At 37.6% G+C, this 72089-nt stretch overlaps 4 protein-coding genes across 5 annotated transcripts in view; 3 read left to right on the forward strand and 1 right to left on the reverse strand.

The window, feature by feature from the left end:
- The first annotated feature begins 19270 nt into the window (after nucleotides 1–19270).
- LOC107788564 (protein LURP-one-related 11-like) lies at nucleotides 19271–21462 on the forward strand. Its single transcript, XM_016610240.2, has 3 exons — nucleotides 19271–19569; nucleotides 20276–20509; nucleotides 21065–21462. Exons 1-3 carry the CDS (start codon nucleotides 19324–19326, stop codon nucleotides 21197–21199), a joined length of 615 nt encoding a protein of 204 aa, XP_016465726.1. The 5' UTR covers nucleotides 19271–19323; the 3' UTR covers nucleotides 21200–21462.
- Nucleotides 21463–24477: 3015 nt separating this feature from the next.
- Nucleotides 24478–30611, reverse strand: LOC107788565 (uncharacterized). Of its 2 annotated transcripts, none has more exons than XM_016610242.2 (9): nucleotides 29929–30611; nucleotides 28762–28953; nucleotides 28554–28676; nucleotides 28418–28455; nucleotides 28183–28291; nucleotides 25849–28044; nucleotides 25606–25761; nucleotides 25034–25113; nucleotides 24478–24797 (listed from the first exon to the last, which is right to left on the reverse strand). In XM_016610242.2, the coding sequence occupies exons 1-9, from the start codon at nucleotides 30004–30006 to the stop codon at nucleotides 24560–24562; spliced, it is 3210 nt and encodes a 1069-aa protein (XP_016465728.1). In that variant the 5' UTR covers nucleotides 30007–30611; the 3' UTR covers nucleotides 24478–24559. The 2 variants fall into 2 exon arrangements, with proteins under 2 accessions (XP_016465728.1, XP_016465727.1); XM_016610241.2 differs by having other exon boundaries at nucleotides 24478–24800.
- Nucleotides 30612–66988: 36377 nt separating this feature from the next.
- LOC107806128 (nuclear transcription factor Y subunit C-2-like) lies at nucleotides 66989–67354 on the forward strand. The gene has a single exon (XM_016630237.1). It carries the CDS (start codon nucleotides 66989–66991, stop codon nucleotides 67352–67354), a length of 366 nt encoding a protein of 121 aa, XP_016485723.1.
- A 1530-nt stretch (nucleotides 67355–68884) lies between these two features.
- Nucleotides 68885–72089, forward strand: part of LOC107806130 (LIM domain-containing protein WLIM2b-like) — a 3484-nt gene continuing 279 nt past the window's right edge. The window contains exons 1-5 of the mRNA XM_016630238.2: nucleotides 68885–69133; nucleotides 70329–70428; nucleotides 70514–70533; nucleotides 70951–71040; nucleotides 71922–72089. The exon at nucleotides 71922–72089 is cut by the window's right edge and continues 279 nt beyond it. Of these exons, the coding sequence (XP_016485724.1) occupies nucleotides 68999–69133; nucleotides 70329–70428; nucleotides 70514–70533; nucleotides 70951–71040; nucleotides 71922–72089 (513 nt within the window). The 5' untranslated portion in view covers nucleotides 68885–68998. The remainder of the gene's footprint in view (nucleotides 69134–70328; nucleotides 70429–70513; nucleotides 70534–70950; nucleotides 71041–71921) is intronic.

Below are 72089 nucleotides of genomic sequence, written 5' to 3' on the forward strand. Positions count from 1 at the left end.
ATTTTGTCAGACCATCAAAAAGACCTAAGGAACAATAGTCATCGCTTGGCCATGATCGATCTCGTTTTTTGGCATTTTAGGGCCATAAAAGAGGAATTACACACTATTCTTAGATTTTTGTGTGCTATAGCTCACGCCATCTGCATGCATCCGGGAGACCGGACCTAAATCGTCTAAAATTTTGTCGGCCTATAAAAAATGAGCTAAGGAACAATACTCATCGCTTTGTCATGACCGTTCCTCATTTTTTGGAATTTTAGGGCCATAAAATTGAAATTCCGCCTATACAAAATGACCTAAGGAACAATAGTCATCATTTCTCCATGATCGTTCCTCATTTTTTGGCGTTTTAGGGCCATAAAACAAGAATTCCGCACCATTCCTAGATTTTCGTGTGCTATAGCCCACGCCATCTGCATGTATCCGGGCGATCGGACTCGAATAGCCTAAAATTTTGTCGGCCCATCAAAAATTACCTAAGGAACAATAGTCATCGCTTGGCCATGACCGATCTCATTTTTTGGCATTTTAGGGTCATAAAAGAGGAATTGCACACCATTCCTAGATTTTTGTGTGACATCTGCATGCATCCGGGCGACCAGACCTGAATCGTCTAAAATTTTGTCGGCCTATAAAAAATGACCTAAGGAATAATACTCATCGCTTCGCCATGACCGTTCCTCATTTCTTGGAATTTTAGGGCCATAAAATTGGAATTCTGCCTAATTCGCAGATGTTTGAGTGTTATAGCCCATGCCTTCTATATGGGCTCAGGCGACTGGGTCCGTATCGCCTAAAGTTTTTCGGGCCATCATAAATGACATAAAAATATTAGTCACCGCCACGCCATGACCGTTTCATTTTTTTGCATTTTAGGGCTATAAAACTAGAATTTCATTCGATTCCCAAAATTTAGTGCGCTATAGCCCGCGCCTTCTGCATAGGTCTAGGCAGCCTGACTGGGATCACCTAAAAAAAATTTGGCCCATCAAAAATGACCTAAGGAACAATAGTCATTACTTGTCCATGACCGTTCTCTTTTTGTTTTTTGCATTTTAGGGCCATAAAAGAGGAATTACGCACCATTCTCAGATTTTTGTGTGCTATAGCCCACGCAAATCTACATGCATCAGGCGACCGAACCCAAATCACCTAAAATTTTATTGGCCCTTCAAACATGTCCTAAAGAATAATAATCATCACTTCGGTATGACCATTCATCATTTTTTGACGTTTTAGGGGCATAAAATAGGAATTTAGCATGAATTTTTATTTTTCTTCCATATATGTCCATCCTATCTTCATGGATCCGGGCAACCAGCTACGAATCACCTAAAATATTTTGGACCCATCAGATTCAACCTAATAACCATAGTAATAGCTTCTCCATGACTGCACCTCATTTTTCAGCGTTTTCCGGCCATAAAACAGGAATTCAATATGATTTCTGATTTTTCGTGTGTTAATGTTCACGCCATCTTCATGAATTTGGAAAATCGGCCCCGAATCGCCTAAAATTTTGTGAGCCTATCAGAAATGACCTAATTCAAATAGTCATTGTTTCTATATGATCGTACCTCATTTTTGTTGTTTAGGGCCATAAAATAGAAATTTTGCATGATTTCCAATATTTCGTATGTTAATGTCCACGCAATTTTCATGAATTCGGGCAACTGGCCCCGAATCGCCTAAAATTTTGTGTGCGCATCAGAAATGATGTAATGAACAATAATCATTGCTTTTCCATACCTTTTCTCTTTTTGGTGTTTTAGGGTCATAAATCACGAATTCAGCGTGATTTTTGATTTTCGTGTGTTAATGTCCATTTCATCTTCATGTATTCGGGAAACCATATTGGGAAACAATGGTCATTGCTTCTCCAGGATCATTCCTCATTTTTTGGCGTTTTAGAGCCATAAAATAGGAATTCAGTACGATCTCTATTTTTTCTGTGTTAATGTCCACGTCATCTTTATGAATTCGGTCGACGGACCTCGAATCGCCTAAAATTTTGTGGTCCTAACAGAAACGACCTAATGAACAATCGTGATTGCTTCTTCATGACCGTTCCTTGATTTTTGGCTTTTTAAGGCCATAAAATAGCAATTTAGTACGATTTCTGATTTTTCGTGTGCTAATGTCCATGCCTTCTTAATTCATTCGGGCGACCGATTCCGAATGCCTAAAAATTTTTGGGCCAATTAGAAATGAACTAATGAACAATATTTATTTCTTCTACATGATCATTCCTCATTTCGTTGTCTTTTTACGGCCATAAAATAAGAATTCAGCGCGTAATCGACCCCAAATAGCCTAAATTTTGTGGTCCCATCACAAATGACCTAACGAACAATAGTCATTGATTCTCCATGACCGTTCCTTATTTTTTGGCGTTTTAGGACCACAAATCAGGAACTCAACATGAATTTTGATTTTTCGTGTGCTAATATCTACGCCATCTTCATAAATTCAGGCGACCAACCTCAAGTCGCCTAAACTTTTGTGGGCCTATTAGAAACGACCTAATGAACAATAGTCATTGCTTCTCCATGACAGTTCCTCGTTTTTGTCTATTTATGACCATAAAATAGGAATTCGAGCGACTGATCCCAAATCGTCTAAAATTTTGTGGGCCCATAAAAAATGACTTAATGAACAATAGTCATTACTTTTCCATGACCATTCTTTATATTTTCGTGTTTTATGGCCATAAAACATGAATTTAGTACGATTTCTGTTTTCTCTTATGCTAATGGCCACACGATCTTTACGAATTCGGGCGACCGGTCCCGAATAGCCTAAAATTTTGTGGGCCCATCAGAAACGACCTAATGAATAATAATCATTACTTCTGTATTACTGTTCCAGGTTTTTTGGCATTTTAGGGCCATAAAATAGGATTTCAGCACGATTTTGATTTTCCGTGTGCTAATGTCCACGCCATCTTCATGAATTTGGGCGACCGGTCCCAAATCTCCTAAAATTTTATAGGTCTATCAGAAACGACCAGATGAAAAATAGTCATTGCTTATTCATGACCGTTCCTCTTTTTTGGCGTTTTAGGGCCATAAAATAGGAATTCAACACGATTTCTAATTTTTTGTGTGTTAATAATGTCCACGACATCTTCATGAATTCGGGCGATCATCCCCGAATAGCCAAAATATTCGTTATCCAATCAGAAACTACCTAATAAATAATAGGCATTGCTTCTCCATTATCGTTTCTCGATTTTTGGCATTTTAGGGGCATAAAACCGGAATTCAACACTATTTTCAGCCTAATGAAGCAATAAGTGTTGGTCGCAAGCTACGACATTTCAGTCTGTTAATTTTTTTTTACAAAATCAATATATACTAATACACACGAAAAAGTGATATAATCATAAATTCATATTGCATGATCCCAAACACCAACGAATAAACCCAAAACACCAAAAACTATTATTAGCCGGGATGTATGAAAATAATTACCCATGTTGGATAAGAATCGATTATATAGGGCTCATCATGCATGCATTTCTTTGTGTACCTAACGTTGTTTTGCCGCCTTATCATTGTGTATGAGAGTATTATTAATCTCTTTAGTATTTACATGAATAGTCGGTCATATTTATTATTTACTTTTTCTAGTGTTATATATAGATTATATATTAATTATACATATTTATACACATATAATACATAAATTATGTATATATTATATCTTCGCCGGCTATTTTTAATTTAAATAGTTGGATGAGCGACTATTTGGGTTAATTCTTCTATTTTGTTATAGGCGACGACAACCAAATTAAATTGGCAATGCACTTAATTATATTATATTTATTACTATTAGCTCTGCTAGATTGGTCATGACATGATGTATTTCTTTGCATTTATAGGGATGATTAACTTCAATAATCGGAGGCGGATTGAGAATTTTTACTTCGTTCCAACCTTTAAATTTTTTAGTCCTAAGCTCACTATACTTTTAAAATTATAGGTTCAAAATCTAGTATTCGTTTCTTTTTTTGTGTACTATATATAGTTATGTTCTGTATAAAAACACTAAGTTTAATTGAATCCTTAGAATTAAGGCTACTGTTTACCCAAAAAACGGATGTAGTTGAATTTGTACGTAGTTCTGGATACGTGGTGTAAATTGGCACAAATTGAAAAGATAAGTAGAAATATACCGTATATTGACTTTGAAAAGGAATGAACACCAACCCAAATTGAGTAGACAATGACTGATAAATGAACTAGATGAATCAATATCAAAAGCCCAAAAAAGGACAATATTTGCTATATGTTATGTAAATCTCAATAATCTCTCAATGTGAGAATGTGTGAAGGTTTCTTTCCATGCCCTTTTACAAATGACAGTCACTCTAATATAATGGAGGAATCCTACTTTAAATATAATTAAAAATACATAGTGAGATCCCATGATAGATTAATTAATTAGCCTTTCCTTGATTTCCACCGAGATTTTCTCCCCAGATGTGGCTATAACAACTCTTTTGTCCCTTGGCTCGAGCCCAAACACGGCCGCTCTCGACCATGATCGGCCTCTATTCGCTCGACCTCTATCAGGGCTCGTTCTCGGTCTCGGCCGACTTTGGTCTCGATCGGTCTCTATTTGCTCGACCTCTATCTGGGCACGATATCGATCTCGGTTGATCCCGACCTTGGTCGGTTTCTAGGTCTCGAACTCAGCAGCCCGACTTCACATCATAGCTCGATTCTACACGAGGCCGAGCCTTGGTCTATCATGTCCCAATCTCGATTAGTCATACGAAGGGCAAACTCGGTTTTGACTGTTTATAGATAGTCCCCTCGTTTCTTGGAAAGAATGTGGCGAGAAAGGATATGATTTTTCAACCTCTGACTAGATTCACATTGACGTCTGCGTCGATCATGATTGTGACGTATGTGACAAATGTCACGTGGGTTCAGTTACCAAGGCAATAAATGCGCGTTAGTCAATAGTCGGCCACTGGCAAGTTTGAACTATCATTGTGAGATCTATAAATAGCCCCTCTTCTTCATCATTTTAAACTTTTACCTTCAACGCTTCTCATTCCAAACCTTCTCAGTTTTTTGCCTTCTTCAAAGTTCGCTATTTCCAAATTTTAAAATTTTCTTTGCTTGTTCTTCACCAAATACCAAAATATTTCAGTTTTCCTCCTTTGTTCTTGAAAATTTAGATGGCCAAGATATCTAAAACCGTTCCTCAAAAAGAGGCTGCTTTCTCATCTCGGTCGGGCGGTGAGAAACCGGTGGTGGAGCCATGCCTTGAAGAACTCGTTCCCGGGGGATGTGTTATTGATTCTGACTTTAAGGTCGATAAATCCTCTTCGGTTGTCGGTCGATGCGAGCCAATATCGAGATATTTATGCTCGATACCAATAATTCTCCTTGATGTGGTAAAGAAAGATTGTAATTGGGTAAACAAAGAGGTCGTGATACCGACACCGGAGGAATCGATCACTACCCACGTGGAAGGGTATCTGAGTGTTAACACTTACCCTTTCACGTTGGGTCCCCTCGATCTAGTCATCATCGACTTTTGCAAGAAATACCAGGTGACCCTCAGCCAAATTCATCCTTCTTTCCGGAGGATCATGATCTTGATCCGTTTCTTTGTAAGCAAAATCGATTGGCTTCCCTTCACCCTCGACCACCTCATAAGATTATACAGCCCTCGACTTTACCGAGGCGGGCTGATAAAGCTTCAACGTCGTGCCACCAAGGTGTTCACCTCAAGTATAGATGAAGACAAGGATCGGGGTTGGATGGGTCGATTTGTTCAAGTAAAGACCTTAGACCTGATCCCGGCTGAGAGCATGCCATTTTCTGAGAAATGGAATATGAAACATAAGTATGATCCCGTTTTGAATTTTTGTTTGTTGTTTTACTTCTTCGTCCTTTCTTTATTAGTGTCTTTCTTGATGCAACCACTGCTTGGATGTCGGGTGCGGTTCCCCACCTCGAGAACTGGGTTAAAAACCTGGTTTTGATGTCCATATTTGCCGAGCGCTCATAGCGCGATTTGTCGAAGGGTCGGTGGGAAGCTCGTACTCATGGTAAGCTTTCATCTTGGCTTACCGATTCACCTATCATTCGAGATGACATGTTTTATTCGAAGCATGAGTTTACTTATCTTCCCCTTTTGTAGGTCTCGGAAAGGATGCGGTCATGAGGCCCCCATTAGGTGATGAAGAAGCTTTGCCACCTATCTCAAAACCAGAGAAGGTGATTAAGAGGAAAAGGGCCTCGGACTCCGAGGATCAAAAACCCAAGAAGAGAGCGACCCGTAAACCCAAAGGGGATCACAATCTCACTGACTATGGAGTCGGTCCTGCGTCTAAGGGAAGAAGAAGAAGAAGAAGAAGGTGACTCTGGGCTGGTGGCCCGTGCACGAGCTAGTTCCGATATCTGTAAAGCTTTGGGATCCGTGGGGACTGATTCCGCTCCACTCACGTCGGATAAGGTCGAGGAGAAAACTTCGACCCAAGTTCCTAAGCAAATATGGACCGAGGATGTTTTACCTCGGGGCAAAGAGTCCGTCGAAGAGGCGGTTGATGCTAGTGCAGGAACCGAGTTTAAGGTTCCCGAAGACGGGGGCGGCACCTCAAAAGACATAATCTGGCAATAGAGATCGGTGATTCCCCTTCTTTTCCTTCATTTTCTCAATCGATGATACGTGACGCCCAAGCTGTGGAGGTTTATCACGGGGAGGGAGCCCATGGAGAGGAAGATCCTTTCCATGGTTATTGATTGGGGTAGAATATGCTTTCGGTCCGAGCGATTTGGAGGCTTCGAAGAAGAGCTCAGGCAAGGTGGGAATTCCTCGTCTATTCAACGAAGCTCAACAGGCCCTGAATCGGGTAAGTTCGTTTTCTCTTCGTCAACTTTCATACATGTATTTTTCTTTTTTTGTATAACTCCTTTTTATTTTTTGTAGGCTTCTGCACTCTATCACGAGGCATTTTTTTGATCCCGAGGGGAGCTAAGCCGGGCCGAAGCTAAAATTTGAGGGCTTACTGAGGGGAAAGAGATGCCTTCAAGCTTCTCAGTGAGCAGAGGGAAGGAGAAGCAAAAGGACTTCGGGCCAAGCTAGAAGCAGCTCGGAAAGAACAAGCTGATTTGTCCAAGCAGGTAAAGAGAATCTTTGAAGTTAATCATACTGATTTGGACGTGATGGCTAACAGTTCGGTCCCACAGGTTCAGCAAAAGCTCAATATGATTGGGCAGCTTCGTGCCAAGGTGGACGCAGTGAAAGCGGGGGCCGAGGAGTGGAAAAAGAACATGGATCGCCTTGCCTCTGAAAAAGAGACTTCCTGGGCTCAACTGGCCTCGGTCGAGGCCCAACTCCGAATCTTGAAAGAGAGAGCTTTGGTGCAAGCTAAGAATATTGAGGAGTTTCGATTTCGGTTGGGCTCAACAACTTCTGATCGAGAGAGACTGGCCTCGGAACTTGCAGCGGCCAAATCGGAGGTCGAAATAGCCACGGCTAACGCCGATGCAATAGTGGATGTCTACCGGTCTGATGCTAAAGCTGCTCAGGTTTGAGCAAAAACGGTTGTCGAGGCTGCTCAAGATCGAGCAAACTGGGTTGCTGAGCATGCTAAATGCCAATCTCGGAGGGAGACTCAAGAGGAGATCCACGCTCGTGGCTTCGATCTTACAGCCGAGATCGAGAACGCAAAGGATCTTGAAGCTGAAGCTAGAGTGTTGGCCTTTCCCGATGATGACGATATCGGGAGTATGAGTGGATCTTAGAGTGAAGGAGGCCTCGAAGGCGAATATGCTGCTTCTGGAGAGGACTAAGTCCTTTAGTATTTTTCTTCTTTCTTTTAAGACCGTTTTGGTCTTCTGTAGAAAAACTTGATCGGGTCATGGTGCCTTTGTAAATGATTTCTAGTATATATAAAACTTTCTTTATTCTATGGCTTTTGAATCTTTTTCCTTTCTTGTTAATTTATACAAAGGCAAAAAAGTGCCTTAGCATGGGATAATTACTTGAAGGTCCGAGTGAATGTTCGAACTCGACCGTTTCTTATTGGTAGTCCCTGAGTGAATGTTCGAACTCAAATTGAGTGTGATTTCTCGAACTTGAACTAAGGTATCCTTTAAGTCTTATGGTCGAGTGAGTGTTTGCTCGAACTCGAAGTAAAAAATAGCCTTTAGGCTTTATGGTCGAGTGAGTGTGATTTCTCGAACTTGAGTTAAGGTAGGCCTTAGGTTTTTGGGTCGAGTGAGTGTTTGCTCGAACTCGAATTAATGTAGCCTTTAGGCTTTACAGTCGAGTGAGAATGATTTCTCGAACTTGAGTTAAGGTAGCCCTTAGGCTTTTCAGTCGCGTGAGAGTAATCTATCGAACTCGAACTAAGGTATCCCTTAGGCTTTATGGTCGAGTGAGTATTTGCTCGAACTCGAATTAAGGTATCCCTTAGGATTTTCAGTCGGGTGAGAGTGATTTCTCCAACTCGAACTAAGGTAGCCCTTAGGCTTTATGGTCGAGTGAGTGTTTTCTCGAACTCGAATTAAGGTAGCCCTTAGGCTTTTCAGTCGAGTGATAGTGATTTCTCGAACTCCAAATAAGGTAGCCCTTAGGCTTTATGACCGAGTGAGTGTTTGCTCGAACTCGAATTAATGTAGCCCTTAGGCCTTTCAGTCGAGTGAGAGTGATTTCTTGAACTCGGACTAAGGTATCCCTTTAGCTTTATGGTCGAGTAAGTCTTTGCTTGAACTCGAGTTAAAGCAGCCCTTAGGCTTTTCAGTTAAGTGAGAGTGATTTCTCGAACTCGAACTAAGGTAGCCCTTAGGATTTATGGTCGAGTGAGTGTTTGCTCGAACTCGAATTAAGGTAGCCCTTAGGCCTTTCAGTCAAGTGAGAGTGATTTCTCGAACTCAAACTAAGGTGGCAATTAGGCTTTATGGTCGAGTGAGTGTTTGCTCGAACTCGAGTTAAGGTAGACCTTAGGCTTTTTAGTTGAGTGAGAGTGATTTCTCGAACTCGAACTAAGGTAGCCCTTAGACTTTATGGTCGAGTAAGTGTTTGCTCGAACTCCGTCCATGGTCGAGAATATGAAGCAGAAGAAGCTTTCTGAGATATGAGATATCGGTAAAGAAGAAATTTCTCTTTATAAGTCATTATACATGTGTTCATATTTTGTGCCAGGGCTCGAGCAAACTACGCGGACATGGTTCGTTTGACCATTTGGCCCTTACAAATTTTTCCTATCGAGACCCTGTTGCCATGAAGTAATTTCCTTGCATCGAACTTGATATATTCGAGGGTAATGCCCCCTAGTATTCGAGGTTGATTGTAAAGAGGCCTTAGATACTATTGAATTATTCTAAGTTAGCACGATCAATAGTCGCCTCATTAAAAACCTTGCCGAAAAACCCATTTGGGACGAAACCAGTCTAAGGGAAAAAGAGTGCAACGCGTGCTTTAAGACCTAAAGGCTTCGAGTTGAAGAATCCATCCATGTTTCTAGTCGGACACCTGCAAGGGTTAATTTCAAAATACAAATGAACATGGAAGGGTCGTACCTTAGCAGTAGTATCATTTTGGGTGAGATATGTTCCAATTGCTCGGTAGATGTTTGCCGTTTATCACACCGAGCTTGTAAGATCCTTTTCTGACTATTTCGAGAACCTGATAAGGTCCATCCTAGTTCGGACCCAGTTTCCCTTCATTCAGATTTCGGGGGTTAAAGGTGACTTTCCTTAGTACCAAGTCTCCGATTTTAAAATGTCGAAGATTGGTTCTTCGATTGTAGTATCTTTTGATCCGCTCTTTTTGGGTGGCCAATCGGACGAGAGCGACTTCTCGTCTTTCGTCCAATAATTCTAGGCTCATATTCATGGTCTCATTATTCAATTCATTTGTCGCATATCAAAACCTGATGCTAGGTTCTCCGACCTCAACCAGGATAAGAGCTTCGACGCCATAAACCAACAAGAATGGTGTGGCTCCGGTACTGGATTTCGATGTTGTGCAGTATGCCCATAGGACTTCGAGTAGTATTTCTCTCCATTTCCTTTAGCGTCGGTTAATCTCTTCTTAATATTTTGGATGATGGTTTTGTTGTTCGATTCGGCTTGCCCATTTCGATGGGATGATAAGGTGTTGATAGGATCTTTTTGATTTTGTGATACTCGAGAAATTGAGTTACTTTGCTGCCGATGAATTGTTTTCCATTATCACATACAATCTCGGATGGCATCCCGAATCGACATATGATATGATCCCAAACGAAGTCTATCATTTCCTTTTATCTGACTTTCTCGAAAGCTTGTGCTTCAACCCATTTAGAGAAATAATCAGTCATAAACAAAATAAACTGAGCCTTACTTGGGGCTGATGGGAGGGGGCGACGATATCCATTCCACATTTCATGAAGGGCCATGGAGATAGGACTGAGTGGAACATCTCCCCAGGTTGATGAATCATGGGCGCATGTCTTTGGCATTTGTCGCATTTTTGAATGAACTCCCTTGCTTCCTTGCCCAAATTGATCCAATAATACCCTGCTCTGATTACTTTGTGGACCAGTGAATCGGCACCGGAATGGTTTCCAGAAGTGCCCTCGTGAATTTCCCGTAGGATGTAATCGGTATCACCTGGTCCCAAACATATTACCAATGGTCCATCGAACATCCTTCTAAATAGTGTCCCGTCTTTGGACATGGTGAATCGTGCTGCCTTTATGCGCAGAGCTCTCGATTCCTTTGGATCTGAGGGAAGCTTCCCGTTCTTGAAGTACTCTATATATTTGTTTCTCCAATCCCAGGTTAGACTTGTGGAGTTTATCTCGGCGTGACCTTCTCCGATCACCGATCTTATGAGTTGTACGATAGTCCCCGAGTTGAGTTCGTCATCTTCGACCGATGAACCTAAGTTTGCAAGAGCGTCGGTCTCGTTGTTCTGCTCTCGGGGTACATGTTGCAAAGTCCATTCCTTAAATCGATGTAGAGTCAACTGTAATTTATCCAAGTACCTCTGCATTCGATCTTCTCAGACTTCAAAAGTCACGTTAACTTGGTTTACCACGATGAGGGAATCACACTTAGCCTCTACGACCTCGGCTCCTAAGCTTCTAGCTAGTTCGAGACCTACAATCACGGCCTCATACTCGGCTTCATTGTTAGTCAATTTTGTAGTTATGATAGACTGTCTAACTACATTACTTGTGGGTGATTTTAGTACGATGCCCAGTCTGAACCCTTTCGCATTCGAGGCACCGTCAGTAAAGAGGGTCCATACTCCCGAAGAGGTACATGATTTTATCAGCAGTTGTTTTTCAGTCTCGGGTACGAAGGCCGGCGTAAATTCAACCACGAAGTCTGCTAAGACTTGAGATTTGATAGCGGTTCGGGGTCGATACTCAATATTGTACCCGCCTATTTCTATGGCCCATTTGGCCAATCGACCCGAAAGCTCGGGTTTGTGCAAACTATTTCGAATAGGATAAGTTGTTACAACATGTATCGGATGGCACTGGAAATATGGTTTTAGTTTCCTAGAGGCACTTATTAAATCAAGCGCTAATTTTTCTAAGTGTGGATATCTAGTTTCGGCCTCACCTAAAGTTCAACTGACATAATAAATAGGGAATTGCGTACCTCGTTCTTCTCGAACCAGAACTCCACTCACTGCTATCTTCGAGATGGCTAAGTACAGGTAAAGTCGTTCGTCTACCTTCGGGGTATAAAGCAACGGCGGGCTCGATAAATACCGATTTAGTTCTTCCAAAGCCTGTTGACATTCTGTAGTCCATGCAAAGTTGCTTTTCTTCTTAAGCAGAGAGAAAAATCGGTGGCTCCTATCTGAGGACCTCGAAATGAATCGTCCTAGGGCGGCTATCCGTCCCATTAGCCTCTGTACGTCCTTTACATTATCTACTACCGTAATGTCCTCGATAGCTTTGATTTTATCGGGGTTGATCTCGATTCCTCGATTGTACACCATAAAACCAAGAAACTTGCCCGAGCCAACCCCGAATGCATATTTTTTGAGGTTGAGCTAGAGTAGGCTCGAGGAGGATCAAAAGACTGATTCTCGGTCCCCTAAAGTTAGAAAGCTGGTTAGACTGCAATCTATGCCTATGGAAAGAAAAGTCACGAAAAGCGATCCATATGATCATAAAGAAAGGCTTGCCTATACGTCTTTCTAGCGTACGCGCGGTTCCTTTCGATTGGAGCCTGTCGCTACCTGGATCAATCAGCCTATTCTAGTTCGCCTTGTGTCATCCGATTTTAGGGAATTCATTGGATCTTTCATATTGTACTCCCTCAGTATGTCGAAAGTTTCCTGAAAATGCTTTAAATGGTCCTCTGGTCGCAGGGACTTAACTAACATGTCATCAATATAAACTTTCATTGATTTTCCTATTTGCGTCTCGAACATTCGGTTTACTAGGCGTTTATAAATTGCACCAACATTTTTTAGACCAAATGGAATCACATTATAACAGTAGGTACCGTACTTAGTGATAAACGAGGTCTTTAACTGATCCTCCGGGTTCATCTGTATCTGGTTGTACCTGGAGTAGGTGTCGAGAAAACTGAGAGTCTCGTGGCCGGCCATGGAATCGATCATACGATCGATATTAGGCAAAGGAAAAGAATCCTTAGGACATGCTCTATTCAGATCTTTATAATCTATACACATTCTAAGTTTTTTTCCCCTTCTTAGGGACTACTACCACGTTTGCTATCCATTCGGGGTATTTTACTTCTCGAATGGATCCAATTTTAAGAAGTTTGGTTACCTCGTCTTTGATGAAGGCATGTTTGACCTCGGACTAGGGCCTTCTTTTTGTTTTACTTGATGGAATTTCGGATCCAAGCTTAGTCTATGAGTGGTGATTTCCGGTGGCATCCCTATCATGTCAAGATGGGACCAAGCGAAACAATTCATGTTAGCTATAAGAAATTGAATAAGCTTTTTCCTGAGCTTGGGATCTAACCCCGTGCCCAGGTATACCTTTCGCTCGGGCAGATGTTCGATTAGCATGATTTGCTCTAGCTCTTCGACTGTTGATTTGGTAGTGTTGGAATCATCGGGGACCATGAAGGATCGAGGGATCCCATAATCATCATCTTCGCCAGTCTCTTGTTTCTCTAGTTGGGTCGAGGCTGACATTTGTGATTGCTATTTGGTGTCTCGTTTCTCCTTCGAATCTGATCCCTTTGTCGATGATAATAATGATATTGGAATCACTTCATCGACAGCAAACATTTCTTTTGTGGCCGGTTGCTCCCCGTAGACCGTTTTGATTCCCTACGGTGCTGGGAATTTCAGAACCTGGTGAAGGGTCGAGGGCACTGCTCTCATGTTGTGGATCCATAGCCTCCCGAATAGGGCGTTATATCTCATATAGCCCTCGATCACGTGGAACTTCGTTTCTTGAATGGTCCCAGCTACATTTACTAGCAAAATTATCTCGCCCTTAGTAGTTTCACATGCTATATTGAATCCGTTTAGTACAAGGGTAGCAAGCACGATCTGGTCTTATAGACCGAGTTGCTCTACGACCTTTGATCGAATGACATTGGCCGAACTACCTGGATCAATTAACACACGCTTAACTTGAGTTTTATTCATAAGTACAAATATTATCAGTGCATTATTATGGGGTTGCATGATTCCTTCCTCGTCCTCATCACTAAAGGACAAGGTTCCTTTAGGTGTGTAATTCTGAGTACGAGATCGCTTCTCTCTTAGAATCGACATCTTAATGTGTTTAAGCACTGGCCCCTGGGGGACATCGATGCCTCCGATGATCATATGTATGATGTGTTGTGGCTCTTCTTGTTCGTTTTGTCTATTGAAATCTCTGTTTTTGAAATGGTTTTTGGCCCAATCACTTAAAGATTCTCGAAGGTGCCCTTTATTGAATAACCGAACTACCTCCTCTTTCAACTGCCTGCAGTCTTCAGCTCTATGACCATGGGTGCCATGATACTTATACATTTGATTGGGATTTCTCTGGGCTGGATTGAACTGCAGAGGTCGAGGCCACTTAGTATCTTTGATGCGTCCTATAGCCGACACGATGGCGGATGCATCGATGTTGAAGTTATATTCCGATAACCGTGGTGCTTCCTTAGGTCCGATATGCCTGTCGAACCTATTCTTATTTATCAACAGCCGAGTTCCTTGGCCTCGGTCTCTTATATTTTTGCCTCGTACGGGGTTACGTGCAGGTTCGCTGCCTTAGCGATCTCCGTTATACGGCCGATATCGGTCTTTGTTCGATCTTGCTTCTCGGTTAATGTGCCTTTTAATAGAGGACCTAAAACCTAACTGGACATCTTCAACTCTAATATTTGATTGATATCGATTGTGTACATTGGCCCAGGTAACAGCCGGGTACTCGATCAAGTTCTACTTCAACTGTCGTGAAGCCATCGAGCTTCGTTCGTTCAGTCCTTGAGTGAAAGCTTGAACAACCCAATCGTCTGTGATAGGTGATAGATCCATTCGCCCCATTTGTAAACGAGATACGAACTCTTTTAGCATCTCGTTATCTTTTTGCCTTACCTTGAAAAGATCTGACTTCCTGGCCCCGACCTTTGTGGCTCCGGCATGTGCTTTTACGAAAGAATCTGCAAGCATAGCAAAAAAAATCAATAGAGTTAGGCGGTAAATTATGATACCATATCATTGCCCCCTTTGACAGGGTTTCCCCGAACTTCTTCAATAATACGGATTCGATCTCATCATCTTCTAGGTCGTTCCCTTTAATGGCACATGTGTAAGAGGTGACATGTTTGTTGGGGTCGGTCGTCCCATTATATTTAGGAATTTCGGGCATGCGGAACTTCTTGGGGATCAGTTTGGGAGCCACGCTCGGGGGGGAAAGGCTTTTGTACGAATTTTTTGGAATCCAAGCCCTTTAATAACGGTGGTGCTCCCGGGATCTGATCAACCCTGGAGTTGTAAGTTTTTACTTTTTTGTCGTTTGCTTCAATCCTCTTTTCTCCCAACTCAATTTGTTTTGTCAGTTCCTCGAGCATCCTAATAATTTCAGGATTAGTCCCCGATTCTTGTTCATCTGATCTTACTATAGCTTGCCCTATTTTATGGGTGACTTCTTGGGGTGGATCGGGATCATCCCTGCTTGGTGCCTGAGTTTGGCTCTGCAACTGAGCTATTGCTACCTGTTGAGCTTGCAACATTTCAAAAATCATACGCAGGCTGATCCCGACTTCTCTAACGTGTTAGGTATTTCGAACTGCAGATCGAGTTCTACCACGAATGTTATTTTCAGGGTCGGAACGTTGGTTCGCCTCGATAGCCGCGTGTGAATTAACGTCAATTGGATCTGCGACCCGAGTTCCAACGGGATCGACGAGTGGCCTTTCATCCCCGATCGTCAGATTGTTGTTCTCATCTTGAAGGCCAGCTTCGTTGTTAATAGGTAGGGCTATTAATCGAGAGTTCATCATTTTTAACCTGAAATTAAAGACACTTCCAAGAAGTGTAAAATAGTGTGTTTTGCAGAGATTAGTGCCAAATAACCACTATTATTCTTAGCCCCACGGTGGGCGCCAAACTGTTTACCCGAAAAACGGATGGAGTTGAATTTGTACGTAGTTCTAAGGATACGTGGTGTAAATTGGTACAAATTAGAAAGATAAGTAGAAATATACCGTATATTGACTGTGAAAAAGAATGAACACCAACCCAAATTAAGTAGAGAATGATTGATAAATGAACTAGATGAATCAATATCAAAAGCCCAAAAAGGACAATATTTGCTATATGTTATGTAAATCTCAATAATCTGTCAATGTGAGAATGTATGAAGGTTTCTTTCCATGCCCTTTTACAAATGACAGTCACTCTAATATAATGGAAAAATTTTACTTTGGATATAATTAAAAATATATAGTGGGGATCCCATGATAGAATAATTAATTAGTCTTTCCTTGATTTTCGCCGAGATTCTCTCCCCAAATGTGGCTATAACGGCTCTTTTGTCCCTTGGCTCGAGCCCAAACTCGGCCGCTCTCGACCGTGATCGGCCTCTATTCGCTCGACCTCTATCAGGGCTTTGACTTGGTCTCCGTATTTGATCTGTCTCTGGGTCTCCGGGTTTCGACCTCTATCTGGGCTCGATATCGATCTCGGCTGATCCCGACCTTGGTCGGTTTCTAGGGCTCGAACTCAGCAGCCTGACTTCACATCATAGCTCGATATTATAATGACGATCCTCGGTCTATCATGTTCCAATCTCGATTAGTCACACGAAAGGCAAACTTGGTTTTGACCGTATACAGCTACATCTGCATTTCATAGCTTTATTATCAGAGACAAAGCATTCTCTATCGAAAGATTTATATTTCTCAAACTCGAACTCTAGACATGTAGATAAGAATGGAGGAATTTTATCTTCTACAACTCACCTTCAATAATATTTATATAGAGATATGGATCCACAATTTAAATTTTATGGGTTTAGTCTTTAAGGTTTTTATCATTGAACATAGTGTATTTTTAAAAGTACACATAGTTGCGTGTTTGTTTTCTTACTCCTTTTGCTTCTTTTTTTTCTTTATTTCTCGTGAAAATAAATAAAGGTCGAGTCTACGGAATTGGAGTACATCCATTCTCCAGTCGTCCAACAGTATTATTCACTAGTGAATCGGTTTCCCAAGAAGACATGGAAGGTATCATCAAAGAATGGATCAAATGTCGCAAGAATGGGACGCAACTCACGTTTTGATTCAAAAATTATTAAAAAATAAAAGCAAGAAAGACAGTCAAGCAGCAATGGAGTCTGCGTCTCAGAAGGAGACTGAGTCTCACTAGGACTAGCTATTTAAATGTTTTAGAGTTGAAGTTAGAGACAAGTTTAATTTACGAATTTGAGTTATTATTTTGATAATTGGTCGATCAAAATTGGTGTTTGATCAGTTGGTTGGATTGTTATAAATATTAATGTTCGTTTTGTAGTAAATATTTAATTTGGATTATTATATTAGGTATTTGATTCTCTATTAGGTGTTTGGTTGGTTGTTTTATTTAGCGGTGGTGTAATTAAAAATACAGAAGAATTCTACTAAATTTTTTTCAAATTTGGGACTGATTTGCGACTGATTCGGTCGCAAATTGAGAATTTCTGAAAAAATTTAATTAATTTATACTCAATATCTACGACTGTTTCGATCGGAATATTTAATTAAAAAATAATTTTATTATTTAATTTTCCGACTGCATCAGTCAAAAAATTTAAGTGATTGCGATCGAATTGGTCGGTAAATTTTCGACCGATTCGATCGCAAATATTTTGCGGCCACGTGTTTTCCGACCGACCTTTTTCGATCGAAAATTCGTCGGAATAACACGATTTCCGACCGTTTTTCGACCGATGTGACGGTCGGAAATTAGCCATTTTCTAATAGTGATGTTCGTTATGTGTCGAAAATTATGGGTTCAGTTGGATACTATTTATGGAAACACATCACGTTTAACTTAATGGAATTTATGAACCATTTGTAAATGACAAGCTGCTGGACGGCGGTGTTCAACCTTCTTACGTTCCTACTATAATAATATCCACCATATGAGAATTGAAAACCACACATTTGCTTTGTCTCCTATATATCCATTAGTTTGACATGTAGACCCTTTTTCCGTAATTTTCTTGTTTGGGAGTTAACGGGAGATATTAGGGTATAGGGATTCAAGAAATGAGCTTTCTTTTGTTTTCCGTTAGGTATTCGACATTCATATTGGAGCTTCGAATAATTTGGATCCATGTCGCGTAAGGTTCATTAAAGAAGAAAATGCTCCCTATAGAATTTTTTTCATACTCAAGACTCGAACCCGAAATAGAAGCGGACCCAGGATTCGGCAGTCGCGGAGACACCATGACATTCAATATAAATTTATCACTACTCATAAAGATTGGTATGGGTTTCTATATACTAATATCTGAGTATTTCTTGAAGATATTTACAAGTACACATGGAGTTTTTGTCGAAATTTCCGAGTGTCGGTGAGTCCTCTCCCTATTGTATGCTTCTGCCTCTGACCCGAAACCTTTGGTTGAGAATATATGAGCAGCTCAACATTTAGGTAATTCTTTAGCATTTAGCTCAAGAAGTACTGTGAACATTATTCTCCTGGCCACTTAATTAAAACTCGTAAAAAAAAATACATGATTGTAATACATATTACTAATTAGATGATTTTCTTGACATATACATCAAATTGTTCTTGAGTTTGGGCCACTATCCAGCCCTAGTATACTCGGTCCGTCTTCTTCGCACTAACTTGGGCTATAAGGCCCAACTAATACATTGTCCGAAAATAATCCAAAAACCAAAATAAAATCCAAAATATTACAAAAATATGATATTCTTCGGATGGTCTTTAACTTTAACCTTCGCTTGTCCCATAGACAGAACTTCAATGTTAAAAATTAGAAGTGTTACCCCTGAATCATCAGGATAGGCTGCCTACATCATACATCTTGGGGTGCGACTCTTTTCCGAACTTTGCGTGACCACGAAATATTTTATACACTAAATTATCTTTTTTACGAGGCAAACAAAGCACAACACTTGTTAAATTTGAGTGCTATTCAAAACCATCCAATTTGAGGGCTATTTGTATACTTCACTTAATAAAATCAATAGCTTTTGAAACTAGTCCTCAAAAGTGCAATGAAACAAATATAATCATTTCAATGACCAACTTAGCTAAGCTGATAGAAAACATAATAAGTGCACTGCCAATTAATTTTTTGGCCACCTCTATAAGAAAATATTAATGTTATTTAATAATTTCTCTCAATAAAATGACCATTACAAAAAGTAACACCAAATACACCAAAAATTCATGCATGTTTCTCTTTCTCATGACATCAACGATTATAGAACTATTATAAAATGAAAAACAAATGCTTTGATTTTCTTTTCACAAAATTTCTGGTTAAAAAAAGTAAGTTTAATAAGAAAATTTTCCATTAAAGTGAAAAATGGGGCCTCCTTTGAATGTATTTTTTGAATTAATGTTTTGAAAACTTAAATAGATAGGGCCAATCACAACCACTAACAAAAACAACCTTTCCCCCACATATATTGATATGTTTCAATTTTGGAATTTGATCATTACTTCTTTCATTTTCATTTACACTTCAAGCCACTCTTCTTGTCCCCCAAAAATCATAATTAATTCACTAAACCCCAGTTTGGTTTAGTTTCCCAAGCCACTCTTCAATTATATTTCTAGTCTAGGTGTATATATAAAAACTCTCATAGTAAGAAGTTTTGTTCTACGAGTTTGTGTACTCTATAGGCTTTTCCAATGGCTAGAGTTTACCCTCAAACATCAACTTCTTCTTCTTTTTCTTCAACAAATTCATACATGACTATGAGAAAAGAAACATTCACTTTATGGATGAAATCTTTGGTCTACCATGGAAATGGCTGCACTGTTTTCGACTCAAAAGGCCATATTATTTATAGGATTGACAATTACAACAGAAAATGTAGCAAAGAAGTCTATCTCATGGATTTACAAGGCAAAGTTCTCTTCTCCATACGACAAAAGGTAAAAGAAGAAAAATCAACATCCTATTTCATCTAACATGAGTATTGGAGTCACTGGTGGATCCAAAATTTAGATGATGTTGGTTCAAAAATACATATTTAACTCTATCTATATTTGTTTTGGCACATATATGTATTTGATATGTGATCGATAGGTCACGGGTTCGAGCAGCGGATTTAGGGGGCAGAAGAGGTTTCACCCGAACCTCTTTCGCCGGAAAATTGCATTGTACATATAAGAAAAAATTCTGATTTATGCTTCTATATATAATATTTTGAATCCCTTTGACACAACTCAAAAGTATGGCTGAGTGGTCAAGGGGGTTCAAACCCCTTTGAGGTCGGTGATTCAATTCCCAACGGCCATAGTCTCTTTTAATTTCTTAACTTTTTCTTTTTTGTACCCCTTAACGAAATCATGCATCTGCCACTGGTTCGAACTGTGAAATCACCTATTGGCGCATGTGTTAGGGTAGACGACATAAGTCACACCCTTCCCATGCGGTTCTTCCTGGACCCTGCGTAAACACGGAATACTTCGTGTACTGGAGTGCCTTTTTATATATAGGGTCTGATGCAAAAGCAATATTAATGATTCTAACTCGCGAACATTATTGGATCCGCCCCTGCATGCAAAATCTTGACATTATTAAGCTAGTAATTTATAATCTGTGTTTATACTTAAGTTTTCTATTGTTTTTTTGCAGAAACTTCAAGTTTTTGGACATTGGAATGGCTATAAATGGAGCAATGATAATTTGATTGAGATACCTTGGTTCCAAGTAAAGAGAAATGGTTATTTCCTATGGGGAGATTACTTAAACTATGATGTTACTTTATTAGGATTTGATGAAGCTGAAACAAACTGCTATAAGATTGTAGGTTTACAAGGCAAATCAGAATTCAAGATTGTCAGCAGAGAAAACAAACTTATTGCCGAGGTTTGTCACTATCTCGTTGTTTTACAAGAGTTTAAGTTCTATATACTGATTCAGTAAAAAATATTTACACATGCATTTAGATAACTTACAAGATATTAATTAACTAAAGATAAATTTGTATGATAAGTATTATTAAGTAGTACAATGATAAAAATATTAACTAACATACTATCATGGGTAAAACTACACTATAATAACAACAATATTATTATCATTTTGGATTCTCATTTTTCATAAACTTATCTAAAACCAATATTATGTAAAATTAAAAATAAAATAAAAAAGTATATAGTAGAAGTTTATGAATCTCTGGTAGAATATGTTAAACTGAATCTCTGGTAGAATATGTTAAACTGAACTGATAATGTAAAAACTACCTTATATTGTCAATATTTTTTAATTAGTGAGGTGTTGGTATCATAGTGGTTTTCTTCTTGTCAAAGCAGTATATATGCTTCAAAATTTCCTGATTATTAAATAATACTCCATTATAGCTATGGATTTTTCGTTTAATTGGAATTGATTTTAACAAAATCAGTAATTGGGTTTATGCAGGTAAAACAAAAACAATCATCTTGTGGAGTTCAATTTGGAGATGATGTGTTAAGTTTGGTGGTAGAACCTAATGTTGATCATTCATTAGTAATGGCTCTTGTGACTGTTTATGGCTTGATACAACAAAGACTATGAGTGTTCCTTTTTATTTTCATTTTCAGTTTTTTATTTTTATACGAAAATTGCCACGCAACGGGATTTTAAATTAGTCGAGTTAGTGAGTTTCAGATATCGACAGAAATAAGATAGAAATTTTTTGGCAAGTTTTCATAGGCTAGAAGAGCACTTTGTACCTCAAAATGTTTTGTTTCAGAGTGATAGTTGAGATAGTTTAAAGTGTACAAATATACCCAAAAACATAGATAGTTTAAAGTGCACAAATGTATTATCGAGCTAATGTACAATCGAGTAATATCATTTCAAGAAATTATCATACATATATTTACTTTGTCATCCTGAGCCGAGAGTCTATCGAAAACAGCATTTCTACCTTAACAAGGTAGGGGTAACGATACGTATACATTACCTTCCCCAAACTCCACTTGTAGAATTACGCTGAGCTTATTGTTGTTGTATATTTACTCTGTCAACATTTGTGTCGAATGCTTAAGCGGATTTTTATTTAATTGATTCTTCTCAATTAGATTTTTTTTAATAAAAACTTTTTTAATGAGGTATTAAATTCTGGATTGAATCCGAAAGAAATGTTTATATTAGAGAATTCAGCTTATTCTTAATAGCACGACACCATAACTGAATGGTGGATTTCAATGATGATTGGCAAAGTATAGTTCTTTTTCATTTGAAAGGAAAATGTGTAACCCAAATTTTGAGTTTGAAATATATATATAACACAAACAAGTATCTAACCATATTTAGAAAGAATTGTTTTTAAAAAAAAGACAGTTCAGAGTACAAAGTATCTCGCATTCATGCAGGGTTCGGGAAAAGCTCGACCCCTAGAGATGTGACATAGATAACCTATCTTAATGCAAGTAGTGGCTACTTTTATGGTTCGAACCCGTAACCTATATTTGATTCTAAAAAATAATGAGTGCGACAATCTCTGTACTATTTTAAATCTAAAGAAAGTATTCTCCTTTTCAAACGTTAATTCAAGGGCTTATGCTTGTAACATCTTATGTGTATTTACTTTTTGTCCAAGTACCTACATTTAATGTTATGGTAGTTGGGATGTAAACTCACATTTCTACTTGATTAGATTGTCTCAGTTGAAGTCACAATTCATGCATTTCATAATAGTGATGATACCATAGTTAGCTCAATAATAATTCAGGCATGGCTAAAGAATATCGGTTGATATAGAATTATGTTGGCAGGGGCGTACACGAGAATTTTATAAGCGGTGTCAAAATTTATAAAAGAACGGGAATAATAACTTTAATTATCATACTTCGAAACAAGAAATAACTTTAGTCTATGGATTTTGTTGGTTCTTAAGTTAGAAAAATTCGTGAATTAAATTTTACTTCAATCACAATTTTTAACCGCATAGATTCTCTCAAATATGTTCAAAAAAGATGTGTTAGTTGAGGTTCGAACGATGACCTCTTAGAGCAAAATCAAGCAAATAACCAAGTCAAGAGCAATTTATGTCAAGAGGTGTTATTTTTTCCTAATTATCCGCTTCCTCACAGTATTAATACATATATTTAGTAAAAAAATTCGACGAAGTGGTGTCGCATTACACTGCTTCGATAAATGTGCATCCGCCCCTGATTGTTGGTTCTTTTTATAGGGATTCAATGCTAAAGATGAGAAAATTAAAGACCAAAAAGGACAGTTCGTGCACAAAGCATCTCGCGTTCATGCAGGGTTTGGAAAAGGGTCGCACCTTAAAGGAATGTGATGTAAATAGCCGACTCGAACCCATAACCTATAGATCATACGAAAAAGTTAAAGACCAAAACTATAAAATAATAAAGTAATAGAAAGAAGAAGAAAAAAACAACTTGATTAGAAGTTCTTTTGATAGAGTAGGTTTAATTTTGGAAGTGAAGGGAGCCATTCATTTACATGAACAAAACCACGTGTATTAGCTGTCTGTATTATCAGCTTGATATCAAACACGTAACATGATGAAAATATATTATAGATGTGTTATTTGTTTTCATTTAGGTTTTGAAGGTGGCGGGACACATAAACGAATTGCTCAACTAATGCTTCATTAGACTTTTGATCTTAAGAGTTCAAGTAAAATATATAACCATTTCCAACATATATGAATATATATATATATATATCTAGAATGTTTGCCGAAATTTACGGGTCGGTGATTTCTCTTCCCTTTACATAGGTCCGCCTCTGCTTGTTGTCTAAGATATCTCTTGTCAGCAATAAAATATTAGATTATATTGATTACAGTGATGTTCGGATCAGCATTCCCTCACTTCACCTATTCCATTAGTATTTGTTAAGATTATATTGATTACAGTGATGTTCGGATCAGCATTTCCTCACTTCACCTATTCCATTAGTATTTGTTATTTTTCATCAGTATATATAACGAGTAATTTTGCCAACCAAAACATTTAAAAGATAGAAAAAGGTTACCTAATATTTTTTGTTAATGCTGAATCTGATGTTGGATTTTATTTTGTTTATTTAAGAGTACATTAATCTTTTTCAACTCGATGGATGTCTTTTTTATAGTCGTCAGCTATTTCCTGAGATACAGTTAGTTGCTTCAAATGCTTCATTATGTTGTTAAATTTACTCTTTTTGGATTGACAGAACTAGGTGTCTCAAAATCATATAATACCCCCCTTACTCCAGTGACATAATAAATCTTATTTTTCTAACTAAACATTAAGGTCCAAATTACTAATTGTCTCTGTTTATGCTATTGGAGTTCAGCTTTGGAATCATGAGTTTTAAGAAGCAAATAATTAAATAGAGTTTAACTTTCCTATATTGAGAGTGTCCGAACAATTAAATAGAGTTTAACTTTCCTATATTGAGAGTGTCCGAACAATAAGCGACAACAACCTACTATAACAAGTTAAATTACACCCAACTTCCATACACTGACAGTATCTGTATCTGAACTAAAAGAGACAACAACCTGCTATAACAAGTTAAATTATACTGACAATGTAAATTCCTAATGATGTTATTTGGAGGGGGGTGGGGGTTGGAGGAGATGGTTTCCACACTATTTGAACATTTAACCACTATAAGATTTTTTTTTCCTACCTGAAAAAAATCTGTCCATTAAATAGATAATGAAAGAATCTGTTCACAAACATAAAATACTCACAAAAACAACTTGAAATGCTCTTACACAGCTTCTTATTTGGCTAGGAATATAACCTATATGCTTATACTACTCATAATTTTGTACCTTATCTAATGGGGGCTAAGTCTATGCAAGAAACAAAATTGAAAGAATATGCAAAAAAGAAAAAGGAACTTCCCTCACTAATTTACATTTATTTTTGTTACCTATACTTGTATCTGGTTTGCATGGATTGTTTATGAGCTCTTTTTCGCGCTCTTAATGTTGCGCATTCTCATTACAAGCTTCTGTCTTTCTCCTTCTACCTCTGCAAATTTTAGGCTTATTTCTGAATATCTCCCTTGCATTTCCTTCAGTTCAACTTCCATTAACTTGTTCCTCTCCCTCAGTAGTTCCATTTCTTTTGATAGTACTTCAAGATTTCCGGTATTAGATGCTGCGTTTTCCATTTCCTTGTCCGATGAACAGATGTTGCTGCTGCATTTCATTATATGGTCATTGTCAATTAGAAACACCGAAGAGAAGACAATTATTGTGAAGAGACATCAACATTAATTAGTCTTGGACTCAGTTTATTTGGGAAAATGTATGTATAGCCAAAACTGGACCGCCCCTCAAATTGGGTTAAGTTATACATGTTCAAGTTGACTCGATAGTGATTTTCATCTTTGTCAAAAGTAAAGGATCAATCTTGAACGCGGGATTCATACCTCTCTGTAGACGATGTTTGACACGTATTTTCATCTTCTGTGCATGTTGTAATCGCAAGATTTAGATCTTCCGTAACCACCTGTACCAAAGTATCATCTTTCAGATACTCTTAAATAATACTCCTTCCTTTCATTTATATGACGGTATTTGACTAGGCAGAGTTTAAGAAAGAAACAACGACTTTTAGCACATACAAAGAGTACCCTTAAAAGGTTACAAGAGAATGTCATTAACGTGTACTGGAAAAGTTAAATGTTAAAGAATTTTTAAAAATATAGAAATGTGTCATTCTTTTCAAACATATTAAAAAGAAAAGAACTCCATATAAAGTGGAACAAAAAGAGTAAGAGCCAAACAACCTTAAAATCACAATATCGGCGATTTACACCAGAACGCTACTTTGCTAACTAACTTCAATCATGACTAGTTCAATGCTGATAACTATATGTCTGCTCCTCACCCAATTAAGTCTTCAAATAGGGCAGACTGTATTATGTCTAATATTAAAAGAATAGAATTAAGAAGTTTTCGTGCCAACTCTAATTTAGAAGATAAGTTTTTTGCTACTAACCTTTTGGGACTTTTGTTCGCCGAGTCTTTCCGTGCTATGTCGGAGTTCTTCTAATCTTCTTTCTAACTCTTCGATTTTGTCTTGAAGATCTTTCTCCTTCTCCGTAAACGAATTCGATAAGCTATCAAGTGCATTTTCCTTCAGCTTGATCTGACCCTGTGATGATGGAACAAAAACTAAGACTGATCACACTCCTACGATTTACAACTACATTTAGGCAGATCAAATAAAGATGAATATTACCTCAAGTAACTTTATTATCTCTTTTAGACTTGCAAATCGATCATTTGCATCTTCGAGCTTTTCGTCCAAACTATTCAATGCATTCTCTTTCTCTATCAGATCATCTTTTAACTGGGATACCTGCTTTCTCAAAATTTCTTTCTCCAATTCATCCTCAAACAAAGAGCTCTTCATTTCTTTGCATTCAGATATAAGGATATCTACTTCCAAGTGCAGTTCCGCAATTAATGTGTCCTTCTCATCAATAAGCGACCTCGTACTGTTTAGTTCCTTCACGGTATCCATAGCTTCTCTTTCCACTAAAGCTAGCCTAGTTTCCAGTTCTCTTCTTTCACTGTGACCTTGTTCTATAACCAATTGCATGTCCTCAATCGATTTCCTCGTCTTTTCCAACTCATTCGCCAGAGTGTTCTTATGTTCTTCATGCTGAGAAAGGATAATATTTTCTGTCAATAGATTTTCAATCTCCTCTTTAAGAGAGATGATTTTCTGTGACAGGTGCTGCTCAGTTTCTTCAGCCAGAACTTCTTGTTTTCCTAGGAGCACGGATTTTTCTTCAATTTCTGACTGCAACTTTTCCATTTGATCTGACATATTATTTACTTGGCTAGAAAGCTCAAACACCTTTGCTTCGTAATGCTCTTTGATTGATTGGAGCTCCTCGAATGATTTTTGAAGCATCTTTTCCAGTAGCATTTTCTGTAGGCAGAGCTCATTAGCTTCGTTTAAAGCTTTAGTAGCCAACGTTTCACTCGCTTTGAGTGAGCATTCCATTTGCATGGATAGCCCTTTAAGTTCCTCCTGGAGCCGCTCTGCTGTAATAACATTTTGCCGTCTTGTTTTCCTCAAGGCTTCTTCAGCTCTTATTGCTCTCTGCTCTTGTTCGATTTTATCACGACTAAGGGTATCGAGATCAGCTTCAAATCCTTGAGCTTGCTGTTCTAGTTCTTGCTCCAGGTTACTGACTTGAGCTTCGAGCTCACTTATAGTAGCCAATGAATCAGAGAATTCTTTAGATTGATTTTTCAGCTCATTCTCCAAACTCACAATCTGTGCTTCAAGTTCGCTTACAGTTGCATAAGAAGTTGCACATTCATATTGCATTTTCAGTTGTTCCTGAAGCTCGCTTTGCTCAAGTTTGTATAACATGTCGTGATTTTCTTGCTTCAGTATCTCATTGTCGAGGGCAAGTTGCTCCATCTGCATCTCTAAGTCATCTCTTTCTCTCTTGTATATCTCGATTTCACCGTGCAAGTTCGTAACCTTTTGCTCCAGCATATACGTGTCCTTGACGTCGCTATGCTCTCTCACAAGCTGCTCTAGTGCTTTTTGCTCTTCGTCATCTTCATCCGTCATTTCATGCTTGGAGATAACATCCGGAAACCTTTCAGCGTCAAAAGATGTCGTTGATTTGTTGGAAAGGCTAACATTTTCTTTGTTTTTTTGTTCTAACATTTCATCTAGGTCACGCACAGCAAGAATTAACTCCGAATTCGATTCTTGCGTCTTTTGAAGTTGTATTTCTAGATTTGCATTAAGGTCCTTTTGATAACTCAATTCTTGCCTAAGTTCACTAACAAGAGTTTGAAGATCCCCTCTTTCATAGAGCAACTTGTCTTTGGATTTTGCCTCGTCTAAACGTCTTTGAGAGGTTTTAAGTTTATCACATTCTTCCTTGAAAGCGTCTCGTTCTTTTTTTAGGCTCGCAACCTCTTTCGATAGATCTTGCCCTCTTTTGCACTCCTTGACTATTTGTTTACGAAGAGTTTGAAGTTCCAAGTCCGACACTTCTACCTGCCTAGCAAAAGCTGCGAGCTCGGACTGTAGCGTTGCAACAACAATATCCGACACCTCTTGCGATGCTAATCTCTGAAGAGCTTCTCTTGGAGTACTTGACGAACCATCTGTACTTACTTCAAGAGCAGAACCCCCCAACCAATCCAATTGCTGATTTTCTTCGTAAACTGTTGTAGAGACATCGACACTGGGGTTCCGGGGAACCAAAGCAAGATTCGGAGACGAAGGGAAGTTCATGTGATCCTGATGGCTAATGTTGGTTCTCGTTTTGATTTGCCGAGGCGTATCTAGCCCCGAGCTACTACCAGAACTGTACATGGTAATATCCGATTCACCTGATACCCGGCGGTTGCCATTCAGTACACCATCGTGCAAAATAGGCTTGTTGATTAGACCATCCTATGAAATCACGCACGGACAAGAAATGAAGCAATCTTATCAATCAAAATGAAAGAATAATAGCGAGCATCCAATGCCCAAGGAGCGATCCTCGGATCTTCATTTTCTTATAATCATACAGAAGTCTTTATATCTCACCTCTGTAGAATTGCCGTTAAGGCTAGCTTCTACATCGTCGTTTCTTGGTTGCATCCTCAAGATCCTATCGTCCGAATCTGGTTTTGCATTTTCGATTTCTTCGACAACACTGTAAAAGCACCGAAAAGGTAAAAAACTAGTTTATATTCAGCACAAGATCTAACATTTCAACTAGCATGCGAGAACCAAAAGCTCCAAAGAAAAACACGGCATCTATTGGGAAATCGGACATCACCTTTGATCAGCAGAATCCTGAATCCTCTGTATTGAAACCTATCGACAATGACACAAATTAAAGTCAGTTAGGTCCAAAAAGCTTGAAAAATAGCAATTCTCTGGCGTATTCTTGCACGAACAACTGAGAGACTCACATGCAATACAGCGCCTGATTTTGAATTTTTGAGCGGAAGAGCAACGGAGGAGATCTTAGATGCCTCTGCATGATTCGAGAAATCAATTGAAGCTTCTCCGACAACTCCAGCTTTTGAACTCCCCTATAGAGTATACATCCAAAGAAAATGTAAGCCACTTGATAACGAATCAATGTAGCATAAAAATCTTAACTTGAATGACACTTACGGTTCCCAAGATGAAGTAATAGATCTTTTCGTGAATCTTCCCTGACTTCGGTTCTTGAATCAACTTCACAGTTTCAAAAACTGCTTTATCCCAGTAACAGCTCCCATCACGAACTATCGCCTTCTCTAGTTTTAATGTCGGCTTCCCCACATCAGCAGGGACAACAGATATCATCAATGCATCCCCCGCTACCTATGACACATAAACAATTAATACATTATGCTTTGAATGAATGATAATCTTCCAGACACCCTTCCCAGGAGCGGAGCTAGCATGCTGGTTAAAGGTTTGGCCGAACCCAATAACTTTAGTCCAAATTCTATATTTGTCTAAAGAAATTCATTAAATACATACAGATTATCAATTCAGAACCTAGTAACTTAAGAAGGCCTAAGGCGTGATTTTATCATTGTTTACCGTGATTGCTGACTTTCGGTCAGAATACACTGCTTCTCTCATATACAACAAGCTTTTTATCAGTTGCCTTGAAAAAAGTGTCTGATTTGAAGAAACAAATCAAAGGAAAATGGATACAGAAACAGCTTTTTTTGCCATGAAAATGCAAAGGGATCAATCAATCAATTCATCAACTAAGTGTCAGTTCCAAATTAGTTGGATCGACTATATGAATCCTCAATATCTGTTCCACTTTATTCGACCCCATTTCATTCTAATACTAAATAATTTGTGTTGAAAGGGAGCCTTGGAGCAACGGTCAAGTTGTAAACGTGTAACCTATAGGTCACGAGTTCGAGTCGTGAAATCAGTCACCGATCCTTGCAGAGTAGGCTGCCTACATCACACACCCTTGGGGTGCGGCCCTTCTCCGGATCCCGAGCTGCCCTTTTACTAAATAATTTGTCTTCCAGTTCAAATTATGGTATAAGACAATAAGTTCAGTGGAAACATTAATTCTTTCATCCATGAATCTAAAGTTCACACTGCAGACAAAAATATTCAATCTTTTTCAAGGGTTAATTATTTTCTACTGCTTAATCAATCAAATCATCCAATTCAGATTGCTATCAACTATCAAGCAGCAATAAAAACAGTAAAAATTCAATCTTTTGACAGAAAATTTCAAGGAAAAAGCTACCCAGAACAGTAAAAATTCAATCTTTGACTGAAATTTTTACCATGCAGTAAAATTCTAATAAAAGGATATACCTGAGTTGCATGAAACTGCAACTTGAACACAACTTTGATCTTGTTCTTCTCACTCCTCCACCGCGCCGACTTGAACATTTTTACACTTTTACCCCTCACTTTACCTCATTTATAACACACCCTTTTCACAGTTTTCGCCGGAGCTCACCGGAGCTCCGGCGGACACTGCCGGAAAGCTACCATTAAGCAAAAAACACCAATTTTAATAAAATAAAAAATACTCAATTCGTTTTTTTCAGCGTAGAGCATAAGAATTGAGCTAAAAGAGTGAGAAAGTGACGCGTGGCACTGAGTTAACACAGTGGATGAATGTCAATAGAAATGAGTTAAAACAGAGCAATTTACACACACACAGTGGTTCAGAGTTTTTTGAGAGTGAATTGTGATGAAAGGAATCAAGAATGTATTGAGAGGAGAGAATACAGCAGATCTGATGTGGGTATAATGGTGTTCTTGGCAAATTTACACACACACACACAGTGGTTCTCTCTCTCTCTATACTCTCGGTTTCTCTCTCTATATCTTGCATGTAACAGAAGTCCACCACATTGTGAAAATTTTATATAATATCTTTTTTTAATTACTTTAGCAAAATAATATACATTCCTTTCCACTTCTTATGTGACATTTGACGGGACATATAATTTTAAAAAAAATAAAACTTGTAATATTAAAATATATTACTATTAAATTTGTATGAATATAAAAGTATATTATTATAATAAAATAAAATATTTAAAGTTATTTTTATTAAATATAAAAATATATCATTATTACGAGTTATTAATATAGATATACCATAAAATGAAATTATGAGAGTAATTGACTTTATTGGTTTTGTTTGTCCACTAATTGGGAAGAAGGGAAGGGGAAGTTAAAATATTATAGGTGAAACTTCTTTTTGCTTTAAGATTATAATAAGATACCGACAGATCCGATATTAGGCAAAATCCTAAAGTAAATTATAGAAAGTTATAGTAAATGGCTGCTAAGTATAATCAGTAGAAAATGACCAATAATATAAAAATCTAATAAAAGAGGATTTAATATCCATAATTAGATATCACAAGGATTAAAGTAATTTTTTTTAACAATTTGAGGGACCATAATGTAGTTAAAAGGGAGTCCGGTGCCTAAGCTCTCGCTATGCGCGTGATACGAGGAGAATCACATCACAAAGGTCTATTGTAATCAGTTTTACCCTGCATTTCTACAAGAGACTGTTTTCACAGCTCGAACTCGTAACATCCTAGTTACATGATAGCAACTTTACTAGTTACGTCAAGGCTCTCCAAGGTTCCCCTTCAGGGACCATAACGTGTGTGTGTATATATATATAGGCATGCATGTATGTATATGTCTATTATTGACATAAGTGTCCCTTTAAGTGATTCTGAATATATCTTGCTTAATTGGCACTTCAGGGTGCAATTTCCACATTTGGCCATATTCAATTTGTTTGAAGGAAATGATTGGTTCATGTTACATACGTATGATTAATCACCTGATTTTTCTTTTTTGTGGCCTAGACTAGCATAGAATTCTAATTTGCTACCAAAAATCCTTATTTTTATACTTTTGTCATTAAAATTCTCATATTATTTGTATGGTTTCTTAGATTGTAAATCAATTTTTCATTTCTCAATTTTAAATGATTTTTTAATAAATATATTTTTTAGAGGATCAAATAACTTATGAACAACACTCGCTAATGCTATTTTACCACCTATAGACAGGCGTTCTATCCTATAATCAACCGAATATTGAAGGGTTAGAACATTATCTAGCTGAATGGACTTTTAAAGAGTTAAAACTTATTTACCGAGGCGCATTCAGAATTTTAAGCTTATATTTGTAATAAATATTTTGTACAAATATTAGAGTTTATGCAAAAGTTACCAAATTTACGTGAATTCCTAACCTTTGCACCAGATCCACCACTGCTTATATACATCAATAATCAAAAGAAATCTTACATAATGTGATTTTATTAGTTATAATAAATTATTTGCCATGTTTTCTTAATTATCAATCTATAATTGCTATAAAAATACATATATTATCAATCTATACTTGCTAATATCATAAAATATATTAGGTCATTGGAAAAAACAAAATCACTATCGAAATGGATGAAACTTTCCAATATGGGACTTGCAAGTTGCAACAAATGCACGCCAACGTTGAATAGTCCATTAAATATTTTTTCCCTTTTTTGTGACTTTACTTCACATGTCCAAATCCAATTGTCATATCAAATTTTCCTTCATTAGGAAAAAAAAAATTTAATGTTGTCACAAAAAACATAGTTTTTAGCAACAAGGTTTCCACTTTTAGAAGATCAAATATCCCCATTTCCTTACCTTACCTCATCTAAACCTAATTATATACACATTAAAAGCTAATTCAATTTATCACCTTTTATTGGCATATTCAGTTTCTTTACATTCACTTAACTTTATCTATTATAGTAATAAAGTTACAAAATTATCTTTGGTCATATTAAGATAACTGAATTTTAGTTAATATAATAGTAAAGCTAATAAATAATATACACTATAACGATAAAATCTACCCTTAAGATGACTGTAATGTTATTCTGGTAAAGTTTTATGATTTTACTATTATTGTCAATAAAGTTCAGTTATTTTTATATGATAAAATAGTTTTATAGTGGATAAATTCTAGTTACTTTAATCTGACAAAAAAAAATTTGTAACTTTATAGCTATTGTGTATAAAGTCCGATGACTATAAAGTGAAAGTAACCCTATCTATATTTGTAATAAAATAAAAATCGTTATATAATTGTGAGAAAAAGGTTGAATTGCCTACAGTCTAGATAAATAGAGATTTCAAAACTAAATAAATAAAGAGAGAAAGAGCTGCAAAGAACGTGACAAGAAGGCAAAAACGAATATAAATTACCTAGACACGTGCTATAGGCAAGTTTAGTAAAGCAATTAAATGTATCATTAATGCTAAATAATGATGCCATAGTACAATATATGGATTCTATTACTAGTAATTAACTTGACCTTGATAGCGATTAGTATTTAATAGGCTCGGGTTTTGGTCGAGGGATAAGATTACAACACGTGATATTTGAATTATAGAACGCATGTTACGAGTTCGAATTCTCTCGACGAAAGTCTGGTATTTAAATAGAAAAGTATAAAGAAACTGACTTATTATCCGTCGAGTTTTAATCTTGCATAGCCTTCTAAAATATTTCGGTTATTAAAAAAAGTGATTATTTAAGAATGATTATTTAAGAGTTACTAATAGAGCTGGATCCCATTGTAATTAAACTACTACTCTATAACCAATAATATAGTCAGTATTGATGCCGAAACTCTGACTTTTTTAACGTATGATACTTATTTTTTGTGTTAGGTTGAATATTTAAATAACTTACGAATACAGCTAAGTAAGAACTATTTATTGTGTAATTTAATTAGTAATTAAACTTCAAACATTTGTTTGGTTGCGACTGAAATTTTATTTTAATAACAGAATACGATAGAACTACGTACATTGGATGCTATGCCATCTTTTGGGAATGCATTTAAACAGAATTGACAAGGTTATACGTTAATTCTAAGAATAAAGTCCTATTAACAAATTAAATTCAGAAATTAAGAACAGATTATGCTTCCTTTTGCCTGGATTAACTGGCTAAGTGAACTTGTAATTAACTGAATCCAAGATTTGTTAATAGATGGCAAAGTATCATTATATCCATTAACTCAATTTAACAAGAAATAGTAACATATAGTTAATATAAATTTTAAAAATTTACCTATAATTATCTTATTTGTAACTTAATTATATAAATATTCTTATACCATCAATATATAAATTTAACTTAAATCGATTCTCCATGCATGATATATCTTGACTTACTATTACTGTATAGAAGTTAAACTCGTTTGAAAATCAACATGCATGCAAAATCGACTTAAATACCCATTCCTTTTCATGTACAGATACCCTTTAGTTATTTTTGGGGGGGTTTTCACCCGGTGTTCAGTATTTGTATTGAGCTCCGATTAAATTCGAATTTACGCCGGAAAGTCCTACACTGAGAGCAGTGGTGAAACTAGGAATTTTCCCAAGGGTGTTCAAACGTGAAAAAAGTAAAGAAAAAAATCTCTGATAAAGATATTCAATATATGTTATATACCTCTAAAACCTAATATTTTACTTATATACGCAGTGTAAGTTCCACGAAGGGTAGTCAATTACCACCGGGGGCAGGGCTAGAGTGTCGAGAGTGGGTTCAGCCGAACCCAGTAAACTTTTGTTAGAACCCTATTTTTGTCTTCAAATTTCATTAAACATGTACAAATTATTAATTTAGAACCCGGTAACTTAAAACAATTAAAATTCCGAACTCATAAGCTTGAAATCCCGGCTCCGCCTCTGATTACCACCCCTATCAGAGTATAGCTTCACCCCCTGAGAGGTAAAATGTTCCCTAACAAAGGTGACTCCATATTCAGGGCTCGAACCCGATACCCTTTTATACCCTTTTAACATTATACTGCCAGATCGTGATCGGATGGTAGATATTGATATTGCCTTCAGCAATATACGTGTAAATAGGAGAAAATTGAAGCTTTCATATATAAATGAAGGATAAATGGTGCGTACCTAGATTTTTATTATCTTTGTACCTTTTCTCAGTTTTAAAGCTGGTAATTGATTGAGCTTGAGAAGTAGTTTTCATCTTTCACACAATAGACAAAACCATCTGGTCTACATTTGTAAACATCTGTATGGTTACATCTGTAAACCCCAGTTCGTTATTCTGTATATATATTCTGTCAACAGTTTACTAAGAAGCCAAACCACATGTCATCTAAATTCAAAAAGTTCCCAAGTTTTGCATTATACTTCCCTAAATAAAGCATGGCATGCATTCTACAAAATTTTAATTAATTGAAATACATTAATAATATAAAATATTTTATACTGCTAATGAATATAACTTAAATCGTGTATCCATGTGAAGGAACTCTGTTACTCTTAACTGTCAACCAACCTGTTCCGATCTTTTATAAATGTGTTTACCCTCAAAATCGGATAACAATTGAAGTTGTAAGTGGTTTTAAGGATACGTATACTAACTTGATACAAAATGATAAATTAGATCACAATTGAAATAAATAATAACAAAGTAAATGCAAACCACACGAATTGAATAGTATCAGCCTTGGAAAGTTAACCACCCTCGAGCCAAGTATACTTCAATCAGTGTTAGGATACAGAAGAACAAGAGAACTAATAACAATATATTGCTTTGGGATGTGTGCTACCATGTCCTTAATGTATTATCCGACCCCCTTTATATAGTAGAGGAGTCCTACTTTAGGTACAATTCTATATAAGGTAAAAATCTCTTGATTAGCTGATTGTTGGTTCCTTACTTGATACGCGCCGAGATTCCTGCCAAAATATCTGACCGGTCACGGATATTTCGGTCTTCTGTTGGTTATACTAGCAATGTTTCTTTGAGCTCGATCGGGGCTAAGGTCGACTCCGGGATTACAGACTCAATGTTCTCGAAGGCAGGCATTCTGACCCCGGATTCTAGCTCGGCGGGATTCGAGATCGGTCTTCAGTCTTTAGTTGTCATGTTCCGAGCCTAACCTGCTACGTCGTAGGCGAACTCGATTTCGACCGTATATAGATAGTCCTATCATTTTTCGGAGAGTAAGACGACTAGAAACGACATGAGATTCCGATTCTTTCTTCGATACCACACGACGGAAACAACAAAACAGTCGAAACGTCTCGTCAGTCAAGTCTTTATGGAATTAAATATTCGTCAGTTGCTGGACAGCCACTCCTGGATGCGAACTGTCGTTGAAAAACTATAAATACCCTCTCACTTGCTCATTCAAACTTTATATTCAAACCTTTTGCTCTCGTACCTTAGCAATCTTAATATTTTCAAGCACTTATATTTCGGTTATTTGAGATCTTTTTATTAGAACTTCTATTCCGTCTTCATCCCAAACCATCAAGTGTACTCTTTTAACTTCCTATTCTTCCTCCATATTCCTTCATTTTCAAAGAAATGGCGAAGACTTCAAAAATCGTTCCCCAAAAAGAGAAACTCATTCTACTTCGCGGTCTGACACCGAAGAGACCGTTTCGCGTACTGCTGTCGAGGAACCAGTACCGGAACCTCCTCTAAAAATGTTCATCCCAGGGAGATGTCCGGTCAACGCTGATTTTAAGATCGAAAAACCATCCTCCGTACCAGGCCGGTGCGAGGATGCCTCGAGGCACATCTGCTCGATCACCGAGGATATTCGCTCCGAAGTCAAAAAGGATTATAACTGGGTCGACAAACATGTGGTAATTCCCGAACTTGACGAATCCAACACCACCAACGTCGAGGAATTTTTAAGTGTTTACACTTATCCCTTCACGCTGGGTCCCTTGGACCCGGTTATCATCGACTTTTGCAAAAGATACGAGGTAACCCTCGGTCAGATTCACCCTTCTTTCTAGAGGATCATAATCCTCCTTTGTTTCTTTGTAAGCAAGATCGAAGGGTGTCCTTTCACTATCGACCACCTCATGTGTTTATACAGTCCCCGACTCTACCGGGGGGACTGATCAAGCTCGTCCGTCGGTCCAGTAAGGCCCCATTCTTGAGTATCGATGAATATATGGATCGAGGTTGGCTAGACCGTTTCATCCAAGTGAGGACCTCGGACTTGATCCTGGCCGAGCACATGTCGTTTCCTGAGAAGTGGAACATGTCAAGTAAGTATATAATTTTGCTTCCAAGAATTTATTTATCGCACTTTTCCTTCTTTCTTATCGGTGTTCTGTGATGGTGCAGTTGTTGCTCGGATCCCGAACATAGTTCCTCGACTCAAGGAGTGGGTCGAGGGCATCGTATCACAAAGGCCATATTCTAAGCGCTCATGGCGCGAGCTTTCAAAGGGCCGGTGGGAGGCCCGTTCGCTGGGTGAGATCTCTTTCATGAGTAATATTTGGTTTCCCTTTTGAATGATTAAGTCCTTACTTGTTTTATTTATTTTTGTAGGTTTAACCAAGGATGTCAAAGTGAGGCCCCGATCCGGTAGTGATGATCTTCCCACTGAGTCCCCTGCTTCGAAAAGGGGTAAAGAGAAGAAGAGAAAAAGGGCTCCGAGTTCTTCGAGCTCGGAGAAAAAGAAACCAAGGAGGAGGCTGATCCGCAAGTCAAAAGAAACCTCCAGCTCCCGAGTACTTGATTCGGACTCCCTCTACCGACTCAGGGACGAGTCTGAAGAGGACGGAATTTTAGTGGCCCGGGAGACATCGGTACCTGAAGAACGGGCATCAACCGAGGGGGGAATGATAGAGGCCAATCCCTCCCAAACTCAAGAGGTTGATGCATCAGTGAGGGTCGAGAACCCTCAAAACGCCGGTTCTGCTCCACCCGGTGTCATCGATATAACGGGACCGCCTTTGTTCACGGACTTAATGTTTGCTGAAGCTCAAGCAGCGAAGGAGAGTTCAAATGAGGGGGTCCAAGGAGCGAACGATCCCCTCCAAAACTGTTTTGATGGCATAGACTCTATTGCCACGGAGGATGTCACCGAATTAGGTGATTTAGAAGTACCAAGAAGAAGTGTGCCCTCGGGGACAAGTGGGTCTAGCTCGAGCCCGAGATTGTTCAACTGATTCCCTGCCCCGAGTGCCGATCCCGGTCGGAAGCGGTCGAACATGATCTTTGTTCCGGAGGATGCCCGAGCCCTTTCCGTGCCTGTTGGGGTAGCTAGTTACCTCCGGTGTTTGGTGACTGAAGAGGTCCAGGCAAAGATGAACGAGGTGGAATCTCCATGCTTGTTCAACGAAGCACAACAAGCATTGAATCGGGTAAGTTGTTACCAAACCTTCTTAATATTTTTTCTTGTATTCGTAGGCCTCGGTGCTTCAACACGATACCTTCCTCCGATATCGAGAAGATTTGAGTCTCCTCGAGGCCGAAGCTAAGAGCTTATTAAGAAGAGAGATATGTACAAAATTCTCAGTGAGCAACGCGAGGGGGAGGTTAAGAGCCTCCGAGCTGAGTTTGAGGTGGCTCGAAAGGCACATGCCGACTTGGTCGAGTAGGTAAAAATATTTGAGGTTAGTGACGAAGAGCTAGGATTGGTGAATAACGGTCGGAATCTGCAGGTCCAATAAAAAATCAATCAGATTGATCAACTACGAGCTGAGATGGATGATGTCAAGGCCGAGACCGACGAATGGAGGGACAAGATGGATCGTCTGGCCTCGGAAAAAGAGGCTGCTCGAGTGCAACTAACTTCGGCTGAGGTCCAGCTTTGAGCAACAAAGGAAAAGGCCGAGGTGCAGGCCAAAATGGTTGAAGAGCTCCAGTCTCGGCTAAGTTCGGCTGCCTCTGATTGAAAAATTATGGCCAAGGAACTTGAAACAGCCAAGTCAGCGGCCGCGGTGGTTAAAGCCGACGCCGACGAGATGGTGGCCCAATATAAGGCTATGTCGAGGCGGCCCAGGACCGCTTGAAAGACATTGTTGAATACGAGAAGTGGCAGTCATGAAGAGAGGCCCTCGAGGAGGTTCATGCTCGGGGTTTTGATCTATCGGCCGAGATCGAAATCGCTAAGGGGCTCGAGGTCGAGGCCAAGAAATTGGCTTACCCCGAGGAAAAAGAAGAAGAATACTCCTAGGGTTCCGATAGATCCGGGGGTGGAGAAGGCCAAGCTATTTAGACGCCTTTTGTAGAATTTTTTTGCTTTTTTTGTTTTATTTGTACTTATGTACTTTTGTATTTTTGTTAAGGTCATTTGGCCTTTGTAAAGACTATATATAATATACAAGGCTTGTTTTTCCCTTCGACGGTTTTTAAGAATTTTGTTTTCATTTGCTTTATTCTTTATGTTTGCAAAGATCGAAAAGCCTTAGCATAAAATAGTTAGGTCATGTTCAGAGGTTCGAACAAGCCTTGCATTCTATATTATTTTATTTAAGGCATCGTGGAGGTTCGGTATGACCAGAAACTTTTTTCCCAAAGTACTTATGCTTTTCTAGATTATAGTTTGCCGAAGTTAGACTTTAGAACCGGTTATAAAATTTTAAAGGCCTTGTTTTTTTGTTACGGGTCTCGGACGTCTCCGAGCCATTTTAATATGGCCGTAGCCTTTAGTTCGGGTGTTGCCTAGTGGGCTTGTTACCCCGAGTTATCCGGGCTTGCCTAAGATAACAGTCCCCGAATGGGGATGGCCGTAGCCTTTAAGGTTCGGGCACTGCCTAATAGGTCTCGTGCCCTCGGGCTCTGATGGCCCGAGCTGTCCGAGTTTATTTTTGGATGGCAGCCCCCGACTGGGAGTGATCGTTTGAACTCGGATAAAGGCGGCCCTTGGGCTCGATACCTTTAGGGGATCGAATGTAAGAAATTCTTTAAGAGGAAAAGACATTAAGAAATTCTTAAGGGACAAGATATTTATCCACAAGATAGAAACTTCTTTTTATTCTTATGCGTAGTTACACATATGTACAAGTTTTGTGCCAGGGCTCGAGTAGTCAATGCGGGCATGGTTCATTTGATTGTTTGGCCCTTACAGTAAATCCTATCGATTGAGCCGATACCATTCAATCATAAAGTTTCCTTCCTTACTAAAGTCATTATCCGAGGGTGATGCCCCATGTGTTCGGGGCCGAGCGTAGAGAGGCCTCGAATGCTGTTGTCGTGATCTTTGATACCGGTTCGTAACCAGCCTTCAATTCTAAGTTAGAACAATTTATTGTTTCTTCATTATAAACCTTGCCGGAAAATCCATTTGGGATATAACAGGTTCAAGGGAAAAAAAGTGCAACGCGTGCTTTCAGGTCTAAAGATTGTATCGCTCTTTGATGATTTTCTGCAAGTGTTAGTTCATAATGTAAATAAATAAAAGGAAATAAATGGGATATATCGTACCTTAACAATAGTATCGCTTCAAGTGAGTTATGTTTCAATTGTTCGGTAGTTTCTCACCGTTCATTGTTCAGAGCTTGTACGATCCTTTACCGGTGATCTCGATAATTTGATAAGGTCCTTCCAAGTTTGGCCCCAGCTTTCCTTCAATTGGGTTTCGAGTGTTTAGTATGACCTTTCTTAACACTAAGTCCCCGACATTTAAGTGTCAAAGGTTGGCACTTTGATTGTAATATTTCTGGATCCGCTATTTTTGGGCGGCCAACCGGACAAGGGTTGCTTCGCGCCTTTTATCTAATAGATCTAGGCTCGTGTTCATAGCCTCGTCATTCGATTCCTTGGTTGTATATCAAACCTAAGACTTGGTTCTCCGACTTCGAGTGGTATTAGAGCTTCGACGCCGTAAACCAGTGAGAACGGGGGTGGCCCCGGTACTGGACTTCGAGGTCGTACGATATGCCCATAAGATTTCGGGTAGGATTTCCTTCCATTTTCCTTTGGCGTCGATCAACCTTTTCTTGAGGTTTTTGAGTATGTTTTTGTTGGTCGATTATGCTTGTCCGTTCCCACTAGGGTAGTAGGGTGTTGATAGGGTCCTTTTGATCTTATGATCATCGAGAAACTTACTAACTTTGTTGCCGATGAATTTTTTCCCATTGTCGCACACGATCTCGGCCTGCATTCCGAACCGGCATATGATGTGGTCCAAAATGAAATTGATGACTTCCTTCTCCCTGACCTTTTTGTATGCCTGGGCTTCCACCCACTTAAAAAAATAGTCAGTCATAAATAATATAAATTGAGCCTTACCGGGTGCCCACGGAAGGCGGCCAACGATATCCATTCCCCACTTCATGAACGGCCATGGTGACAAAATCGAATGCAGCAGCTACCTGGGCTGATGAATCATCGGAGCGTGTCTTTGACATTTATCACATTTTCGTACGAACTCCTTCGCGTCCTTTTCCATATCGATCCAGTAGTAGCTATCTCTGATCACTTTTCGAACCAATGATTCTATGCCTGCATGATTTCCAGAGGTGCCTTCGTGAACTTCCATCAAAACGCACTCGGTATCCCCTGGTCCTAGACATATCTCGAGTGGGCCATGAATGTTCTTCTGAACAGGGTTCCGTCTTCGGACAGACTAAACCGGGATGCCTTTGTACGTAGGGCCCTCAATTCTTTTGTATCCAAGGAAAGTTTTCCGGTCTTTAGATATTCTATATATTTATTTCTCCAGTCCCAAGTTAGGCTCGTTGAGTTAATCTCGGTATGGCCTTCTTCCACTACCGATCTCATAAGTTGTACGGCTGCCCCCTAGCTGAACTCGTCATCCTTGACCAATGACCCTAAGTTAGCAAGGGCATCAGCCTCACTGTTTTGATCCCGAGGTACGTGTTGCAAAGTCCATTCTTTGAACCGATGTAATGTTACCTGCAACTTATCCAGGTACCTTTGCATTCGTTCTTCTCTGACCTCGAACGTCCCATTAACTTAGTTTACCACAAGGAGGGAGTTGCACTTGGCTTCGATCACCTCTGCCCCCAAGCTTTTGGCTAGTTCGATACCTACAATCATGGCCTCATATTCGGCCTCGTTGTTAGTCAATTTCACAGTCCTAACAGATTGTCTAACTACATTGCCTATTTGGTGGCTTCAACACGATGCCAAGTTCAGACCCTTTTGCGTTCGAGGCGCCGTCCGTAAAGAGGGTCCAGATCCCCTAGGAGGTTCCTGAGTTGATTAATAACTCTATTTCGACCTCGGGTATTAGGGCCGGCGTAAAGTTGGCCACAAAGTTTGCCAAAATCTGGGATTTAATGGTGGTCTGGGGTCGATATTTAATATCGTACCCATTGATTTCCACGACCCATTTAGCCAACCGGCCTGAGAGCTCGGGCTTATGCATAACATTCCTCAATGGGGAAGTAGTCACGAAACATATGGGGTGACACTGGAAGTATGATTTTAGCTTTCTAAAGGCGCTTAGCAAAGCGAGCGTCAGCTTTTCTAGGTGAGGGTACCTAGTTTCGGCCTCACCTAGGATCCTGCTAACATAGTAAATTGGAAATTGCGTACCATGTTCTTCCCAGACCAGGACTCCAGTTACTACTATTTCCGATACTGCCAAGTACAAGTATAGTTATTTGTCTATCTTCGTCGTGTGAAGAAGCGATGGGCTCGATTGATACCGCTTGAGTTCCTCCAAGGCCTTTTGGCACTCCAGGGTCCATGAGAAGTTATTCTTCTTCTTTAATAGTGTGAAGAACCGGTGGCTTTTGTCGGAGGACCTTGAGATGAATCGCCCCAGGGCGGCTATGCGCCCGGTTAATCTTTGCACGGTCTTCACGTTGTCCACAACCGTGATATCTTCAATGGATTTGATCTTGTTGGGGTTGACCTCGATTCCTCGGTTGGATACCATGAATCCGAGTAATTTACCTGACCCAACTCCAAACGCACATTTCTCCGGGTTCAGTTTCATATTGTATTTCTTTAATATGCTGAAGGTTTCCTGCAAATGTTTTAAATGGTCTTCTGCTCGCAAGGACTTAACCAATATATCGTCAATGTAAACCTCCATTAATTTACCTATTTGTTCCTCGAACATCCAGTTTACTAGGCGTTGGTAAGTGGCACATGCATTTTTTAACTCGAATGGCATCACATTATAGTAGTATGTGCTGTATTTAGTGATGATGGAGGTTTTTTCCTGATCACCCGGGTTCATCCATATTTGGTTGTACCGGAAGTAGGCATCGAGAAAATTGAGGATCTCGTGGCCGGCCATGGCGTCGATCATTCGATCGATGTTGGGCAAAGGGAAAGATTCCTTGGGACATGCCTTATTCAAATCCTTATAGTCTACAGACATTCTTAATTTGTTCCCTTTTTTAGGGATTACCACTACATTTTCTAACCAATCTGGGTATTTAACCTCCCGAATGGACCTATTTTAAGGAGTTTAGATACCTCGTCCTTGATGAAAGTATGTTTGACCTCGGGTTGGGGTCTCTTCTTCTGCTTGACCGGATGGAACTTCGGGTCCAGGCTCTGCTTATGAGTGGTTATCTACGGTGAGATCCCTGTCATATCAAAGTGGGACCAAGCGAAATAATCTTCATTAGCAATAAGAAATTGAATGACTTTTTTCCTGAGCTCGGGGCTTAACCCCTTGCCCAGGTGTACCTTTCGATCGGGCAAGTGTTCACTCAACACGACTTGTTCCAGTTCTTCGACCATTGATTTTGTAGCATCCGAATCATCGGGGGCTGTGAAATATCTAGTGACCCCATAATCATCGTCCTCATCTACCCCTCATTCCTCTGATTCTATCGAGGCCGGTATCAGTGATTACTATTTGGCCTCGTTTTTGACCATCTGGTTTGGATCCTCCGATGTTGTGATTGTGGATGCTGGGATCACTTCATCGACCGCGAACATTCCCTTGGCGGCCGGTTGTTCCCCATAAACTGTTTTGACTCTGCTGGGTGTTGGGAATTTCAGCACCTGGTGCAGCATCGAGGGTACTGCTCTCATGTTGTGGATCCATGGCCTCCCGAACAAAGCGTTGTACCTTATGTCTCCTTCGATCACATAAAACTTAGCTTCATGGATGGTCCCCGTGGTGTTCACTGGTAATGTTATCTCACCCTTAGTGGTTTCACATGCCATGTTGAATCCGTTTAGAACTCTGACTACAAGCACGATTTGATTATTCTCGGGGTCGGTAGGCAAGTTTGTGTCGATAGCCACATGTGAATTAGCATCAATCGGGCCCGCGAACGGAATTCCGATGGGATCACCGGGCGACACCTCATCACCGGGCGCTATGTTGTTATTTTTACCGTGATGACTAGACTCATTGTCAACGTGTAGGGGTGCTGATTGAGAATTCGACATTTTGAGTTTTAACCTGCAATTAGAGATATTTCAAAGAACAAGTATAAAGTAGTGTGTGTTATGGAGATTTGTATCAAATAACTACTATTATCCTTAGCCCCACTGTAAACGCCAAACTGTTTACCCTCAAAATCGGATAATAATTGAATTTGTAAGTGGTTTTAAGGATACGTGGACTAACTTGATACAAAATGATAAATTGGATCGCAATTGAAATAAATAATGATAAAGTAAATGCAAACCACACGAATTGAATAGTATCAGCCTTGGAAGGTTAACTACCCTCGAGCCAGGTACACTTCAATCAGTGTCAGGTTACAGAAGAACAAGAGAAATAATAATAATGTATTACTTTGGGATACGTGTTACCATGTCTTTAATGAATTATCAGACCCCCTTTATATAGTATAGGAGTCCTACTTTAGGTACAATTCTATCGAAGGTAAAAATCCCTTGATTAGCTGATTGATGGTTCCTTACTTGATACGGGCCGAGATTCCCGCCGAAATATCCGACCGGTCACGGATATTTCGATTTTCTGTTGGTTATGCTAGCAATGTTTCTTCGAGTTCGATCGGGGCTAAGGTCGACTGCGGGATTATGGACTCAATATTCTCGAAGGCAGGCGTTCTGACCCCGGGTTTAGCTCGGCGGGATTCGAGGTCGATCTTCAGTCTTTGGTTGTCATGTTCCGAGCCTAACCTGCCACGTCGTAGGCGAACTCGATTTCGACCGTATACAAAATGTGGCCAATGTTTTTCCATTTTGGGATGGAGGGTCCTCAACTCTTGTCCCCAGTAGAGTGACCACTTCCATATTTTCCCCGAATTTTATCAGTTCTAGGCTCAAGTGCGTGTTCATCCATTTTCATTTCAAATAAAACAAGAATTGATAGAAATTCTCATAAGTGAAGCAAATCAAACCAATTTTCAAACAAAGAAGATAATTAAAAGAAAAAAGAAAAAAAATCATCGAGGGAAATTTAGAATAAATAGCTCTAGGGAAAACCACAAACTAGTCAAAGGACAGCCTGCTTTATTCTTCTCTCATTCGGATCTTTGAGAATGCTCGTGAACTATATTGTTCGGCTCTTCAAAAATGTATCGGAACCTTTCAAAATAGTGTATTTTTTGAGAATTCAATACGGATGCGATAATCATTTTGGAGAATATAAACGATACAGTGAGTGAGGCTCGGAACAAAAGAATGAGCCAAAGCACATGTTGGTTAGTGGACCACTTTCTATTTATTTGTCACTTGTCCTTTGTACTACACATATGTGTGAGATTTCCTCAATTGATGGACAACTAGATTATAGCTGCATTTATTTTGCACATTTTCTTAACTAAATTGGAAGTTAACATTAGTCGTCAAAAGTGCAATGGTCCACTCTGCTAGAAATTACATTAGCTATAAATTAATAACTGATACTATAAATTCTTTTAATATAAATTGGCTATCATTTTACCACGTTACCAATAAATATTTATTATGGATATTTACTTATAATAATCTTATGAGTTTAAATTATATTGAGTCAGTGTAGAAAACTTTTATACTTCAGTTTACCGTTACGTATTGTAACATGTTTGTTTTATTTTTAAAATTACAAATTCTAACATTTTAAATTACTGATCAATGTGGACAACCTGTAAATTCTCTGCTCCACAGATTTAATTTGGTCTACATGCTGAGATGGACAGAGACTTTTGTCACGTGGGGGTTTGCAAATTCTGACCTGTCTTGCACGTGACAATTATTTTCTCACTTTTATTTATGATTTTACGAGATATGCAGTAAAGTACACATTAAATACTACCATATATTTGTATCAATATTTGACACTAATATATGCAGTAAATACACATTAATTACTACCATATCTTTGTAAAGTTTGTGAGACTAATGTTCATTATATATATATATATATATATATATATATATATATATATATATATATATATATATGTATATATATATATATATATATTGCTTCTATTCATACACGCACGCGCGCACTTACACATATAGTAATATCTAATATCAATTTTTCAAATCTAAAGTATTCACCACTTCAAAATTAAATTTAATTTCAATTTTTCAACATTTTATGGACATTGGCTTGTTTTAAGCTCCATTTGCTAGTGTCACAAGTAATGTCATTATCTCCCTGAGCACACCACGTCCTTCATTATGAGCTCAAAGACATATTCTAAGAGCACACTTGACACATTACCCTAAGGATATTATCTTTAATATTTTTGCGGGGCCTATAATATAGAATTACGTATGTATCTATGTATTAATGACATCTGAATTAAATAAAGTAAATTCGGTCAAACACGTTACGTCTATTTTATATCTGTCACTGTATTTTCTTGAAAAGAATTGGACCTCTTTACACCTTCTTGTTGTGCCTACACTATAGAATGTGATATTGTTTCTGTTTTCAACTATGAAAGAAAGTGGGGTGGGTGGGGGTGGGGTTTGAGGGTAGGGAAACCTCTTCATCATATGAGCACCTTGTGTTGTCTCCCTTGTATATATGCACATTCACTTATGATTGCACTTTCTCAACTAGTTTGCTCTAATGATAGAAAAATCTCAATTTGATCTTTTCCTTCTTTCTTTTGCTTTTTCCACCATTTACATTTCTATGTGGTCTCTCCACTGAGGGGCAGAGTTAGCTTGTTCCAAGGAATTCAACTAAATTTTCTTGGTCAGAAAATTATACTATATAAATAAATAAATAAACTTTTTTTTGATTATATATGAACGATTAAATCCTCTTGATATAAGGAAGAAAAATCTATTTTAGTGGTATAGGGCGTTCAAGAATTGCTTTAGGCCACCGATTCAAATCCTAAGAGGTCATTTGGTATGAAGGATAAGCAAAAATAATTTTGGGATAAAAATTTAGTACCATCCTATATCCCTTGTTTGGTTAATAATCATAGGATAAGCCATGAATAAAAATATATTGTACCGGAATAACTTATACCTGCTAGACGGTGTAATAGTAATTCCATGAAAAGTTATCCCAGGATAAAACAGTAAAATTGATAATCTCAGAATTAATACAATATATCAAACAGTCAATAAGAAATAATACCACGATAACTAATTCTAGCATAATTTGTCCTCAAACTAAACAACCCCTCAATGTGCTATTGTAGTTTTATTTTTAAAAAATCTACTGACAAGAATTTCGGGTTTTGCCACTGTATTAGTTGATGATTTCTTTTTCTTTTTTTGCAGCTTTAATGTTTTCTTCTTTCACTTTATAGTATAGCCTCCTCTACAAGTAAAAATGAAAGCTTTAAATGACATGTTATCATGTGATCCAAAAAAGACTTTTAAAATGATCATGAGGATTGATTGCACTAACGAGCTGAGGCAATTAAGTGTTAATTAAATATATACAAACGATGGGCTAATTATTAGCAAAAAGGCCATCAAATCTTTGCTCTTCTTTATTTCTTTTTGCAAGAGTTGAGATGAAGGATTATTAGTACCAAGGGAGTGATGGGACGAACGAGAGTAAGATTCCTCCACCATTAACTAGAGATATCGAGTTCGAACCCTAACAATGGGCCTTAAGCATCCGCTTATCTAGATCAAGTTTCATTCACTATTTTAGTAATAGTGATATTAGAAGCCTTAATTTGAAAATTGATCTTATATTGCCTTGGTTTGAGGTTTGAAAATAAAAGTGATGATGAGAAATATAAAAGGAAGTTTTCACAAGAAGGGTTGGGGAAAATAAAAAGGGGCCATCTAATAATGATCAAAATCATGTTCTTTGATTGTTCACAAGATAGTAACTTAATTTCTCCCTAAAGATGGTTGTCTCCAATTTATTTGTATCAATATATACCAAGTTATCTTATTGACACCTATACTAGAAAAGGATAGTAATGGCTAAATTAAGACATTGACAATCTTATACACCTGTCATCTTTAGTAAATGAAAATTGTTGATATAGAAGCTATGTGACATTGGATTGATGGTGAAGCAAGTTGTGTAAAGACAAATGCATGATTAACAAAGATCTTGTATTAATCAATATCATATAGAACTCTATAACTAATTATAATGAGAATATAAGAAGTGTAATTGTAGGAGAATGGCTATATATAGGACCAGTTTTGTAACTAGGAGCAGGGATAACTCTAGCATATTTTCATAGTAAGTTAGGGGTCGGATCGGATATGGGCGGTTTGAAGACGGATAATGCACAAACGGATAAATTATCTGACCTGATCCATATTAAATTGGGACAGAAAATGACTAATCGATGGATAATATGGATATCCATATTATCTATGGCTTCTTGAATATAATCACTTTTGGAAGAATTTCTAGTCTCCCAAACTTAGAAGAACCCTCAATTTGAGTCTTTGCATATGTAAAAGTTAAACCCATTGGTTATCCATTTTTCAAATGGATAATATGGATCTTATTCATATTTAGTTCGTTTTAAAAAAATATATTATCCAACCTATTTTTTAGTGGATAATATGGATAGATAACTTTTGTTTAATTTATTTTGTCACCACTAATAATAAGTGTTGTTTTACATATGTATTGGAGATTTTTTTCAAGATGTGGACCAAAACTTCTTGTTTCTGAGGGCAAATCTATCAAAGTTAATCAACCATTAACGAGTAATATTGATTGTTGGGATTATGCTTTCCTTGAGCTGAGGGTCTATCGCAAACAATATCTCTAACTTCTCATGATAGGGGTAAGGTTTGCGTACGCACTGCTCTCTCCAAACCTCTCTAGTGAGACATCACTGGATATACAGTTGTGTTGTTTTTAAAAGCAGAAATAGTACTTCAATCTAATACTCAGGATAAATATATATAAATAGAAAAATAGAGAAGAAAACACAATTTAGGTAGTGGTGAATGTGCAATATATATCACATAAAGCCCACTCATTAACAGACCAATTATTGAATATTTTCATGGGTCAGTCACTATATAAGCCCAAGTTTTGTTACACAAAAGCCCAAATGTTCAAACTTGACGATCAACTCAAGTTATTGACAATGTGCATCTTCTATTTTGGAAAGGATTATCATCGTCGACAACGACCAAGAATCTTTTGGTGCATATTATTACTCGATGGAAAACTCAGAAGAATCTACTGGAATTTTCAATTTGGTCCCTGCAAAAATTTGGGCATTTATGATTTTTGACCCCTCCAAATAAACTAGTACTACTCATGAAAACCACCCCTAGTCCCTTATTATATATATAATAAATAACAATAATGTTCAAGAAATAATCCAATTTGAGGAGTGGGAATTTAATTTAATGAAGATTGACCAACAACTAGATTTTGTCCTAAACGATATTTTGGATGCTCTTAAATCAATGGAGACATTTGACCGCACAACTTATTATAGAAGAAAAATAATCCCACTGTTCCATTTTCTTTAATAAGGATTCTTAGAATATGCTTCTAATTCATAATTAACAATCCTTTGACTATCTATTTCATTAACCAGTTTGAAATAAAAAGGATGGTGAGCTATATATGTCTGGAATATTACAAGTTTTAGACTAAATCTCAACAAAACTAAGGGTGACATTTCGGCTACGAGTTCAACTGAATCCATAACTTCCGACATGGAGTATGAAATTATATATTAAACTTATTAAAATCTTAACAAAACCAAATACTAAATTAATTAGCATGTAGTTATCATGCCGGTAATGCAACTTACATCCAATCTTCAACATTTGCCGAACCAAAGTATTTTCTAATTAACAATAATCATAGAGATATATATATATATATATATATATATATATATGTGTGTGTGTGTGTGTAAATATAATTATTTATTCTGCTTAACATATTACAATAATAGATAACTATTTGGGTGAAAATGACCTATAACAATAGATGTAACGACTCAACTTGTCGTTTTAAGAATTAACGCGCCGTTCGGCGACTTAAGGTCCCTAAAAATTGCGTAATTGTATTATGACCCGCGGGTGTGGTTGAGTTTAGTTTTCGAAAGATTCAGAATTAAATTAAAAGAACAATTCTCATTTTTGAAGCTTAAATGAAAGAGTTGACCGAAATTTGACTTTTGAGCAAACGACTCCGGAATGGAATTTTGATAATGTCAATAGCTTCGTATGGTGATTTCAGACTTAGGCGTGTGTCCGGATTTGGATTTGGAAGTCCGTAGGACAATTCGACGTATTTTGGCGAAAGTTGAAAAATAAAAGAATTTTTGGAAAGTTCGATCGAAGGTTGAATTTTTGATAATGAGGTCAGATTTCGATTCCGAAAATTGAAACAACTCCATTACGTCATTTATGGCTCGCTACAAAATTTGAATTCATTCCAGATTGATTTGATACGTTTCGGCGTAAAATATAGAAGTTGGAAGATTTGAAAACTTATAAATCGATTCGATGCGCGATTCGTAATTTCGGCGTTGTTTGTCGTAGTTTGAAGGGTCGACTAAGTTCGTATTATATTTTGGGACATGATGGTATATTTGGTTAAGGTCCCGAGGGCCTCGGGTGGATTCCGGATAGTTAACGGATCGATTTGAACTTGAAGAAAAGTGCTGGAATTCTGTTGTTCTGGGCAGCAACTGATGTAACCGCTTCTGTGAGAAATTGATCGCAGAAGCAAGGATTTGCAACGCAGAAGCGACCCAGGTAGAAGCTGATGAAGAAAGCCGCAGAAGCGGCAATTTCTGCGCAGATGCGCCTGGCCATCGCAGAAGCAAAAATGGCTTCGCATGTGCGAGCTTGGGCTGGGCAGTGAGGATCACAAATGCGAGTTTTGTCACGCAAAAGCGAGACCGCAGATGCAATCAATTGTTACGCAGAAACGGAACTGGACAGAACATTTAGGACCAAAAATTAGTCATTTTGCCATTTTCATTTTGGATTTTTGGAGCTCGGATTTGGGCGATTCTGAAGAGAATTTTCACAAGCTTGGTTGGGGTAAGTGTTCTATATCCGAAGGTGATTATATTTCATGAATCTATGGTTATATTCATTAGTTAATTCGAGTTTAATGGAGAAAATTGGGATTTTTGTAAAACAATTTCAAAAAAATGAAAATTCAAGATTTAGAGGACGATTTGTTATTGGAATTTGATAAAATTGGTATGGTTGAACTCGTATCTGAATGGGTGTTCGTATTTCTTAAAAATTATGTCGGGTTCCGAGAGACGTGCCCCGCGTTAACTTTGGGTTGACTTTCTAGAATAAAATTTTAAGTCGACGTTTTATTATCCATAATTATTTTCGATGAATTTTAATGAAGTTATACAATTAATTTAGATAGATTTGAGCTGTCCGGATGTCAATTCAAGCACGAAGGCAATTTTGAAATATCGGCATAACTTCAAAAAGATAAGTATCTTGTCGAATCTTGAGTGGAAAAATTACCCCTTAAGCATCGTGTCACGACCCGTAATCTCCCACCGCCTAGACCGTGATTGCACCTAACATTTCACTTGTTAGGCAAGCCAATGTTAGAAAATCGTTAAACCAATTCCTTATTTCCATTCAGTAAATAACAATGATTGACTAAGATGAAGTATAAGAGGTGCAGAATTTTATAAAACTGTATTAATTACTACCACCCGGATCTGGAGTCACGATTCACGAGCATTTTAGAATTTACTACAAGTAATAGTCTGAAAGAAATACAACTGTCTAAATGAAAGAAAACAACAGTGATATAAAAGGTAGACGGGGACTTCAAGGTCTGTGAACGCCGACAGATCCACCTTGAGTCTCCGAACGGTAGATCAATAGCAAAATCTCGATCAACCTGAGCCGGTATCAAAGTCTGCACAGAAAGTGCAGAGTGCAGCATCAGTACAACCGACCCCATGTACTGGTAAGTGTCAAGCCTAATCTCGGCGAAGTAGTGACGAGGCTAGGACAAGAAACCCACATATAACCTAAACAGTATAATCATGCTAGTGGCAACAATAGTAAATAAAGAAATAACGCAGAAATAATGGGAAGAGAACATACAGTGGGAGAATACAACATAAAGAGTGAGAATAATAAAAAGACAGAATTAAACCGAAAATCCTTAAGCGAATTGAGCAATTAAAACAATAAGGAAAACTGCACGGCATCACCCTTCGTGCTTTTACTCTCAACCTCACCAAATAAAGAAATAGAATGGCATGGCATCACCCTTCGTGCATTTACTCTCAACCTCACCGAATAAATAAATAGAACGGCACAGCATCACCTTTCGTGCATTAAACCTCTCATAATATACACGGCATTACCCTTTGTGCTTTAAATATCTCATAATAAATACGGCATCACCCTTCGTGCTTTACACTCTTCCTCAAATATAAATAATGCATGCACGGCATTACCCTTCGTGCTTTATACTTATCCTCACCAATCACAGAATCAATAACAACAGATAGAGAGAAGTTTCACAAAGAAATCAATATTTCATCAATGATTACTTTCACAATTTAACATCTCAACTTCGAATCAATATTCACAATTTTATCAACCTTGGTAGAACCGGATACAAGTCTCCTAACATTTCAACAACAACAATAAGTATGGATAACAAGATTTAAGACTACAAATTTGCAAGAATGGAATTTCACTCGCATGCTATGACTCGACCACAACGTATTGATGTTCGTCACGTCAACTATACATCGTATTCAACAACAAAACACATAGCAAATACTCACACAATACTTATTCCCTCAAGCCAAAGTTAGACACAACACTTACCTTGCTCCGAAAGCTACTTAATTCTCAATCACAGCTTTTTCTTTGGAATTCACCTCCAAACCACTTATATCTATTCAAAAATGACTCAATAATATCAAATATTTCTAAAGGAATCAATTATATTTCATAAATTAAATTTCCGAAAATTTTCCTCCAAAAAGTCAAAAATTCGACCTCGGGCCCGCTTGGTCAAAACCTGAGGTTCGGACCAAAATCCTTTTACCCATTCATCCCCGAGCCCGAATATATAATTGGTTTTGGAATCCGACCTCAAATTGAGGTCTAAATCCCCCAATTCCCAAAATCCCTAGTTTCTACCCTAATCCCTAATTCTACCATGAAAACTCTAGATTTTAGGTTGCAAATTCAAGATATGTAATGGGTAATTGAAAGAAAATGGTTTAGAATCACTTACCAATAATTTTGGGAAGAAATGGCTCTTGAAAAATCACCTCTCACCGTTTGGTTTTTGAGAAAATAAATTTTTGGCTAAAATCCCATTTTTGAATTCTGTTAAGTGCTGGGGGACAGTGTTCATCGCGTTCGCGAGCACACTATCGCATTCGCGAAGGGTACTGGCTGCCAAGCCTATGCGTTCGCGAGACCCAGCTCGCGTTTGCGTTGAAGGAACGGCCGACTCCCCCTCCCCAATGCCTAACACTACGCGTTCGCGATGGGCTTGTCGCGTTCGCGAATGGTAACGCCCCAATCGCTTCGCGTTCGCGACCAAGCCTTTGCGTTCGCGAAGAAGAAATCTTCAGCTACCCAGCTTACTCTTCGCGTTTGCGAGAGTACCTTCGCGAACGCGAAGAAGGACATGCCAGAACACCTGCTGCAGCAAAATACCAGATTTTCAAAGTCCAAAACATCCCGTGGCCTATCCGAAACTCACCCGAGCCCTCGGGGCTCCAAACCAAACATGCACACAGGTCTAAAAACATCATACGAACTTACTCGCGCGATCAAATCGCCAAAATAACTCCTAGAACTACGAATTTAGCACCAAATCAAATGAATTTCTCAAGAACAATTTAAAATTTCTATTTTCTCAACTGGACATTCGAATCACGTCAAATCAACTCCATTTCTCACCAAATTTCACACACAAGTCTTAAATATCATAATGAACCTGTACCGGGCTCCGGAACAAGAATACAGACCCGGCACTAACAATGCCAAACATCAATCAATTCTTAAAAATAATTAATTTTTAAACTTTTAATTTTCATCAAAAATTCATAACTTGAGATAGGGACCTCCGAATTCAATTCCGGGCATACGCCCAGGTCCCATAATTCGATACGGACCCACCGGGACCGTTAAAATACGGATCCGGACCCGTTTACCAAAAAGTTGACCAAAGTCATCTAAAATCAACTTTTAAGGTAAAAAATCTTATTTTTATTAGTTTTCAACATAAAAGCTTTCTGAAAATCTGTCCGGACTGTGCACGCAAATCGAGGAGGATAAAAATGAGATTTTTAAGACTTAAAGAGCGCAAATTCGAGTTCTAAAATATAAGATGACCTTTTGGGTCATCACATTCTCCACCTCTAAAACAACTGTTCTTCCTCGAACGGACATAGAGAAGTACCTGGGCAGGTGAAAAGGTGGGGATATCTACTCCGCATATCAGACTCGGACTCCCAAGTAGCTGCCTCAATAGGCTGACCTCTCCACTGCACTCGAACTGAATGGTAACTCTTTGATCTCAACTGGCGAACTTGCCGGGCTAGAATTGCCACTGACTCCTCCTCGTAAGTCAAATCCTTGTCCAACTGGACAGAGCTGAAATCTAACACGTGGGACGGGTCACCATGATATTTTCGGAGCATAGACACATGGAATACTTGATGAACTGAGGATAACCTTGGAGGCAACGCAAGTCTATAAGCTACCTCCCCCACTCTCTCGAGGATCTCAAATGGCCTGATATACCTAGGGCTCAACTTGCCCTTCTTCCCAACTCTCATAACACCCTTCATGGGCAATACCCGAAGCAATATTCTTCCTCCAACCATGAATGCAATATCATGAACTTTACGGTCGGCATAACTCTTTTGCCTAGACTGAGCTGTGCGAAGTCGATCCTGAATAATCTTGACCTTATCCAAGGCATCTTATACCAAATCGGTACCCAATAACCAAGCCTCTCCTAGTTCAAACTAGCCAACTGGCGAACGGCATCGCCTTCCGTATAATGCCTCATATGGAGCCATCTGAATGCTCGACTGGTAGCTGTTATTGTAGGCAAACTCCGCTAACGGCAAGAACTGATCCCAAGAACCTCCAAAGTCAATAACACAGGCACGGAGCATATACTCCAAGATCTGAATAGTACGCTCGGACTGCCCGTCCATTTAAGGATGGAATGTTGTGCTCAACTCAACCCGCGTACCCAACTCATGCTGTACTGCCCTCCAAAAGTGCGAGGTAAACTGTGTACCTCGATCAGAAATGATAGACATGGGCACACCGTGAAGACAGACGATCTCATGAATGTAAATCTCTGCCGACCGCTCGGAGGAATAGGTAACTGCCACAGGAATGAAATGCGCTGACTTAGTCAGCCTGTCCACAATAACCCAAACTGCATCGAACTTCCTTTGAGTCCGTGGGAGTCCAACAACAAAATTCATAGTGATACGCTCCCACTTCCACTCAGGAATATCTAACCTCTGAAGCAACCTACCAGGTCTCTGATGCTTGTACTTAACTTGCTGATAATTCAGACACCGAGCTACATATGCAACTATATCCTTTTTCATTCTCCTCCACCAATAATGTTGCCGCAAATCTTGATACATTTTGGCGATATCTGGATGAATAGAATACCTGAAACTGTGTGCCTCTTCAAGAATTAATTCACGAAACCCATCAACATTAGGCACACAAATACGACCCTGCATTCATAGTACTCCATCTTCCCCCACAACAACCTATTTGGCATCACCGTGCCGCACCGTGTCCTTAAGGACAAGTAAACGAGGATCATCATACTGCCTCTCTTTGATGCGCTCATATAAAGAAGATCGAGCGACTATGCAAGCTAGAACCCGACTGGGTTCTGAAATATCTAACCTCACGAACTGATTAGCCAAAGTCTAAACATCTGCAGCTAATGGCCTCTTACCAACCGGGATATACGCAAGACTACCCATACTCATAGCCTTTCTACTCAAAGCATCGGCCAACACATTGGCCTTTCCGGGGTGATACAAAATGGTGATATCATAGTCTTTCAACAACTCCAACCATCTTCTCTACCTCGAATTAAGATTCTTTTATTTGAACAGATACTGAAGGCTACGATGATCAGTAAATACCTCACACGAGATACCTGTAGAGGTAATGCCTCCAAATCTTCAGCGCATGAATAATGGCGGCCAATTCTAAGTCATGAACAGGATAATTCTTCTCGTGAACTTTTAATTGTCACGACGCATATGCAATTACCTTGCCATCTTGCATTAATACTGCACCAAGCCCAATATGAGAGGCGTCATAATATACCATATATGATCCTGACCCTGTGGGTAATACCAACACTAGCGTTGTAGTCAAAGAGGTCTTGAGCTTCTGAAAGCCCAACTCACACTCGTCAGACCATCTAAATGGGGCACCCTTCTGGGTCAATCTGGTCTTAATAGTTATTCATAATCAATTACAGAATCGTCAATTAACTTCATGTTAACAAAAATCTCATTTCAAACCTTCACAATACTAATAACGAGATGCGAGGCAGGAAGACCTCATAATTATTTACCCGAATTAATGAGTCACATTTAACGCCATCTGGGTGGGAACCTACCTCGTAGATTACAACTCAATATTACAACACGAATTTGGCAAGTGTGCACAGAGAATTTCATACAAATATTTTTAAATAAGCCTAGCAGGCATGACTCCCTATTAGTACTATCGTACAAATTTAATTTCACAAGGGAGAATTTAAACACAAGAATTTTTTTATCACAAGGATCTCGTCCTTATATAACTTTCACCGTAGCTCATAGCCCGGTTTAAACATATCAATTTATTTTAAAATACGAGGACCTCGGCCTCAGTTCTGAATCACAAGTAATATGTAAATCTTGTCAATCGAAACTTTCTATTTTCTCCTTTTAAATAACTTTCGTTAAACGAAATCACAACACATAATGAACCCCACACCGGTAGAGCATATAATTCACAATTTGTAATTAATTATCTGGAAATACATTAAAATATACCAAAATAAGTACCAGAAAGGCAACTTTAGCCTCACAGATCTTATTAGAGTCCATCATGGAATGATAGGTGTAGTTATCTCCATAAAACCTCCCAACAGAAGTAGACACATAAATAGATTATAGAATTACGAAGCTCACTCATAAGTGGAGCACAATAGGAGGACTCGTCTTGATACTCAGAACCGAATCAAGTTAAGAAAATTATTCCTTTATTTTAAATCGAGGTTGTACATATAAGGACACCATCTGATGTAACGACCTCCACCATACCATAAAACAAATATAACAACGGCTGGGTCTCCACCTCTAGGATGCCTTCTACCCGCCTGTCCTCCACCCTTAACTGATCGTGCGAGTGATGTAGTAACTGCAATGGGGCACGTAGCTTGAGTGCTTTGATGAAATATGCCTCTCCTAAGTTTGGGACAATTTTCTCATGATGTGCCTAGTATCGCCGTATTCATAACAACCCCTTTGCGGGTTTGGCTGCTCATATTGAGTCTGTGCCAGATAACTAGAATAACCATTATAGGAAACTCATGTCAGTGGTGCATTAAAAGAACTTACTGGAGCACCTCGATTAATCCGATGTGCGAACTGGGCTGGCCGACTACCCGAGCCCCCACCATAATGATTTATACTCACAGAGTAGAATCCACTGAATCCCCAGAACCTCGAGACGTCTTGGTCTCCTTAGTTTCCTTCCTCACCCTGAACACGTTCTAATATCTTGGCAATTTCTACCACTAGTGGAAATGAAGTATCAGTCTGTATCTCCCGAGTCATACAAAATTTTACGATCATAATTAAGTCCTTTAATGAGTCAGTGGACTCGCTCTCTGGCTGTATGAAGCAAAGTAGGAATATGATGGGCTAACTTATTGAACCTGATGGCATATTATGACACCGTCATGGTGACCTAACGCAATCGTTCAAACCCTATGCGACATACATTACGGAGAGTCCGGGAAACAAACTCTTTCAAAAGCATTTCTGAGAACCGAGCCAAGTGGGCGGTGTTGTATTGACTGGTTTGCCCTCTTCATAGGCTTGCCACGGACCTGTGGAGAATTATCTCTCCCAAGGCCAATTTCTTCTTTTGTTATGCTGACTCAACACTGTTGAACTGACCCATTTCTTAACATACTCTTCGATTCTTCTCAGAGGTAACCCTTACCCCTATTTATACACAACGATCACAAAAGTAGAGCTCCATACAGACAAATCTTGGCATAAACCACATAGTCTAGAATCTCGTCAACCACTGTACTTCCTCCGAAGTATCCCAAAATCCGCAACCATGGCGTTCACGCTGAGTAGACCTTCTGTAAATTTAGTGTTGTTTCTCTAACTCCTTTGGTACTGAAGTATAAGATTATTAAGTAGGCGGACATACCGCAAGTACCAACCTTATCCTCTACAAAATCCCATGCCTTAAACATGTGTAAATTCTTGGGAAACCTTTCAGTACCACATATATACATTTCAGGCCAAAACTGATATAACACATGACTCGCAATCCATTCATTGATAGTGGACTCCCCCACTCGGCGCGAAGTCATAGTTCACCACGTTCGATGGTCCACAATACTAACCTTCACAACTCGTATAAATCAACCAGATGCCAAGGTACGTTGTACCCCCCACATTATTCACTGGGTGATCTCTTTATACGTCCGCATCTTCAGTCGGAATCACATGTTGAGGCATTATTTGAGCATCTCTGGATCCCTCGTAGTTCATCTGCGGCATCAGAACTGTCAACGCACAACTGATATCGAGTGCGCAATGTCATACACGAGTGGATACAAAGGAATAGGAGATATACGTTTCAAGCAAAAATCAATGTCGCACGATAAGGAATGAAAGAAGTGATGTTGTTCCTAAACTTCATAGCCTCTGAGAGATAAGTACAGACGTCTTTGTACCGATCCTTCAGACTCTACTAAGTTTGCTCGTGACTCATGAGAACTATGTAACCTAGTGCTCTAATACCAATTGTCACAACCTGAAATTTCCTACCGACGGGACCGTGATGACGCCTAACATTTCACTTGCTAGGCAAGCCAATGTTAGAAAATCGTTAAACCAATTCCTTATTTCCATTCAATAAATAACAATGATTAACTAAGATGAAGTATAAGAGGTGCATAATTTTATAAAACTGTATTAATTACTACTACCCGGATCTGGAGTCACGATTCACAAGCATTCTAAAATTTACTACAAGTAATAGTCTGAAAGAAATACAACTGTCTAAATGAAAGAAAACAACAATGACATAAAAGGTAGACGGGGACTTCAAGGTCTGTGAACACCGACAGATCCACTTTGAGTCTCCGGACAGCAGACCAATAGCAAAATCTCGATCAACCCGAGTCGGTATCAAAGTCTGCACAGAAAGTGCAGAGTGCAGCATCAGTACAACCGACCCCATGTACTGGTAAGTATCGAGTCTAACCTCGGCGAAGTAGTGACGAGGCTAGGACAAGACACCCACATATAACCTGAACAGTATAATTATGCTAGTGGCAACAACAGTAAATAAAAAAATAACACAGAAATAGTGGGAAGGGAACATACAGTGGGGGAATACAACATAAAGAGTGAGAACAATGAAAAGACAGAATTAAACCGAAGATCCTTAAGCGAATTGAGCAATTAAAACAACAAGAAAAACTGCACGGCATCACCCTTCGTGCTTTTACTCTCAACCTCACCAAATAAAGAAATAGAATGACACGGCATCACCCTTCGTACATTTACTCTCAACCTCACCGAATAAATAAATAGAACGGCACGACATCACCCTTCGTGCATTAAACCTCTCATAATATACACGGCATCACCCTTCGTGCTTTAAATCTCTCATAATATACACGGCATCATCCTTCGTACTTTACACTCTTTCTCACAATATAAATAATGCATGCACGGCATCACCCTTCGTGCTTTACACTCCTCCTCACCAATCACAGAATCAATAACAACGGATAGAGAGAAGTTTCACAAAGAAATTAATATTTCATCAATGATTACTTTCACAATTTAACATCTCAACCTCGAATCAATATTCACAATTTTATCAACCTTGGTAGAACCGGATACAAGTCTCCCAACATTTCAACAATAACAATAAGTATGAATAACAAGATTTAAGACTACAAATTTGTAAGAATGAAATTTCACTCGCATGCTATGACTCGACCACAATGCATAGATGCTCGTCACCTCAACTATATATCGTATTCAACAACAAAACACGTAGCAAATACCCACACAATACCTATTCCCTCAAGCCAAAGTTAGACACAACACTTACCTTGCTCCGAAGGCCACCTAATTCTCAATCACAGCTTTTCCTTTGGAATTCACCTCCAAACCACTCGTGTCTATTCAGAAATGACTCAATAATATCAAATATTGCTAAAGGAATCAATTATATTTCATAAATTAAATTTTCCAAATTTTTCCTCCAAAAAGTCAAAAATTCGAACCCGGGCCCGCTTGGTCAAAACCCGAGGTTCGGACCAAAATTCTTTTACTCATTCATCCCCGAGCCCAAATATATAATTGGTTTTGGAATCTGACCTCAAATCGAGGTCTAAATCCCCAAATTCCCGAAATTCCTAGTTTCTACCCTAACCCCTAATTCTACCATGAAAACTCTAGATTTGAGGTTGAAAATTTAAGAAATGTAATGGGTAATTGAAAAAAAATGGTTTAGAATCACTTACCAATAATTTGGGGAAGAAATGGATCTTGAAAAATCGCCTCTCACCGTTTGGTTTTTGAGAAAATGAATTTTTGGCTATAATCCCATTTTTGGATTCTGTTAAGTGCTGGGCGACAGTGTTCATCGCGTTCGCGAGAGCACTGTCGCGTTCGCGAAGGGTACTGGTTGCCAAGCCTAGCATTCGCTAGACCTAGCTCGCATTCGCGATGGTTACTCCCCCTGGCTTTCGCGTTCGCGATGTATTGCTCGCGTTTGCGTTGAAGGAATGGCTGACTCCCCCTCCCCAATGCCTAACACTATACGTTCGCGATGGGCTTGTCGCGTTCGCGAAGGGTAACGCCCCCATCGCTTCACGTTCGCGAATAAGAAATCTTCAGCTGCCTAGTTTACTCTTCACGTTCACGAGAGTACCTTCGCGAACGCGAAGAAGGACATGCCAGAACACTTGCTGCAGCAAAATACCAGATTTTCAAAGTCCAAAACATCTTGTGGCCTATCCGAAACTTACCCGAGCCCTCAGGGCTCCAAACCAAACATGCACACAAGTCTAAAAACATCACCCAAACTTGCTCGCGCGATCAAATCGCCAAAATAACACCTAGAACTACGAATTTAGCACCAAATCAAATGAAATTCTCAAGAACACTTCAAAATTTCTATTTTCTCAACTGGACGTCCGAATCACGTCAAATAAACTCCGTTTCTCACCAAATTTCACAGACAAGTCTTAAATATCATAATGAACTTGTACCGGGCTCTGGAACCAGAATACGGACCCGGCACTATCAATGTCAAACATCAATCAATTCTTAAAAATAATTAATTTTCATCAAAAATTCATAACTTGAGCTACGGACCTCCGAATTCGATTCCGGGCATACGCTCAGGTCCCATAATTCGATACGGACCTACCGGGACCGTTAAAATACGGATCCGGGCCTGTTTACCAAAAATATTGACTGAAGTCAACTAAAATTAACTTTTAAGGCAAAAATTCTTATTTTCATTAGTTTTCAACATAAAAGCTTTCCGAAAACCTGCCCGGACTGCGCACGCAAATCGAGGAGGGTAAAAATGAGATTTTTAAGGCTTAAAAGCGCAAATTTGAGTTCTAAAACATAAGATGACCTTTTGGGTCATCACACACTGAGTCTTATGTGCCATTTGTGAAATGTAAAAAGCCGTGTATGCGAGGTGACGAGTACATACTCGGGCTTATATATTCAAAATTTATTGGGTTAAAGTCTTAGGCATTATTGTGTAGTAAATTGAATAATTGTTGGCATTTATTAAATCATTTATTTGCCATGTCTCAAGTCTCGTTTGTTGAATTTATTTTTATATGATAATTTGATGTGATTGTTACTTGAATATTTATGTGAATTCCGTGAGTTTGTTGATTGATATTTTCTGGAAATAATTATATTATAGATTTTTCATCTGCAAATAATTAATGAAATAAGTTTAGACTGAGGAATTAATATAATTATCAAGAATTTAGATTAAGGAAGGCGTTGCCCTATACTGAGTATTTTCTATCTCTATTGATTGTTTTGAGGTTTTATATACGTTGTGTGGAGCCTTGGGCTATTTTTGAGAAATTTATTGATTTTACTATATTATTGAAATTGGTTGTGGTCATTGGGCAAATTGTGATATGAATTGATTGTGTTGTATTGTCGTGATAATATTCCGTGTAAATTATTGTGTGATTTGAGTTATTATTATGAGGATATAAGGGTGGCATTTCACTATTGATATTATGTGGGCATGAGGGTGGCATTTCACTGTGGTTATGTGTGTTGAGATATTATTTGGGCGGAGAGATAAGGATGACTATAAGAGCGATAAGGGTGGCTATTGATATTGTCAGGGTGGAGGGATAATAGAGGCTATTATAGGAGTGATACGGGTGGCTATAGGAGAGATGAGTGTGTGGCTATTATTAGGGATGATACGTGATAATGTGGAGTTATTGAGTTGGTAATTTTTATGTGATGATATGGGGTTATTGTATTGGTAATTTTCATGTGATGTTGTGATTTTTCTTGTATTTATTTTTATATCTTGTGCAATTTTTTTTGTTGTTGGTAAATTGATAATAGTCTGATCTATGTTAAAATTAGAAGCCTGTGGCTATTGCCAGACGGATTATGAAATAAAATATGGGCACGAGGTGCCGTGAGTAAATAATGATGATATTGGCACGTGAACTGTCCGTGCAATTGTGATATGAAATGTGGGCACGAGGTGCAGTGAGTAAATGATGATGATATTGGCACGTGAGTTGTCCGTGCGGTTGTGACAGAGAAATTGGCACGAGGTGCCGTGGAATTATGAAAGTGGGCTGAGGCCCGTATTTTTATGATTTTGAAATGAGGTGTCACAATGTGACTTTTATTCGAAAGATATTTATTTGAAAAAATTATATTTGAAAGAGATTTATTTGAAAGAATTATATTTGAAAGATATTTATTTGAAGGAATTATATTTGAAAGAATTATATTTGAAAGATATTTATTTGAAGGGAGTCTATTCAAAATATATTCATTGGAGAGTATTATATCCTGAAGATTATTATTTGAAAAACATATAGGCGAAAGATTTATATTTGAAGGACCTGATTAATTGGTTGTACTTGTATTCATTATTTATTGAGCAATATTTATGGTGTTCTTGTTGCTCTGCTATTTATGTCACAAGTTGATTATTATTGTCATCATTGTTACTTGTTTTCTATTATTTTTGTATACTATATTGCATAGGTTATTAGACTAGTGAGTGTCTTGACTGTACCTCGTCACTACTCCACTGAGGTTAGTCTTGATACTTACTGGATATCGACTGTGGTGTACTCATAATACACTTCTGCACATTTTTGTGCAGAGCCAGGTATTGGAGATATTGGACTCGGACAGAGTTAGAGTGTGATCGCAAGGATTCAAGATAGAGCTGCTTGGTCGTCGCAATCCCTTGGAGTCTTTCCATTTTATTGTACTGTTAATTATTAATCAAACAGTATTGAGTATTCGATTGTTGAGATCCTTTCATGTATTCAGTTAAAGTTCGTGACTCAGTATTACTAGTCTTGGGAGGTTGTTTAAATATTTCCGCTGTTGGTTTTGACGCTTGTATTAAATTATATGTAAAAAATGGCTTTAAATGTAATTGTAATCGGCTTACCTAGTCTTAGAGACTAAGTGCCATCACGACGCCTGTGGTGGGATTTTGGGTCGTGACAATAGATAACCATCTACTTTAAGCTTAATGGATAACTTAAAAGGTAAGTAAATTAGTAATTTTTATAATTAGTTAAAATACATTGATAGTGTTTAAATTGCTTTTAGATCATTTCACTGGAAAAATGAAAACCAATACTTCAGCCAAAAAAAAACAATATCCATTCCTAAACAAATAGATCTCTAGACCACTTTTTTTAATCGGAGTAGTAGTTATAATGAAAGAAAATAATTCGCCAATGTCAAAATAGAGGTGGATTTTGACCTAATAAGAATAAACTTGTGAAAAAGTAATTAAATATGACATGAGGCTATCAAATTCATAATTAAAATACTAAATAGCCTGTCAATCTCAACAAAAGCAATAATTTGTCCTGATAAGCAATAACATAATCGGAGATTACAAATTTAGTCAACGTCAATATATTGTAATTAGATGATGCTATGAAATTCACATTAAAATCAAATTGATATATGATTATATTCACCCCTGGCATTTTTCAAACTTTATATTTTTGGGTGTGGTCATAGGTGACGATTCAAATACTAAAAATTCTTTAATTAACTGGCATGCTTATGTCAAAATAGTTTTTCCTTTTATTCTCTAAAATAAATCGATCATTAACTAGTTCGTAATTTTATATTCTACAGACAAAATAGTAAGTTGGAAGGCCATTTGATAAATTAAACTCACCTTTCAAAAGAGTCCTTTTATAACTTTTTTTTATTAAAACAAAAGTACGTTTTTCAACTCTAAAAAAAATATCTTTGAAGCTTTTTGATAACAACTATCCACTATGTTCATTTTTATCGAAAAAGCTTATGTTATTTATGCATTATAGATTTTTTATACTATAATTTACAATACTGTAGGGTTTTTGAAACCCTAACTCCTACAAGGCCTTTCTTCCACGTTTACGTTTTTGTACCATTAACTTGAGGCTGTCGTACGAACCCATACAGTATGTCAGAGGCATCGACGAGTGAAGAAAATCGTAACTGTTGTATTCGTCTGGGGGATCTGAACGATGTTGATTGTCACTGTTGTGTTTTATTTAACAGTGCTATAATAGACAATAAAGATAATTATCCTCCTGATGCGCGCTTATACCTATATATATCGATAGTATTTGGGTTCATAACTACTGTTTCTGTTGCAGTAGTAGTAAGAAAATTAGCTTACGATCAGATACCAGCTAATGGTAATCGCTGCAATTCGTCCTGTGGTTATATGACCATCCCTATTTTCTTTTTAGTTTTGACCTTGTTATTTTGTTTCTTACATGTGCCTAAGAAGAAAGTAATTTCTTGGTAGAAGGAGAAGCTTATTCAAATACTAAAAATAGGAATTAGCGATGGATAAATTCTGTAGTTAAACAGAAAAATTCGTCGCTAATCCTATTGAGCGGATAAATTTTCAAAAAATTCTGTTAGTTGTGAGCGATTAACAATAGATTAGCGACAAAGTTCGTAGCTAATTTTAGTTTTTTTATTGATTAGAAGCTATCCAACTTGTTTCCTTTATTAGTATTAATAATTCTAATGTTTTCATTTATATGTTGTTTCATTTAATATCAAGTGTTTCTCTATGTTGTTTAATTATAATAACAAGTGTTTAGCGATTTCCGAGAGAAAAAAATAGTTTAACTTCTGTGCAGCAACATAAAATCGTTGAAGTTATATATTTGGTTATCAAATAAAAAGTTGTAGTTACATATCCATGATAAATGGAATTAGTAAGTTAAAATATAAGGAAATTAACCTTCTATAATAAATTAAATTGCATTTATAGTGTAAAAATATTATTATATTATAAGTAAATATAAGTTAACTCCACCTCAAAATAGGTTCTCGTGTTGTATTCCTAGTTTAGGATTAATCAGTTGATTTTCTAACTCTATCTTATTTCCGTCCCCCCGTGTTGCATCATATCTAAGAGATTCCTCGGTTCGGGCCAAAGAAACAATGTCACTCGATCATTATCAAATTGACTGCAATCTTTTTCTGTCCGTGAAGATTCCACCAGAGCGCCATTGAAAATATTTAGATTTAGATAGTTATGAAGACAAGAGTATTTTAACAAATAAGTGTTTATAACTCTATGTTTCATGTAATTATTGCAATGGAAATATTTAAATTACTAGTTAGCTATATTCTTATTGTTTTTTTGTCAGAAAAATATTCTCCCTCTATAATGCAACGATTTCTAGAAGAAATAATGATAATCAACAAGTCTACGTTTAATTAAACAACATGTCAATCTCACCAAAAGTAGTAGTTTGTCCTGATAAGCAATAACATAATCGCAAATTTTAGATTTAGTCAACATCTATATAATTATTAGAGGATGCTATGAAAGTTGCACATAAAAATCAAATATGATAAAATTAAAAAATTGACAATTCATCACTCCCATATTTCAAACCTTTTTTTTAATGTAATTAAAATAAATCGATTCGTCATCAGTAATAATTCACTATTTTTCAAGAGTTATTTTGCAAGAAAAAAAATACCTTTTTCCTTAGATTACATTTTCTCATCCTCTTGTCAGTTTATACGCACTTTGATTATTCCATCAAATGCATGTTACATATCTCCCATCACCTACACAAAATCAGAGTGTCCAAAGTCCAAATTAAGAACTTTGGGCATTTTAGAATCTCTTACATTACCAAGACGGGACAAGTGTATTTTATCTAGCCAAAAAAATTTATTAAAAAAGAAGAAGAAAAAAGCATAAAATTATATTATAAGAAACCTCCAAATATTGAATAAGAATTTTGTGAAATAGTCTCTAACTAGTACCCTCTAGCCGGCCAAGACAGCCGGCCATCCTATTTTTTGCTCTTACTACACTCCATATCAATAAATATATAAATGCATTTTTATAGCTCTTGAAATTTAACCAACAATTACAACCTTCTTTCTCATTGTTTCACACAAAACCCTATATTCACTCCCCTCACACATCACTCCTATTATTCCAAAAGTACGAATGTGTTGGTAGGACATAGCAGGTATTCTGTAAATTAGCCGAGGTGCACACGAGCTAACCCGAACATCACAGTTATTAAAAAATTGAGGCAAGTTGGGGCATATTCACTCTCCTCTCACAACACTCCTATTATCCCAAAAGTACCCGATATTTATATTGGTGGGAGGTAACAAGTATTCGTAAAATTAGCTGAGGTACACATAAGCTGGTCTGAACACCACGGTTATAAAAGAAAATGAGGCAAGCAGGGGCATATTCAGGAATTCTTTCAGGAGGAATATCAAAGACAGGGCCACACTCATTACCATTAGCAAGAATCAAGAAAATAATGAAGAAATCAAGTGATGATGTGAAGATGATATCTGGAGAAGCTCCCATTATTTTTTCTAAGGCATGTGAATTATTCATTGAAAAACTCACAAAAAGGGCATGGATTATAACCATGCAAGGGAAAAGAAGAACTCTACATAAAGAAGATGTTGCATCTGCTGTTATAGCAACTGATGTCTTTGATTTCCTTGTTAATTTGGTTACTGAGTCTAATGTTGCTGATAATAAGTGTGAGGTGAATGAGGATTCTCAAGTTATTGTGGAGACATAGGTAAAGACAGGCGGAGCCGGGATTTAAAGTTACGTGTTCGAAATTCTAATTTTATTTAAGTTACTAAGTTCTAAATTAATAATTTGTATACATTAAATGAACTTACTGAATTTGGCCGAACCCATAAACTGTATTCTAGCTTAGCCCCTGTGTCAAGGACACACACTAAGGTTTTTAAAGATGATAACAACATTTATGTTTTATTCTTAAATAAGCTGGGATCAGTTTTTTATATATATATATATATATATATATATATATATATTAAATAATCAAAAACCATGTTTGTTGTTGATATTTGCTTTATCAGACTCATTATATATATGTCCAATTTTATGTTGTTCGAATTCTTCGAAAATGTTGATGGGTGTGTATCTGATCGTCCGCAATTAATACATTTTTGGAGGATTTGACACGGATACGACAACTATTTTAAGAATCCGCGCAACATAGGTCCAATTAACAAAACAAAAAAATGGACTATGCTAGTCTTCAAAAGTATTAACCTATCTTGTAGTTTCATATAGGTCCAATTGAATCGTTTATTGCTTTTATTATAATGTAGTAGATTGTTTCGAAGTACGTTACAGAAAAAAAAAATTACGTTATGCAAATTGACAGTGTAAATATTTGGGACTGAAGAAGAATAATCAAAAAATAAGAATTGAACTTACACTTGTTGTGTAAAAAAAATATTTGGATCGCATTTTTTACCTTTTTCCTAAAAGATATTTCCTTCTTTACTTTTACCTTTTTCCTTTTTTTTTTCCCCATGCATTATCCAAATTTATCATTATCATATACTCCATATATTTAAAATTTGAGCATCATCTAATAATATTTTGATGTTGACTAAATGTACAATCTACGATTACGTTATTGTTTAACACGATTATAACTTTTGGTGAGATTGACAGGTTATAATTAGTTTAAAGCAGCTTGTTGGTTATTATATCTTCGGGAAAGCGTTGAATTAAAGAGAGATTAATGTTTGAAATTTTTAACTGTATTTATCTTACAATAGAAATTAATAGAATGTTTAATTTATGATTTTATTCTTAAAAAAGTTCCTACGTGGGTCTTAATAGGAGCAAAATGCTATAAATAAGAGTATTTCGTATTTATTAGTAGAAGAATTAACCCAAATAGCCGCCCACCCAAACACTTAAACTAAAAATAGACGATTGAGGTATAATATATGTATTATATATGTATAATCTATGTATATGACTAAAAAAATAAATAATGAATATCACCGGTTATTTGTGTAAAGATCCCGAACCGACACCTATTGTATGAGAAACGACTCCCAACCGAGTTAACTATCTTTTTTAAAGTTTCTCTGTCACATATATACTAAATAAAGTTTAATTTTTATTTTCATTTTCACCTTCAAGCTCCCAACTGAATTAACTACCTTTTGCATGTCCTTAATCTTAGGCAAATTTTAGCTAATCCATTCATTTATATAATTGGTTCTTAGCCACTAAAAAGAACAATAAATCAAGTAATTCTTCATTGAGTTAAATATTCATGAGCTTTTATTCCATTATAACTTTGGGGATCTGAGATTATTCATATGTAAATGATCTCAAATCTCAATTCCCAAATAATACAACAAACTTAAAAAATCAAAATAAAATCATGTCTTTTTCAGGAACCCAAACAAAATGCAAGGCATGTGATAAAGCTGTGTATGCTGCAGAAGTGATCTCTGCAAGTGGTGTTAATTATCATAATACTTGTTTCAGATGTAGCCATTGCAATGGACGACTTGCTGTAAGATTTTACAATTATTTCACTTCTTTAATATTTCATGAATTTTTATTGGGAAATGTTATGGTACGGCATGATGCAAAGATAAAGTTATCTCTATGTGATTTATAGGTCACGGATTCGAATCGTGAAAGTAGCCACTAATATTTGCATTAGGGTAGACTGACTACATCATATCCCATAAGGTGCGGCCCTTCCCCAGGACCCTATGCAAACGTGAGATGCCTTGTGTATCGGGTTGCCCTTTTGTTGTAATATCAAATTAATTTGAAGGGGATCGGAGCCTTGGAGCAATGATAAAGTTGTTTATGTGTGACCTATAGGTTACGTGTCCGAGCCGTGTAAGCAGACACTAGTGCCTGCATTAGGGTTGGCTGTCTACATCATACCCCTTGAGGTGCGGTCATTTTCCGGACCCTGTGTGAACGCGGGATGCCTTGTGCACTTGATTGCCCTTTTTTGTTGTAATATCAGATTAATCCAAAACGAAGAATTAACCCAAATAGTTACTCAGTCAATTGCTTAAATTAAAAATTATTGATAAACGTATAATATAGATGTTTAATCGATGTATATTACGTATATAACCATGTATAATCAATATATAATCTATGATACCGTCTATCAAAAGTAAACAATGAATTTGACTGGCTGTGTTTGTGTAAAGATTCTTTAATGAATAGATACAACATTTATGTGTTTTGAAGATTCATCATAAATAGACTAGTTTTATACTAGCTATTAATCTATTGTAATCTTCATCCTTTATTAGAGCTTCGGACCAGTAATATTGGAGCCGCTTTCCATGAATGATGGTCAATTTAATCTCTTTTACCCGAAAGTTACAATGTGTATAGATTAATTTTATTTTATGTATATATATTAATTGTTGAACCTTATCATTAGCATAAGAAAAATAAGATTCTAGCGTAGTTATAAAAGGGGTTCAGAAAATATTTTAAGTCATAGATTCGACTCCTAGTTGTGACATTTCTTAAACATATTTTGAATCACTTGATTTTCAATCTTGCCTCCTGCGACGCTACTTGCAATCGGCAATGTGAGCAATCACACACAAGCTGAATATCGAATAAATAAATAAAAGTAGGAAAAAGGTTAAAAATAATTTTTCTATGTGAAAGATCATCAATTTTGAAGCTTCTAATTTATTTTTTGTTGATTTATCTTTGAATTATAGTTGAGCAACTACTCTAGCCTAGATGGAGCTTTATTTTGCAAGCCACATTTTGAACAGCTACTCAAGGAGAAAGGAAGTGCCTCTTTTAAGTCCACATCACGTTAGTTTTTTCAAATTTTTTTAACATTTTTTATTTTTATTATTTTCCTCAACTAATTATTTGTTTTTTTTATATCAATGTGCAGTTGGGAGGAACAATGACCTGGTATGTATCTTATGCGTACCTTAACAATTATCTCGTCTATCCTAATTTATGTGACACTTTTCGTTTTTTGAGATTCAAATTATGTGAACTTTGATCAATATTTTAAATATTTTTTATTATTTATATCAGAATAATTGTAATTTATAGTATTCTTTGTATAGTTTTTAAATATTTAAATTCTAATCTTAAAATACCTAGTCCAATTTAACTTTGAAAATTCGTCAAGTTATTGACTCTCCATATGTGAAAAGTACTACATAAATTGGGAGTATTTTTTTATTTGTAAAAGAAAAAAGTTAATAATATGTCATGTACTTACTGATATTTGTTAAAAAGTTAATAATTTACTGATATATACTAATTTTATATATATTAAGAATGTTTGAGTTTCATCTTTATATATTGTTGTGATTACAGAACAGATGCCCTAGCAAATTGTCCTCTCTATTTTCCGGCACTCAAGAAAAATGTGCAGCATGCAAGAAAACTGTGTACCCATTGGAAAAGGTAAGGAATTTTACTGTAATATGTTATAAAACTAAATAATTACGTAACAAATAGAGATGGCTCATAAATATCAATCTACTTGTTGGACCTAGAACCATCCAACCCATTTATTCCATAAGATGTGTTTCATTTGGGAAGGTGAACTAGATTCGTTCCATCATCCCCTTATTACTGACATGCTATGGGTTGTCTTGCGAAGATCTTCTATCCGAACTTTCGTATTTACTCTCTCTTAGAGGATAAATTACGCCTTCGCTATCACAAGAATATAGCGATCGAAGAGCTATGGCTCAGCTGCTTCGCATATTACACCGTATTGCCCGAAAGGGCATGCTGTAAGAGCGTAGGTGAGTGATAAGCGTAGGAGGCATTCCCGAAAGGCAGCATTCCAGAAAGCTTATGTTTATTATACAACACAGGGCAGATTAAACAAAAACATTTCTCACTCATTCTTTCATCTCTTAGCTCTTTGATATTGGTAAAGAGCTCTCTTTCTTCTCGCCGACATGATTGTTGTGACACACTTCTTCCACGATCAAGGGGTGTGCTATAGATTGAACACCTTTACTTTTAATTAGAGTTTAGAGTTCGAACCGTGAGAATAAAGAAACCTCTAGAGGTAATATTTTACTCTTAAATGGGTTTTGCATGGCGTAAATCTTAATTAGTCGGGACCAATAGATATTGAATACCATATGGTCAATTATACCAACCAAAAAAAAGAGAGAGCGTTCTTTCTTCTCATTCTTAATTAAATAAAAGTAAAAAGGATAGAGTTTTAACAGATCACTTTCACAAGAGTATTATTTTTTTCATCTTTAACATTTAATTAAAATACTCTAAAGATTTTAATCAAAATACATATATGATTCAAAAAACAGGTGACAGTAGATGGAGAATTTTACCACCAATCTTGCTTCAAGTGTGCACATGGTGGATGCAAACTTACAACATCATCATATGCAGCATTAGATGGACTTCTCTATTGCAAACCTCATTTCTCTCAATTATTCAAAGAAAAGGGTTCCTATAATCATCTTACAACAACT

Source organism: Nicotiana tabacum, chromosome 15 (assembly GCF_000715075.1).
Source record: "Nicotiana tabacum cultivar K326 chromosome 15, ASM71507v2, whole genome shotgun sequence".
NCBI lineage: Eukaryota > Viridiplantae > Streptophyta > Magnoliopsida > Solanales > Solanaceae > Nicotiana > Nicotiana tabacum.

What these genes read in the sequence shown, in the direction of transcription:
- LOC107788565 (XM_016610241.2), bottom strand. Translation starts at nt 30,006, where the DNA reads ATGTTCAAGTCGGCGCGGTGGAGGAGTGAGAAGAACAAGATCAAAGTT. An exon ending in TGCAGTTTCATGCAACTCAG is followed by an intron (nt 28,954 to 29,928) that starts GTATATCCTTTT and finishes TATGTGTCATAG; the next exon opens with GTAGCGGGGGATGCATTGAT. An exon ending in TTAACGGCAATTCTACAGAG is followed by an intron (nt 28,045 to 28,182) that starts GTGAGATATAAA and finishes GTGATTTCATAG; the next exon opens with GATGGTCTAATCAACAAGCC.
- LOC107788564 (XM_016610240.2), top strand. Translation starts at nt 19,324, where the DNA reads ATGGCTAGAGTTTACCCTCAAACATCAACTTCTTCTTCTTTTTCTTCA. An exon ending in TCTTCTCCATACGACAAAAG is followed by an intron (nt 19,570 to 20,275) that starts GTAAAAGAAGAA and finishes GTTTTTTTGCAG; the next exon opens with AAACTTCAAGTTTTTGGACA. An exon ending in AAAACAAACTTATTGCCGAG is followed by an intron (nt 20,510 to 21,064) that starts GTTTGTCACTAT and finishes GGGTTTATGCAG; the next exon opens with GTAAAACAAAAACAATCATC.
- LOC107806128 (XM_016630237.1), top strand. Translation starts at nt 66,989, where the DNA reads ATGAGGCAAGCAGGGGCATATTCAGGAATTCTTTCAGGAGGAATATCA.